This window comes from Mytilus edulis, chromosome 7 (assembly GCF_963676685.1).
Source record: "Mytilus edulis chromosome 7, xbMytEdul2.2, whole genome shotgun sequence".
Lineage (NCBI taxonomy): Eukaryota > Metazoa > Mollusca > Bivalvia > Mytilida > Mytilidae > Mytilus > Mytilus edulis.
The window spans coordinates 13,855,331-13,927,419 of NC_092350.1; the positions used below are offsets into that span (position 1 = coordinate 13,855,331).

General features: G+C 32.7%; 6 protein-coding genes across 8 annotated transcripts in view; 2 read left to right on the forward strand and 4 right to left on the reverse strand.

Annotated features, from left to right (window-relative positions):
• Positions 1-1,550: 1,550 nt before the first annotated feature.
• LOC139529982 (uncharacterized) lies at positions 1,551-9,520 on the reverse strand. The gene is made up of 4 exons (XM_071325986.1): positions 9,361-9,520; positions 3,062-3,179; positions 2,268-2,440; positions 1,551-1,847 (listed from the first exon to the last, which is right to left on the reverse strand). Exons 1-4 carry the CDS (start codon positions 9,398-9,400, stop codon positions 1,642-1,644), a joined length of 537 nt encoding a protein of 178 aa, XP_071182087.1. The 5' UTR covers positions 9,401-9,520; the 3' UTR covers positions 1,551-1,641.
• Positions 9,521-19,537: 10,017 nt separating this feature from the next.
• On the forward strand, positions 19,538-24,342 carry LOC139482780 (uncharacterized). The gene is made up of 2 exons (XM_071266840.1): positions 19,538-19,631; positions 24,000-24,342. The coding sequence occupies exons 1-2, from the start codon at positions 19,542-19,544 to the stop codon at positions 24,327-24,329; spliced, it is 420 nt and encodes a 139-aa protein (XP_071122941.1). The 5' UTR covers positions 19,538-19,541; the 3' UTR covers positions 24,330-24,342.
• Positions 24,343-26,788: 2,446 nt separating this feature from the next.
• On the reverse strand, positions 26,789-34,469 carry LOC139529983 (cysteine and tyrosine-rich protein 1-like). Of its 3 annotated transcripts, none has more exons than XR_011665935.1 (4): positions 30,932-30,952; positions 29,378-29,495; positions 27,884-28,056; positions 26,789-27,261 (listed from the first exon to the last, which is right to left on the reverse strand). XR_011665935.1 is itself a non-coding variant. In XM_071325988.1 (4 exons), the coding sequence occupies exons 1-4, from the start codon at positions 34,396-34,398 to the stop codon at positions 27,056-27,058; spliced, it is 534 nt and encodes a 177-aa protein (XP_071182089.1). In that variant the 5' UTR covers positions 34,399-34,469; the 3' UTR covers positions 26,789-27,055. The 3 variants fall into 3 exon arrangements, 2 of the variants coding, with proteins under 2 accessions (XP_071182089.1, XP_071182088.1); XM_071325988.1 differs by lacking the exon at positions 30,932-30,952 and adding an exon at positions 34,362-34,469; XM_071325987.1 differs by lacking the exon at positions 30,932-30,952 and adding an exon at positions 30,233-30,402.
• Positions 34,470-41,572: 7,103 nt separating this feature from the next.
• LOC139529986 (uncharacterized) lies at positions 41,573-43,447 on the reverse strand. Its single transcript, XM_071325991.1, has 3 exons — positions 43,256-43,447; positions 42,434-42,615; positions 41,573-41,992 (listed from the first exon to the last, which is right to left on the reverse strand). The coding sequence occupies exons 1-3, from the start codon at positions 43,444-43,446 to the stop codon at positions 41,817-41,819; spliced, it is 549 nt and encodes a 182-aa protein (XP_071182092.1). The 5' UTR covers position 43,447; the 3' UTR covers positions 41,573-41,816.
• Positions 43,448-45,205: 1,758 nt separating this feature from the next.
• Positions 45,206-50,282, forward strand: LOC139529984 (uncharacterized). Its single transcript, XM_071325989.1, has 3 exons — positions 45,206-45,459; positions 46,220-46,397; positions 47,981-50,282. Exons 1-3 carry the CDS (start codon positions 45,375-45,377, stop codon positions 49,989-49,991), a joined length of 2,274 nt encoding a protein of 757 aa, XP_071182090.1. The 5' UTR covers positions 45,206-45,374; the 3' UTR covers positions 49,992-50,282.
• Positions 50,283-58,370: 8,088 nt separating this feature from the next.
• LOC139529987 (uncharacterized) overlaps positions 58,371-72,089 on the reverse strand; it is a 16,557-nt gene continuing 2,838 nt past the window's right edge. Inside the window, exons 2-4 of the mRNA XM_071325993.1 lie at positions 63,785-63,890; positions 61,399-61,571; positions 58,371-59,818 (exon numbers count right to left, since the gene is read on the reverse strand). Of these exons, the coding sequence (XP_071182094.1) occupies positions 59,679-59,818; positions 61,399-61,571; positions 63,785-63,890 (419 nt within the window). The 3' untranslated portion in view covers positions 58,371-59,678. The remainder of the gene's footprint in view (positions 59,819-61,398; positions 61,572-63,784; positions 63,891-72,089) is intronic.

A 72,089-nucleotide genomic window follows, 5' to 3' on the forward strand; every position in this document is an offset into this window, starting at 1 on the left:
TTAACGAGTGCCAATTCTCTGCAAATTGTATTTCAATCTTAAAACATTTATTAATACTAGTAATTAATAAAATGTCCAGAATCTGAATTCAGTATTATACATAAAGGTGTCACATTATCAATTTGATTAAAATCATTATGTGTGCTTTTGCTAGTAATGTGATGTGTGGATATCCGTACACTTTACATAGATTAACATCATCGGCATAAATATTTAATATGACCATTGTTTACATTTTTATGTGGTTGATTGTTTGTTTGATATTTAATATTCACTATCATTTTAGACATTTTATTAGATATAATCAATACATGGCCACTTATAAATATTTGCGCATATATATCATAGCGGCTTTCCGTCAAATTAATCGAGTAAACATACAATCTTAAAATGTCCATCTCCAGACTACTACAATTTACCATTTTCTACATTTGAAAATGCCTGTAACAAGTCAGGAATATGACAGTTCTTGTCCATTCGTTTATGATGTGTTTTGCTATTTGAGTTTGTCATGTGATTATGAGCTTTCCGATTGGATTTTCCTCTAAGTTCATTATTTTTGTAATTTTACTTTTTACACGAACAAGAAGAAATGTTGGATAAATAACAAAGAAGCCGTATTGAGAACAAATGGATGGGTTTAGGTAATAAACGAGTGTCTCTATATCAACGTTCAATGCTGTATATCTACAAATGTACATGGCAATTCAAATAAAGGTTTTTCGTTTTTGCTCCCTGCATTTCGTTGGGTTTTCGTTGTTTGTATTTCGTTTTTTTATATTCCAGGACGTTTCTCTGTGTCTCATATTTTGACTATATTTTGACTATTGTATTCATTATGTCTGTTTTGTTCACGTATCGCTTTAAATATAACGGAATTTGACGAGACTGTTGTAAAAGTGAGAGGTTTAGCGCTATAAAACCAGGTTCAATTCACTATTTTTTACATGTGAAAATGCCTGTACCAAGTCAGGAATATGACAGTTGTTGTCCATTCGGTTGATGTGTTGTGTCATTTGATTTTGCCATGTGCTTATGCACTTTCCGATTGAATTTACCTCGGAGTTCAGCATTTTTGTGATTTTACTTTTTTTGAAACTCTTAAGCCTGTGATATAATGTTTAAAAAGTTAAAAAAAAAAAAGTGTTATATTTGTACATTTGTTTCGTGTACTAATTGCCACATAGCAATTGAAAATATCTATTTTTCCAGCAACGTTCCTTTGAGACGTACAGGGCAAAAAATAATTTGGTAGGGATGATAACAGAAGATCTTAGAAAGCACCCAAATAATGTATAAGAAAAGTGACCTGTTTTCCTGTGTTATTGTTTGCGATGTAGTTCTACAATTATAAACAACCATTACTGAAAAATTAGATTTAATTTATATCACAGTGTAACATTATCACCAGAAAACACATTGTTAAGCATCTACACATGAATGAAAATTTCAGCATAACTATATATATAGCATTTATATTTGAATTTAAAGAACTTTATTATTTATCCTTTGTTCATAATCAATTAAGAATGAAATGCTGCGACAAACACTATAGATATCAGCACTATTTTATGTCACGGAAAGCAGAATAATAGTTATGAATGTATCACAATTAATGGTGGATTATAAGCACTTTCAAAGTTAAACATTTGTTGTCTGCGTTCTGTTCACAAATGTTGTTGGGTGTTTGTATATGCTGTTGTACTGTGGTTGTGTTGGTGCACTATATCCTTGCGACATCGGAACTGAGTAAGCTGGTGGCGGAGGATACATTGGACTGTACTGCGGTGGTTGTGGCAGCGGTTGTGTCGTGTAGCTTGGGTACGGATTCATTGGTTGCATGTATCCTTTAAAAGATTATTGAACTCAAAACTTAAACAGTGAATTATTTTAATGAAATACTATTGTGTCATTTCCTTGCTGGTACTTTTTATTTGTGGAGGAAGCCGGAATGCTCGGAGAGAACCCCTGATGAAAACTAACAATCTTTAATAGTAAATTAAGATTGGATTCGAGCACACTTACGGGATACGAACTCACATCCCCAGTGCTCAGTTGACAGTCTAGTGATCCAGCAGTTCGCCTACTTAGACCACTTGGCAACTGAGGCCCCTAACAAGAGTTATATAACGATTTACATGTTCATAGTCATGAATCAATTTATGATTGTGTGTGTTTCTTGTTTATGTGCGACTCTTTCTTTCAAACGTAATATTTCATTGTCTTTATTACACGAATGTATATTATAAGAAATAATCTAACCATACCTGTCGGATGTGTTGTGCCAGTAACAGCTACTGTTGTTGTGTTAGGAACCGGTCCCACTACTCGTCCAATAGTCCGTTTATTATGTTTTTTTATACATATAATTACGACGACAATAAAAATGGCTGTAGCGGCAAATAATCCAAAAACTAAGCCAGCTAAAGCTCCGCCAGAACTGAAAGAAACATGTTATCAAGTAAAAGTTAAAATTAAAAGAATTTTTCAGAACTTATTTTACACAAATTCATGTATTCATGTTAGAAACTTATTTTCGTATTATTCGCTGTGACAATAATTTTAATGATGGAATGCAAGCTGTATTGCAGTGAATTGATATACGATTCATTTAGATGAAAAGACATCGAACTTTCAGATACATTTACTTTTTGCAAAATTCCCTGCAAAACTCATTGGTTTATATTTACGATTGTTATTTATTACAAAAATAATAATCAACTCATATTTTAACTCGACGTAAACAATTGAAATAATTAAAATTCGAGATTCGAATGGAAATTAAGAATGGCACATGATAAAATAATGTGATGAGGTTTTCCTAACCTAGTAAGAACTGACAATATGTAAAGACAGGATGAAAAAGTCGGAATCAATCCAGTATTAAAGTGCTACTAAATTTACCTAGAAAAAGAATGCCTAGCAACGGATGAAAATTAAAAGTCAATTTAGTAAAAATCATCTTCCCCTCCAACAACAGAATATCAAATGGTCATCCCTTAACAAATTCCTGACCCAAAAACGTCAAACTCAGATAGACATATTAAATTAACATTCTTACAATATATAATATCCGGTATAGTATATACAGTACTGAGATCCGTAGTACCCTGAACAGTTACCGCTGCAGTAACTATACCCGTATGCATAATGGTAACACTGGTCACATACTACCGCGCCTGAAAAAGAGTAAAAATTAAAGCCATAATTATACCCACATACATGATGGTAGCATTGGTCATTTACCACCGCTCCTAAAAAAGAAAGTACCAACTATAGTCATGACTATACCCGTATTCATAATGGTAATAATGGTCACATAGTTCTGCTCCTGAAAAAGAAAGTAAAACTTGTAGCCATAACTTTACCCGTATACATAATGATAGCATTGATCAAATTCGACTGCTCCTGAAAAAAGAAAGTAAAACTTGTAGCCATAACTATACCCGTATACATAATGATAGCATTGATCAAATTCGACTGCTCCTCAAAAAAGAAAGTAAAACTTGTAGCCATAACTATACCCGTATACATAATGATGGCATTGATCAAATTCGACTGCTCCTGAAAAAAGAAAGTAAAACTTGTAGCCATAACTATACCCGTATACATAATGATAGCATTGATCAAATTCGACTGCTCCTGAAAAAGAAAGTAAAACTTGTAGCCATAACTATACCCGTATACATAAAGATAGCATTGATCAAATTCGACTGCTCCTGAAAAAGAAAGTAAAACTTGTAGCCATAACTATACCCGTATACATAATGATAGCATTGATCAAATTCGACTGCTCCTGAAAAAAGAAAGTAAAACTTGTAGCCATAACTATACCCGTATACATAATGATAGCATTGATCAAATTCGACTGCTCCTGAAAAAAGAAAGTCAAAATTATAGCCATAACTATACCTGTATACATAATGATAGCATTGATCAAATTCGACTGCTCCTGAAAAAAGAAAGTAAAACTTGTAGCCATAACTATACCCGTATACATAATGATTGCATTGATCAAATTCGACTGCTTCTGAAAAAGAAAGTAAAACTTGTAGCCATAACTATACCCGTATACATAAAGATAGCATTGATCAAATTCGACTGCTCCTGAAAAAGAAAGTAAAACTTGTAGCCATAACTATATACCCGTATACATAATGATAGCATTGATCAAATTCGACTGCTCCTAAAAAAGAAAGTAAAACTTGAAGCCATAACTTTACCCGTATACATAATGATAGCATTGATCAAATTCGACTGCTCCTGAAAAAGAAAGTAAAACTTGTAGCCATAACTATACCCGTATACATAATGATAGCCTTGATCAAATTCGACTGCTCTTGAAAAAGAAAGTAATACTTGTAGCCATAACTTTACCCGTATACAAAATGATAGCATTGATCAAATTCGACTGCTCCTGAAAAAGAAAGTAAAACTTGTAGTCAGCCATAACTATATCCGTATACATAATGATAGCATTGATCAAATTCGACTGCTCCTGAAAAAAGAAAGTAAAACTTGTAGCCATAACTATACCCGTATACATAATGATAGCATTGATCAAATTCGACTGCTCCTGAAAAAAGAAAGTAAAACTTGTAGCCATAACTATACGCGTATACATAATGATAGCCTTGATCAAATTCGACTGCTCCTGAAAAAGAAAGTAAAACTTGTAGCCATAACTTTACCCGTATACAAAATGATAGCATTGATCAAATTCGACTGCTCCTGAAAAAGCAGGTAAAACTTGTAGTCAGCCATAACTACATCCGTATACATAATGATAGCATTGATCAAATTCGACTGCTCCTGAAAAAGAAAGTAAAACTTGTAGCCATAACTATACCCGTATACATAATGATAGCATTGATCAAATTCGACTGCTCCTGAAAGAAAAAGAAAACTTGTAGCCATAACTATACCTGTATACATAATGATAGCATTGACCAAATTCGACTGCTCCTGAAAAAGAAAGTAAAATTTGTAGCCATAACTATACCCGTATACATAATGATAGCATTGATAAAATTCGACTGCTCCTGAAAAAGAAAGTAAAACTTGTAGCAATAACTATACCCGTATACATAATGATAGCATTGATCAAATTCGACTGCTCCTCAAAAAAGAAAGTAAAACTTGTAGCCATAACTATACCCGTATACATAATGATAGCATTGATCATTCGACTGCTCCTGAAAAAGAAAGTAAAACTTGTAGCCATAACTATACCCGTATACATAATGATAGCATTGACCAAATTCGACTGCTCCTGAAAAAGAAAGTAAAACTTGTAGCCATAACTTTACCCGTATACATAATGATAGCATTGATCAAATTCGACTGCTCCTGAAAAAGAAAGTAAAACTTGTAGTCAGCCATAACTATACCCGTATACATAATGATAGCATTGATCAAATTCGACTGCTCCTGAAAAAGAAAGTAAAACTTGTAGCCATAACTATACCCGTATACATAATGATAGCATTGATCAAATTCGACTGCTCCTGAAAAAGAAAGTAAAACTTGTAGCCATAACTTTACCCGTATACAAAATGATAGCATTGATCAAATTCGACTGCTCCTGAAAAAGAAAGTAAAACTTGTAGTCAGCCATAACTATACCCGTATACATAATGATAGCATTGATCAAATTCGACTGCTCCTCAAAAAAAAAGAAAACTTGTAGCCATAACTATACCCGTATACATAATGATAGCATTGACCAAATTCGACTGCTCCTGAAAAAGAAAGTAAAACTTGTAGCCATAACTATACCCGTATACATAATGATAGCATTGATCAAATTCGACTGCTCCTGAAAAAGAAAGTAAAACTTGTAGCCATAACTATACCCGTATACATAATGATAGCATTGACCAAATTCGACTGCTCCTGAAAAAGAAAGTAAAACTTGTAGCCATAACTTTATCCGTATACATAATGATAGCATTGATCAAATTCGACTGCTCCTGAAAAAGAAAGTAAAACTTGTAGTCAGCCATAACTATACCCGTATACATAATGATAGCATTGCTCAAATTCGACTGCTCCTGAAAAAGAAAGAAAAACTTGTAGCCATAACTTTACCCGTATACAAAATACTAGCATTGATCAAATTCGACTGCTCCTGAAAAAGAAAGTAAAACTTGTAGTCAGCCATAACTATATCCGTTTACATAATGATAGCATTGATCAAATTCCTGAAAAAGAAAGTAAAACTTGTAGCCATAACTATACCCGTATACATAATGATAGCATTGATCAAATTCGACTGCTCCTGAAAAAGAAAGTAAAACTTGTAGCCATAACTATACCCGTATACATAATGATAGCATTGACCAAATTCGACTGCTCCTGAAAAAGAAAGTAAAACTTGTAGCCATAACTTTATCCGTATACATGATGATAGCATTGATCAAATTCGACTGCTCCTGAAAAAGAAAGTAAAACTTGTAGTCAGCCATAACTATACCCGTATACATAATGATAGCATTGATCAAATTCGACTGCTCCTGAAAAAGAAAGTAAAACTTGTAGCCATAACTTTACCCGTATACAAAATACTAGCATTGATCAAATTCGACTGCTCCTGAAAAAGAAAGTAAAACTTGTAGTCAGCCATAACTATATCCGTTTACATAATGATAGCATTGATCAAATTCCTGAAAAAGAAAGTAAAACTTGTAGCCATAACTATACCCGTATACATAATGATAGCATTGATCAAATTCGACTGCTCCTAAAAAAGAAAGTAAAAACTTGTAGCCAGCCATAACTATACCCGTATACATAATGATAGCATTGACCAAATTCGACTGCTCCTGAAAAAGAAAGTAAAACATGTAGCCATAACTATACCCGTATACATAATGATAGCATTGATCAAATTCGACTGCTCCTGAAAAAGAAAGTAAAACTTGTAGCCATAACTATACCCGTATACATAATGATAGCATTGATCAAATTCGACTGCTCCTGAAAAAGAAAGTAAAACTTGTAGCCATAACTATACCCGTATACATAATGATAGCATTGACCAAATTCGACTGCTCCTGAAAAAGAAAGTAAAACTTGTAGCCATAACTTTACCCGTATACATAATGATAGCATTGATCAAATTCGACTGCTCCTGAAAAAGAAAGTAAAACTTGAAGTCAGCCATAACTATACCCGTATACATAATGATAGCATTGATCAAATTCGACTGCTCCTGAAAAAGAAAGTAAAACTTGTAGCCATAACTATACCCGTATACAAAATGACAGCATTGATCAAATTCGACTGCTCCTGAAAAAAGAAAGTAAAACTTGTAGCCATGACTATACCCGTATACATAATGATAGCATTGACCAAATTCGACTGCTCCTGAAAAAGAAATTAAAACTTGTAGCCATAACTATACCCGTATATATAATGATAGCATTGATCAAATTTGACTGCTCCTGAAAAAGAAAGTAAAACTTGTAGCCATAACTATACCCGTATACATAATGATAGCATTGATCAAATTCGACTGCTCCTGAAAAAGAAAGTAAAACTTGTAGCCAGCCATAACTATACCCGTATACATAATGATAGCATTGATCAAATTCGACTGCTCCTAAAAAAGAAAGTAAAAACTTGTAGCCAGCCATAACTATACCCGTATACATAATGATAGCATTGACCAAATTCGACTGCTCCTGAAAAAGAAAGTAAAACATGTAGCCATAACTATACCCGTATACATAATGATAGCATTGATCAAATTCGACTGCTCCTGAAAAAGAAAGTAAAACTTGTAGCCATAACACTATTACAAAAATATTATTAGCAAACTTATTGTTTTTTTCATAAGACAAATTTACAAACTTGTCATTAAAATAATAAAAGTATATTCAATATATGAATTTTTGCTATGTGTTTCTTTATTAGGATGCCCTTTATTCTACATTAGTTAAATGTATAGGGGGAGGGTTGAGATCTAACAAAACATGTTTAACCCCGCCGCATTTTTTCGCCTGTCCCAAACCAGGAGCTTCTGACCTTTGGTAGTCTTTAATGTTTGTTTTTAAAAAATATTTTGTTCATTTATATGTTTTGGAGTTTAGTGTGACGTCTATTTTCTCTGAATAAGTACACAATCCTCACGCAGTTTTATTTAGGGGCCAGTTGAGGACCACCTCCGGGTGCGGGATTTTCTTGCTGCGTTGAAGACCCATGGAAGGCCTTCGGTTGTTGTCTGCTCTTTGGTCGGGTTGTTGTCTCTTTGACATATTCCTCATTTCCATTCTCAATTTAATCAATAACATGGCATATTTCATATAATGGACATTTTGATATAATGTACGTTTTAGGAGTTAACCTGATTGTTAAATTGAAAACCCACATTTGAATGAGTGCAATATAATTGGGCTATGATCATTTGTTAGTCAATTTCAATTTACTAAGACCCCGTTCACACTAGCATTTTTTAAATCTAATTTGAATAGATCTAAATAAAACCAGTTAGCGTTCACATTATCTCTAATCAAAACGATCTCCATCGGTCTAATCTGAACCAGTGCGTTCACACTACAAATAAAAACGCAATCGATCTGACCTTTTTTTCCGTAAAACTGTAAAATTGCCTGCAATCTAATTTATCAAATTCATGTGTTGATACACTGATACAAACACTTGAAAACACAATTGGATGGAGTTATTGTTTCTCTTGAATCACAAGTTAAAATTTTGATACTGGTGTTATTGCAGTTTTCTTTAATTTTGAAAAAAAACCTGTAGCATCGAAGTTACAACATGATGAAATACTGCGGTTCCTTAGTGGAAAAAAAAACTTAAGAAGAAAAGACATTTATGCTACGTCGAAGAAAACATGTTTTCAGTTTGTTTTACGTGCATGTACACAAAGGTCTGTTAACTACGAAAGCCGAATACATTATTTTCGATTCAATCGTACTAGTTTAAACCGATCTCTGCGTTCACATTTACAGTAAGATCGGTTTAGTTTAGATCGATTCAAACTAAACTACCTCTTTTGGTGTTTTAGTTTAGACCGATTGAAGATCGATTCAAAGCGTTCACATTAGCCTTTAAATCGATCTAAAGTGAACCGATCTAGTTTAAATTGATATAAATGTCCTAGTGTGAACGGGGTCTTATTTAACATTCAATTGAAATATAAACCAAAGTGAGGCAGGTTGCTTCTCCTTAAACGCTCAATTTCTACATAATAAAATGTACGCCTTCATTTGTATTTGCAGAGTAAAAGCACGAGACGTTTTGCGCGATGAATATACATTTTCCGCATCAAAATCCAATTCATGTAGAAAAAACCTTCTAAAATAATACCAATATGGAATAAATAAAATAACTTACCTATCAAGTAAAATAGAAAGATGGAAAATTCTCTCAGCATATTTATTTATGCATCCTACGTCTCTCATTTATTGCAATTCATGTAATTTTGATAATTTATTTACACAGCAGTATCGAGTGTGAATGCTGTGACAACATTAGTTTACCGTTGCAACAACGTCAGAAAATAGCGTCAATACAAATACAACGTTGTCACAACGTAATAATCCAAGTTGTAGTTTTGTGATTCTAAACAGCAGATGAAAATGTAGCGAAACTTCCAAACAATATGTCGCTGTCTTATTCACTTTTTTTTATCCATGTTTATCTTTTGTTTTTAAAAGGTTTTTTTCCCTCGAGTATTCGTATCAAAACACTTTATTTCGTCTAGTAGGCTTTATTGTGTATGAATATATATAAGCTTTGAACAAGTCATTATAAAGTGTTTTACCCCAGTTAACATCGGGTAGTATCATTGTTCGTGTCAATGATTAGCAGTTTTCGTTTGATTGTATTATATTTATAGTATACTACAATTATGGTAATTTTTTCAAGAAATTGACCACCAATACGTCTTATGTACAGTCGGTGCATTTTCGATGAGCTCTAGATAACCATGTTTTGAAAGTCAGCTGCAGAATCATTTTGCTGTTATTAAACAAATTTATATTCTGCTTTGTATTATGAAATGAATAAATTCATCGTAGATTAAAACTGTGTACGCTAGACGCATTTTTTTTTGTCTTCAAAATAATCATCAGTGACACTCGAATCAAAACTTTGAAAAGACAAATAAAGTACGAAATTTAAGGGCATTGAAGATCCGAAATTCCGAAAGGTTTTGCCTAATACGGCTAAGTTAAGCGATGTATATTATAATCGATTTTGTTATATGTAACAGATCAATCAATTTGGAATATTTAATTTTTATGCGTCCCAAATGGACAATTAAAATTCCTACGTACACATTGTTTTTATACAATTTGGAATGATTTGGTAATGAGACAACCAAACTTCAAATGAAGTGTATGTAAGCTATTATTGTCAAACATACGGCCTTCAACAATGTGAAAATTCATACCGTATATTCGGAAATAATAGGTACCGACAAGAAAAATGTGAAACATCAATTAAAACAAAAAATAACAGGCTAATTTATGACGAAACAATTCACGAAAAAAAAAGGACAGACAGGAACCAGCAACAATCTCGGACCTACAGGCTGCTGACTTGGGACAGGCACATACACAGAATGTGGCGGAGTGATACATTTTTGTGAGTGTTCAATCCCCATCCCCCACAAAAAAAAATTAAATAAATAAAACAGTGGAAAAAAGGCTCAACTCATCAGATCGGTACAAAGAAAAACGTTAAACAAACACACAGAAGGAATTACGGTGGACTTATTAGAGGTGTCAGACCACCAATTAAAAATCCCTATCTGTTCAACCAAATTTTGCAATTTTCACAGCTTTCTAAATATTTTACCTTAAGTTTAACTTCATAGAAACCAGGTATATCCTTAATTGTACATGTATCAGCTTTCTACATGCCAATTTTCACCATACCTTTAAAGCCTTCTAACAAAATAACTGACCTTCAAACAGAGGTACTCCAAAAAACCTGGTGTTTAAAATCATATAAAAAAGAAAAGGTCTTCCGAATAGAGGTACCACTGAAAAAACATTTGGTTTTCTGGAAATCTAAAATTAGTATACTATGGAGCGCATTGATCCTCAATTTTTAATGCAAACTCATAGACAAGTAAATTTTGGCTCAAAATGATCTAGATATATTTCTCTTTCACCAAAAGTTTCATTTCTGCAAATTTGTTGGTTAGTTTAAGTAAACAAGGACATCAAAATATAAAAAAAGAAGATGTGGTATGATTGCCAATGAGACAACTATCCACAAAAGACAAAAAACATTAACAACTATAGGTCACCGTACGGCCTTCAACAATGAGCAAAGCCCACTATTTTGTGTCAGAGTAGGGCTACTTTTACATACGTTCTAAATTTGAGGGAGTAATTGGTGGTCTGACACCTTATAGACGAGACTATAACAACTGTACCATAGACCATGCGTACGTAGAGAAGACAAAAACTGAATTTCGTGACCTTATACATACTGATCAAAATTAATGCGTGCCTGTTTGAACACTACACTTTTGACTTATTGACTAAAAATTTGCTGGTAAAGTTACTTGTCGTTTTATACTAAATCGATGCACGATTGTAAATAGATTAAGCAGTTTTATTATCAAAAATACTCCAGTTTCATAGTATGTTCTCACGTTGCATCAAAGTAAAAATTTAACCGCAAGTAACAGAAATCAAATTTAAAGACAACTTCTATTTAAAGAAAATGCTATTTGTAACAGTTGATGATTTTAATTCGACCAAATCTGATGAAGGTTATTCCAGAAAGATTTGTCATGAGCACTGAAATTATTTGTAAAATCAAACATTTTAACGAATAATTTCTAACAATCTTCCATTAATCAAACTTTATTGAGGGCCGGTTCCGGGTTGCAGGGTTTGCTCGCTGCGTCAAAGACCCATTGGTGGTCTTCGGCTGTGGTCTGCTCTTATTGTCGGGTTGTTATCTCTTTGACATATTCCCCATTACCATTCTCAATTTTATTCATTACTTATTGTATATATATATATTAAAAAGATAATGTAGTATGATTGCAAATGAGACAACTTATCGCTATTCCCGCTTGACCCGAGAATCTGTCCCGCTTGAACTTTTGACGTCATACAACAATCACTTTTCCATTGTGGCGTCAGATATTTTCTATTATGACGTCAAAATTTTACGGGAACTTGTGTGATGTCCAGTAATGGCGGACAAATAGCGATAAGGTGTATAGACAAACAAGATTTCCTAAATAAGATCGATCAAGTCAACGATAAGAACTTGTTTTCATTGTACACTGTTAAGAAAAAATTGTGGGTTGAACCGGGTTTTGTTGCATGCCAAACCTCCCGCTTTTATGGCAATGTTAAATTTCACATTAAATGACAACATTACACGACAGGCTATCGTTTCATAAAAAATCGTACGACAATCTTAGATCGTACGTCGGTCGTACGTCAAATCGTAAGTTTTTGACCGTTTCATAAACAATCGTAAGTCGAAATTTATCGCAAGTTTGATCGTAAACTTACGATTGTTAAAAGGCAGTCGTAAGTCAAATCGTAGGGATTTTACCTGTCGAAAATTTGTTAAAATCAACAACATTACATTATCTTAAAGAAAAATGAGTGTCATTGGATCATTAGAATACATGTATTTATGTAATATTGTCCAAACATAAGTAACTGAAACTTTAAATTCCTGAAATAATCGTATTTCTCTGTACATTTGACTTTATTTTCCTTTAATTCAACGCAGCATCTTGCTTCCAATAACCCAAATATTTGACCATAAAAACATAGAAGTGAGTGAGCTAGCACAGCACTATAAAGTCTAACTATATAAGGAGGGGATCGGTACGTCGTGCCACGGTGCTTGTACATAACTGTGTGCTAAAGTACAGCAAAAAAAAAGAAAATTATAAAAGCTTATTTACTAGCTTTACAGCATTTATCACTCATGTTTTACACGGACTTTATGAAGATAACAATAAATACATATATATATGTCAAGCTTTTAAATTACAATCCAAATTAAGACCCAATCTAGTCTTTAGTCCCCCATTTTCTCATCTATCAATGCATATCCGCGGTTATACACTACAGAGGAGGACGATGCTCTTTATTGATAAACAAATAATAGTCCAAAAATTGAGAAAACATCATTAATTTTATAAGTACATGAATGTATTGGTATGAATCCATAGTTTCAATGTAATTTACTAATTACACCAGTTGCAATGCGCTCTATCAGGTTCGCGTTTTTTTAGGTATAAAATGTATGCTTCAACCCCGTACTCAAAACCTGCTTGGATCTTTATAATAATTGTAGGTTTGAAAACTATGATATTTTGCCATTATGGGATTGTTTATGTCTATAAATATACTTATCAAATTTCATTTTCAAATTAAGAATATTGTAAGAATCCTAAATTTTCCAATCCTAAATATGTTTAATTTATTCATTTTCAATTTTATTTTTTTTAGGTGACGAGATTTTTATTTTTAAATATTCAAGTGGATGGAAGGAAACATTAGAATTTCTTTGATTTTTCAAGTTTTCACCTTGATGAAAGAAAATAAATTCAACTATCTTTCAAATACAAAAAAAAAAAATTCCTTCGCTCCATTTCAGCTTCAGATAATATACTCTCCTCGAAGTCAAGATCTTGTTGAAAGTTAGAATTTGGGATCTTAAAGTCAATAATAAACGAGTGACCGGTGGAAAATAATGTTATTCCAATTCTTGAACCAATGCATTCAAACGTCATAAACTTAGTCTTCTGTGCACGATTTTATCATTTTTTTTCGCATAAATTTCGTATAATCGTCATTTTTTTTTCAATCGGTCAGTGTTATTGTGAAAATATGGCAGGTAATTAAAGTTTGTGTTTTGAAGCCGAAGTTTAACGATTTTCACCTGTTTGTCAACAATCAACAAAAAGCATGAATATTGAGCATGTGTTTAACATGTACAATCAGATAATAGTTTATTTTAAAGGACATTCATGCGTATTGCGATCACTGGATTTTTACGAGATGACACTGAGGTTAGTTTAAACAATATTTATTCAGATAAATCAACATTAAACATATTATACAATGAAATATTATTAAGGATTCAGAAACAAGCAATTTGCTTTTACAAATCTGTCTCCCTTTACAGACATAATACACTTATTGAACAATACATAAATATAAATACTGGCATGCTCTGTAATAAATATATGAATAAGAAAAAGGTGAAAAAGGAAGAAGAAAAAAAAAAATCATGAGAAAAATAAAATAAAAATAATAATAAATAAACGTGAATAATTGTAATTTATACAGTGTGAAATGCTTGGGTTCCTATTGAGTGATGAGGCATTAACATCAAGGGTTAAAACGTTTACTTTTAATAATATATTTTTGCACCAAACTGAATAAAATACTATTTTGCTCATCTGAGAGTACCGTTGATCCAAAAAGCAAAGTTTTTGTGTTTACTTGGACAGGAAGAACTGAAATAGAATCTAATAGTTCATGTCTTAAATTAATGTATATAGGACAAGATAACAGAAAGTGAGTATTTGTTTCTACATCACCACAACGACAATTTGGAGAGTCTACTAAATTACGAACGAAAAGGTGAGAATTCAAAGAACTTGAATCCATTCTTAAGCGAGCATGAAGAATTTGACCGAAACGATGTCCTATATAATAATACGTTGGGACCTTACTATTTTGGGTACTAATTTGTTTTTTGAATAATGATAGAGATTCACATTTTCTTATGTTTAAGTTAAGAGTGTTCCATAGTTTTGTTGTTGCAGGGATGAAATATTCAGAATATAAACGGGTCCGTGTGTTGACTTGGGTAATATTATTTCTTTGTCTTGTATTATGATCATGCCTACTTCCTACTGAATCAGGCAATAAGTCTCTTAAGTACTCTGGAGTTTTATTATTCAAAATTTTGTGATAATGAATTAGTCTATGATTGCGTCGTCTTTCAGATAATTTTTCCCATCGAGTTTCAATATATAAATTGTTTATACTGGTAAGTTTAGTACCCCCCGTGACGATACGCGCTGCGTCAAGCTGAATATTTTCAAGTTTAGCAATCAAATTCTGATTTTGGGAGTCCCAAACGACATCGGCGTATTCGAGAATTGGGCGAACAAATGATATGTAAACTTTTTCAAGTGAAAATCTATCAAGAACATTTTTCATTTTTCTCATTATATTTATTCTTTTGTAAGATTTAGAAACTATATATTCAATATGGTCAATATGGACACTGAGGTTACTTTGCATACGGAAAATATATCGGGGAATAATTGCTTCCTGGAAGGAACCAATGAAAATAAAGAAGACTTCTTTTAAATATGAACAAATTAAAGAATTTTCTTAAGAAAAAAGTATATGTACATAAATTTTATAATGAAAACTATCCATTGAGTTATAAAAAATGCATATGCATTATTTTTTTCAATTTGAGGTTTCTTGTGACTTTAAGAAATGAGCCCGAGCGAAATTATTTTCTCTGTGTCAAAATATTACAAGTTTTTATTGTATAGGCAGCGCACGGTAGGTTGTCTCTTGAGTATGCATCTCCATTTTAAAAATAGTGTGTTCATTGTATACAGAATTGCTAAAATATTTTGAAAACATTTCATTGCCCCTCCCCCTCCCGCTTAGAAGAATTAAATACAAGTATGATAGTCCACCTTAACATTTCCAAAATTTTACAAAGCCCCCTTGATTTCCTTCCACTCGCACTTCGGTTACAGATCATGGGTGCCATTCGAATTATCGAGAGAAATGATCGTGAAAGAATACCCAACGGTGGTCAAGAATATTGGGATTCGGGATTGTTAATGTATCTAATTGAAATTTTACTTTTAAATCTGTGAAAAATCTTTTGTTTTTTTTCTAAATACAAAATAAATTCGGAAAAAAGATATGTCTGTAATAATGATTCAACTTTCTCAATGACACTGTGTAATTGGATAAATAAAATATGCAGTACTTTAGGAGAAAACACAAAAGACGCAACACAAGTCTATGGGATTTATTAAAATATGAACACATTTTGAGTCTATAATGGCTACATTTCAATATATAGTTATATACTTGAAACTGAATCTTTAGTGTGACCGATTAAACAATGAAATAAAAGTTGTTTTTCCCTTGAAACCGTTTATTGTGTTTTCAAAAACACTGAATTTTGTTGATTTTTAATAAAAATTGACAGTGAAAGATTGGGCAACGTTTTATCTCGATCGTGAAAGACAATACGTGTCCAGACAAACGCAAGACGTATGTGGGTCTGTATGTGTGTGTGGTTTTTTTTTTATACCGGTGATATATAGCCACCCCTCCCCCCTCCATGCATGGGAGATAAGTATACACATTACGTTAAGAAAAGCAACGACAACCTACATTTTTTAGACTAAAAAATACTCTCCGAATATTATATCTGTAATTATAGCAAGTTTTCGTTCATGTATGAACAAAAATTTTGACGGTCTCCACCTGTATACAAGGATTTACTTAATACTATAAAAATCCTTGACCGAGACAAAATGCGTAATTATCATTTTTTAAAAGAATTAATATATGGCGAAGATGTATGAGACAAATATAATGATGAAATAGTTCTCAATACAAGAAAGGATATATCTCGTATTCCACAAAAGATTGTCGATGTTCTTTATGATATAGTTAGTATTGATATTGATTTATTGCTGATGTTTAACGCCACGTATGTCTATCTTTGACATTTTTCTTCTAGTTTAGTATATTTACAACATGTATCTGCTAGCATTTGTATAATTCGAAAATGCTCAAATTAGAATATAAAAACAATTGCTAAAAAGTTTGCACTAGCTTAAGTGTGTGTAATACTTTAAAAAAAAAGAGAATATGGTCCGAGAACACAGTTAGTTCGTAAAGCATTTCTTTTAGAAAATAAATGAAAATTAAATAATTGACACCTGCGCTTTCTCAATTATATTTTACAGTGTGTTTTACTATGTTTGAGACAAATTATATTAAGACTATAGAAAACTTTATCGACTCTAACCCAAAATATGGTCAATTTTATGTTAAGGGGGTCTTGAAAACTTTTCACAGCTTCCAATATGCTAATCTTAAACCTGTTTCAGCTGGACAAAATCCCTTCTTTACTTTAAAATTCAGGACCCATTTTTTCTTTACAGTGTAATTGCTATTTGAGGCATAAAACATGAAGAAATAAATTTGGAAGGAGTATAAAAATAAATGGCAACCAACACACAGTCGACTCTAGGGACTATGTCATTGTTCCCGGACCATATTGATTTATAAATGTTCTATTCACCTTTATCATCCACATTATACATGTTACGAACAAAATAACATTTCCATTCTTAATTGTATATGAAACAAATACAAAGGTGTCATGATTTCCGACAGTTACAACATGAAAAATTGAATGAAAATGGCGACGGGTCTAAAAAAAAACAAAAAAAACCCGACCCTTAGCGCAACTTGTGGTTTTACCAAGATTTCCATACTAGTAGTCAGTGTTCAATGAAATGTCTGTTAAAGTGTGTGTGATGTTAAATTATTGGTTTCAGAAGTGCGAGCAGGGATTGGATATGGATACATATGCATAAACCGGTTCTTGTTAATGCATCGATTTATTAATTCAACATTAATGATTAGAAACAAATTGCTGACTGGTCCTGAAATATGGATAAAAAATATATGAAGGTCTGAATGGAGTTCATAGAATATAGAAATAAGGGGCTAACATTACAGAAAATGGATAAAAAAAATAAAAAAACAGAGAAAAAAAAGCCAAAATAATAAGGATAGCGAAAAATGTGCAGAATAGAGAATAATAAGCAAAATTTATAAAGTCTTAAAAGATTATAGAAAAATTATTTAACAAATTAAATAATACATATTACAAGAAAACTACAACCCTCTTATGTTCTTGATACCTCATTTTAGAGTAACACTGAATTCACGATCATAGCGCAATCGTAAAGAAATTGAGACAAAGGGGTGTGCATCAGCGGGATTTAATTAAGATTCGCCCTTTATATATACAAAAAAAAAAAATAAGCATGACCCAACTGAATTAGTAATTTAAGCCGGAAAATTATGTACAACTCTCGGATACAAAACAAAATAATAAAAAAAAAACCAACGTATCCTTAACATGTTTAGGAGAAGAACATATATAGGATATGAACGTGTTTACAAATGTATTACACGTAACATGTATAGGTTTATATTTAGGCCCTAAACACATTTTTTAGAGTGTAGACATGTTTGCTTGTACACAAGGTCATGTTTTTCTCTGACTGTTTATGACGTCTTTGCACGAAATAAATTGGGTGTTGGATGTGTACGGATTGGTGATTTAGTCTTAGATGCATGATTTTTTATTAGTTGTTGGAGGATTTGAATTAGCTGCCATTTAACTGCGAGTATTCTCAGATCTGTACATAGTATCTTTTTGTTTCGGGATGTACAAGTACCCATCCACGTCCACTTGTATTTTAGTCCATCTGATGAGTTAAACCTTTTTCAAATGATTTTTATTGTTCGTTCTTTTGTTGTTATGTTTGACACTATCCCAGGTTAAAAGGGGGTGTCTCATTGGCAATCACACTACATTTTCTTTTTTTTTAAATATATTTTATGCTTTTTTAATGTCCTGATGACTATTATATTTGTTGGATGATACAGAAACAAATGCACCGCATAGCGTTATAAAATATGAAATAAAAATATGCATATACTTTTTACGTTTCCATAATTGATTGTTGGTTTGCCAGTGGGTTTCTTTTTTACAAAAAAAACCTAGACATGCACAACAAACACATTTTATACCTGTTCATAAATAACTTTCAAAGATACTTATAATTTCTAGTAAAAAAGTCCCAATGAATGTAACTGGCTTTTTTGTATGACTTCATCATTCTCCAACAATAGCAAAAACGAAAAAAACAACCTCCGCCAGTCAATTTTCTAATAAAATCAAAGCAAAAAAATTTCTTAAAACTTAGATTGGACACTTATCATGCTTACCTCACTAAACCTCATTACTATACTAACAAAAAAACTGATAACTATTTCAAAATACGATTGTATGAATGTTCTTCCTGGTTTTGAAAGAACGATTCTTTTTATAGACATGAACGCGGCTGTCAAAGAGAGCACCCCTTTTCCATTATAATCGTAAGTCTACGTTACGTTTACGTTACGTTTGCGATCACCTTTGTGAAACACTCGTAAGTAAAATCTTACGCTTAACGTAAGTTTAGTCGTAAACGTAAGTCGTACAAATAAATGGGAGAACATATAGGACAAAGAAACACGAATAATAGCTGACGAAAGGTACCAGGTATAAAATTTAATACGTCAGAAGTGCGTTTCGACATACCACGGCCTCGACGAAATACGCTTAAATTATCTGATACAAACTAGAAATAAAAGAAATATTTAAACTAGTTTTCCATTATTCAATATTGGGGATACTTATGAAATAACAATTGTGTCCTTTTTTCTTCAAATCTAGCAATGAAAATTCACATCAGTAATGTTACAGCCAATATGTTGAGTGAAAATGGAATGTTTGAGATAGTGAAAAGAGGAGAGCTGAAAATAAAGGTAATATTATTCAGTTTGAAAACAACTGCAAATAACCTTTTTTTTATCAATCATACCTACGGTGCAGAAACTAATATGTATACGCAGGTTTTAAGAGAAAAAAAATTAGCATCATGCTTTAAACATTATGTATATTGCCTATACCTTATTTGACATACATACAATATGGAAGTTTATCCTATAAGACAAAATACTACTGAATTATTCATTTTCCAATCAATTTCAGATTCAACAACTGTTATTATGTCTAAAAATCAATAGATAAATAATTTAGAAATAACACTTTTAAGATAATTACATAAAAAGCGTATCTAGTTTTTATACACATTCTCTAGAAATGTATTTATTTAAAACATTTTATCTCTGATTTTTTTAAAAGAGTGAAATAAGATAAATAGAGCAGGCAATCAGAAGATTATACATTTCGTTTTAAAAAAAGGTGTTTTTTTTAACAATATTTCATTTTAAAGTTGATATCACGGCCTACACTCGGCTAACCGAGAGATTGGTCGGTTAATCTATATTGAGTATGCGGCTATATGGGCGATTGGTTTGTTAATCGGGTTGGTTATACGTCTGTTAAGAGTAAAACGCACAATTTTATGTAAAACTCTATTAAATATACAGATTTTTAGCATATTATAAGAACAAAATCAAAAAAAAGAAAAGTGTCTGACAAAATGATATCTATCATAGAATATTTTCCACCTGTAAAAACATTTCATAGTCTGCGCAGTTTTCAGTAAAACTAAAAGGCGTCGCGCAAGTATGTATAATTTATGCTTATACGCATAGCAATTTTTTAATAAAAGGCGAAACAAACAATTTTAGATATCATTTAAAGGACACAAAATAGTACTTTGGTTCTAAAAAATAAATTGACATTAGTAAATATTTCATAATTGTAATATAACGTGAATAATACCACGTTTTAGTGAAAATTATGGGAATAAAGTCTGTTAATGGGTTGGACAATTGAAATTGTGTCAGTTAAGAGTTATTTAGCCACGACAATAGTTTTGCTACATTTATATTTTCCCATTGAAAAAAAAAAAGAATGAGATGTTCTTGAGTAAAAAAAAATGACAATACGGTGCAACAGTATCGTTCTATTAAGAGCATTTTTATTTTGACTTTCTTTGCATGTTATTGAAGGGTGTGTCACTTCAATATAGCATGATATGGATTGGCCGCTGGAATATGCATGAATTTAATATCAACGTTTTCAATCAGCCTTGATTTTGGAATCTGTTCAAAGGAGCACGTTCTCAAATCCGACTGAAAGTGTCTTTCTAATACAACACAGGGGTACATATAACGTGTTGTCGTTCTCATATGCACATGATATTTGTAACTGGACGTTAACCCCTAATTCGTCAGCATCATCCAATTAGTTCTTTTCTTCTATTACTTAATCATATTATGTTGTTTTCAAATCATTCTAAAGAAGTAAATGGAAACGAGCGAATGCAGCTAAATTTTATTAACTTTAAGTTTTAATTCATTTTATTCCATTTAGTTCCTTTCTACATAATTGCAGAGGAGAACTGCAGTTGTCCGCATGTAAACTTCTAGCATTCGTCACCAATATGAGTACATCGCAATCCGTTACTGTTTCAACACCCAGGGGTGTTTTATGTCTGTATTCTTAAACAATTATTATTTTTTCTCTCTTTTTTAGCAATTCATCAATCACTACTGTCCTTATCTACTATTCTATATTCTGCGTCTCCATCCAGATTCTAGTGTATACCATGAGGGTCCGGATTGGGGGTGGTGTTTATTTCTGTATTCTTTAAATTCAATGTTATGTCACTTTTCTCTACATTTTATTTATCTTACTCAGTATTATTAATTCGTATATTTTAACTTATTTGATTCGTTCAGAGATAGTCACATGTTAAACTATATTTTCGAAGGTGACCAAAAACGGCGGATAGCAAAATGCATATTGCACTGCAAGAAACATATTGCACGGTTTATTTATGTATCGTTAATGTATAGGAGACAATATGATATCTATAAAATTCAAACAAAATGACGATTTTGATACAAATATGGTTGGAAATTTAATAATATAACAATTATAGCCTATGTATGAGGTCAATACAGGATATATCGACCCAAAGAAGTATTTCGACCTAGGACTTCGTCCTCAGTCAATATACCTCGTTCAGGTCAATATATTCTTGTATTGCCCTCATACAAAGGCTATAATTGTATATTATTTCATATCGGTTAAGAATAAGCTTCTCCTATTGGATAAAAGAGGCCACATGACATTCATTATTCTTTAGTAATACATTCAATCGGTCACTAACAGAACAAAACGGACCAGAAAACCGGTCGTTAACGAACTTTTGACATGATAATGACCGGTGGGGCGTGGTTTCCGTCTGATAATGACCGTTGGGGCGTGGTTTCTCTGTTAATGACCGGTGGGGCGTGGCGTCTCTTTTTAGGGAGATGTCCCTCTTATAAAACATTTTCCTGTTTTCAATATTATATTTAAGTTGTTGAATTGTTTACTATATATTTTTGTGTTAATTATAAAATTATAGAGAACTTGATTAAGTATCTATATACTGAAAAATAGCACTAAAAATGGCAGTATTACTACGACTGGTATTAACTTTTTGTCATAGAAATCGTATAACTACTCGAGTTTGCTTTAGGCATTTTGATTTTATGAGAATTTACCAAAACATGGTTTCTCAATGAAATAAACATAATAGTTCTTGAAAAAAACTGGTCATTATCGTGATACAGGGACTGCCTGTAGGACAATGGTATTAACTGCGACAGCGATAATGACCTCGCCTCCGGCTCACTCATTATCACTATCTTAGTCAATACCACTGTCCTGTGGGCAGTCCATATATCACGATAATGACCAGTTTTTCAAGAACTATATAATTATTCCACTGTTTATACACATTGATAGTTTAATCAATATCTGATTGGTTGAGACTATCCCACGTGTCATTGAACAAATTTTCATATCTCCCTGATGCACGGGATATAAATGTATATTATTCTTTCTCTATTCTTTATATTTTAGCATCCCAATATATTTTACTTACTGATGTTTAGTTACATTACGACGTTTATCTCTGATTTATATACTGGTTACCAATAAAGATGACAAATTGGTGTCATTCATTATGTAAACAGAATCCATACGATATATGCTACCATTCTTGGATGAAATTAATATTAATCAAAAAGTGTTATACTTTAATATAACACTTTTTGAAACCATTTTTATCAATTTTCAATTTCTATTGTTCTAAATTTTTAATTGAACATGTGTTGCTATCGTATATTTTATGTTTCATTGCTCATATGTTGTTTCCGTATATTTTGGCTGCTCGTCTTGAGCCTACCCATTTGATCCGATAACATACCCATATAGCAATAAAATTATATTTGTATTGCCATTCATAACTCTTAACAGACCAATTAACAGACCGGGTTTTATACATCCGACCCATTAACAGACTAGGTTTTAAATAAAGATTGATTTATGTCACCAAAATACAGATTTTCGTGTAGATTTTTCACACAAAGATATCAATATGGTTAACAAACATAATGCCTGTCTTTTTTCGATGTTCAAAATATTGCATGCAAGTAAAATCAACTAACGTGTCATTTTGTGTACATTGTGTGTGTGTAAAATATGTATAAATTTATTGATGAGTAACCCGCCTTTTCATTTTTTAGATCGTACATCGAAGCTAGAAAAATAATAATTACACCACTGGATTAAGTATATTGAATTGTTTTGTTAGACATGAATAATGTTTATAATAAAAATATATTTAAAAAGTTATACAATGAAACATGCTAAACTTTCAATGATTTTCTCGATAACACCTGATTAACAGACTTTAGCCAACCCGATTAACAGACCAACCGCCGATATAGCCGCATACTCAATATAGATTAACCGACCAATCTCTCGGTTAGCCGAGTGTCGGCCGTGGATATGTTTAATTTTAAATGAAATATGTAAAAATATGTGACCTGACACATGCACCATTTAAATGATGTTCATCGTAGTCAAAAGATTTAGAAAACCGAAAAAAAAAACCAAGTTTTACATTTTGGAACAATTTGATTTAATTTGAATAACACTTTACCCCGCATATGTACTGTCTGTTTCTGTTTTACTTGCTATAAAACCAGGTTCAATCAACCATTTTCTAAATCAGAAACGTCTGTACCGAGTCAAGAATGTGCCAGTTGTTATCTATTCGTTTGATGTGCTTGAGCTTTTGATTTTGTCATGGACTTTCCTGTTAGGATTTTCCTCGGAGATCAGTATCTTTATTATGTCACCTTTTTCATGTTATTTTGATGTAGGGTAAAGGTGTAATGGCAACCTACTGGTTAGAGGGAACAAAACAGGATATCTCTTCAGGTCAACAATCGATCAACATACAGTACTATTCACACCTAGGAGAAGAACCTGGTCAGGGTATAACACAAAAAGATCGTTCCAACAGTAAGCCAGGTGTATATGTGAAGATTAATCATCCTGACGGTTCCCAGGATGAACAATCTAAGCTTCCATGTCTTGACGATTCCCATGATGAACAATCTAAGCTTCCATGTCTTGATTTGATTCCAGTTTCAAGTGTGGTACCAAGTGTACAGATATATAATACTGTTCATGAAAATGTTGATATCTAATGTTTAACATATATATATATTATTACTGTTATTATTTGATGTGAAATGTAGTTTGCAAATTTAAAAATATTATTATATATATATATATATATATATATATATATATATATATATATATATATATATCTGCAAATAGTTCAAGTATTAACTGTTTGTTGACGATTTTTAATGAATCAATAAGGAAATAGTTTATATGGTGGCAATTTTGTATCGTTTAATTCATACCAACTACTTTTGTTTAGGTACAATTTCAATCTGTACAAAAAAAAATATATGGTACTGGAAATCTACTTTTAATATTCAGTACTATGTTGTTAGTTTAAAATTATTGTCGTATTTAGGTACTTGTATTTAAGAATACTAGATCTTGATTTGTACTTGAAATAAATGGATTTTAGGTTACACCGTTACAACCTACATTTTGGTGATAATTTTTTTATTGAATTTTGCGTAGTTTTTTTTTTAATTCTGTATTAACAGCAAATATGATTAACATTTATTAAAAGCCAACAAATGTTTCACTTTTGGCAGATTTCTTAATGTGGCTTTGAGAGCCATTCTTATCATTTTATCTAATTTAAATAATTACTTAACGAGTGCCAATTCTCTGCAAATTGTATTGCAATCTTAAAACATTTATTAATACTAGTAATTAATAAAATGTCCAGAATCTGAATTCAGTATACATAAAGGTGTAACATTATCAATTTGATTAAAATCGTTGTGTGTGCTTTTGCTAGTAATGTGATGTGTGGATATCCTTTTGTTTCCTATTATATACTAGTACTTTAAGCTTCTGATATTTTATGCTAAATAGGTCCTGCTTATGAAATAACAATAAGTTTCGGTGATAGAGATTTTTAATGTCCTTGCAGGATAGTTTCAGTGTGTTTCATCGGCAATGATATACTTGAAGCTATACGCTTAAATACTTTTTCACATCATACTTTCATAAAAAAAAAATGTTTAGCATATTGTTCAAGATTGTTAAAATACTCTTAAAATATGGTTGATCATCTTATGGTCGATTTTATATTAAATAAATAGACAAACTTTTATATTATCAAATATCCAATTTATTTTCTCATGCTACCCAAAGCTTAAACATGGTCAATGAACTTTTGATTAACGATATTTGTGTCATTAGACTAGTAGTAGAGTAGTTATTGAGATCCCAGCTGAGATATATAATAGAACGTTGATTATTTAAATGTATTAGACAAAGATGGTTTGAATGCAACAGTTTCTGGTAATGTTTCCAAGAAGTTATAGCCATTCAATTGGTTTTGTATTATAATATTTAATATGATACCATTGATAATAATCAGTTAATTGACTACACCTTTGTCACTTGTATGACTACTGTTTATCCTCTATTGTAGCCTTCCTTTATTTGTCTATTTCAATCAATACGTTTCGGATTTCCGTGCACTTTATATAGATTAACATCATCGGCATAAATATTTAATATGACCATTGTTTACATTTTTATGTGGTTGATTGTTTGTTTGATATTTCATATTCAATATCATTTTAGACATTTTATTAGATATAATCAATACATGACCACTTATAAATATTTGCGCATATATATATATATATATCATAGCGGCTTTTCGTTAAATTAATTGAGTAAATATACAATCTTAAAATGTCCAACTCCAGATTACTACAATTTTACACGAACAGGAAGAAATGTTGGATAAATAACTAAGAAGCCGTATTGAGAACAAATGGATGTTTTGGGTAATAAACGAGTGTCTCTACATCAACGTTCAATGCTGTATATCTACAAATGTACATGGCGATTCAAATAAAGGTTTTTCGTTTTTGTTCCTTGTATTTCGTTGGGTTTTCGTTGTTTGTATTCCGTTTTTTTTTGTGTATATATATTTCAGGGTGTTTCTCGGTGTCTCATTTTTGACTATATTTTGACTATTTTATTTATTATGTCTGTTTTTCACGCATCGTTGTAAATATAACGGAATTTGACGAGACTGTTGTAAAAGTGAGAGGTTTAGCGCTATAAAACCAGGTTCAACCCCCCCCCCCATTTTCTACATGTGAAAATGCCTGTACCAAGTGTCAGGAATATGATTTTGTTTGATGTGTTTTGTCATTTGATTTTGCCATGTGATTATGCACTTTCCTATTGAATTTTCCACGGAGTTCAGTGTTTTTGTGATTTTACTTTTTTTTGAAACTCTTAAGCCTGTGATATAATGTTTAAAAAGTTTAAAAAAAAAGTGTTATATTTGTTCATTTGTTTCGTGTACTAATTGCCACATAGCAATTGAAAATATCTATTTTTCCAGCAACGTTCTTTCGAGTACAGGGCAAACAATACTTTGGTAGAGAGGATAACAGAAGATCTTAGATAGCACTCAAATAAAGGATAAGAAAAGGTGACCTGTTTTCCTGTGTTATTGTTTTCGATGTAGTTCTACAATAAACAACCATTACTGAAAAATTAGATTTAATTCATAACACAGTGTAACATACATTATCACCAGAAAAATCTAAACAGGTATGAAAATTTCAGCAAAACTATATAGCATTTATATTTGAATTTAAAGGACTTTAAGATTTACCCTTTGTTCATAATCAATTAAGAATGAAATGCTGCGACAAACACTATAGATATCAGCACTATTTTATGTCACGCAAAGCAGAATAATAGTTATGAATGTATCACAATTAATGGTGGATTATAAGCACTATCAAAGTTATACATTTGTTGTCTGCGTTCTGTTCCCAAATGCTGGTGGTTGGTTGTATATGCTGTTGTACTGTGGTTGTGTTGGTGCACTATATCCTTGCGACATCGGAACGGAGTAAGCTGGCGGCGGAGGATACATTGGACTGTACTGCGGCGGTTGTGGCAGCGGTTGTGTCGTGTAGCTTGGGTACGGATTCATTGGTTGCATGTATCCTTAAAAAGATTATTGAACTCAAAACTTAAACAATAAATTATTTTAATGAAATATATTGTCAAACAAGTGTTTCATTGATTGGTTCAGTTCGTGTTTAACGCCACTCTCAGCACTATTGTATTATTTCCTTGCGGGTAATTTTAATTTGTGGTGAAGTCGGAATGCCCGGAGAGAACCCCTGACCTTCTGTATGAAAACTCACAATCCTAGTAAATTAAGATCGGAGTCGAGCACACTTGCCACGGGCAGGATAAGAACCCAGGACCCCAGTCTCCAGTTGACAGTCTAGTGATCCAAAAGTTCGCCTACTTAGACCATTTGGCCCCTGAGGCCCCTAACAAGTGTTATATAGTTATCATAGGTACCAGGATCATAATTTAGTACGCCAGTCGCGCGTTTCGTCTTGATAAGACTCATCTGCGACGCTCAGTTCTAAATAGTTATAAAGCCAAACAAGAACAAAGTTGAAGGGTTAAATAACGATTCACATGTTCAAAGTCATGGATCAATTTATGATTGTGTGTATTTCTTTTTTATGTGCGACTCTTTCTTTCAAACGTAATATTTCATTGTCTTTGTGATAAACACGATTGCATATTGTGAGGAATAATCTAACCATACCTGTCGGATGTGTTGTACTAGTGACAGCTACTGTTGTTGTGTTAGGAGCAGGTCCGACCACTCGTCCAATAGTTCGTTTATTGTGGTTTTTTATACACACAATTACGACGACAATAAAAATGGCTGCAGCGGCAATTATTCCAAAAACTAAGCCAGCTATGGCTCCTCCAGAACTGAAAGAGATATGTTATCAAGTGAAATTAAAACAGACAACAGCATGCATTATTGTTGCAGAGAACATCTTACACAAACCAATGAGTGTATTCATTTAAGAAACGTATTTTGACTCGCTGTGACAAGAACACGATTTACATTTTATTAAGGTCATAAGAAACCTCAAATTGAAAAAAAAATAATGCATATGTTTTTTTCATAACTCAATGGATAGTTTTCATTATAAAACTTATATACATATATACTTTTTCTGAAGATTTTTTTTTAATTTGTTCATATTAAGAAGAAGTTTTCTTTATTTTAATTGCTTCCTGGAACAATTTCCCAACATATTTTCCGTATGCAAAGTGACCTCAGTGTGACCCATCTCGTAAAAATCCGGTGATCGCAAAACGCATGGAGTCCTTAAAATAAAACTATAATCTGATTGTACATGTTAAACACGTGCTCAATATCCATTTGTTTTTGTTGATTGTTGACAAACAGTTGACAATCGTTAAACTTCGTCTTCAAAACACGAACTTTAATTACCTGCCATATTTTCACAACAACACTGACCGATTGAAAAAAAAAATGACGATTATACGAAATTTATGCGAAAAAAATGATAAAATCGTGCATAGAAGACTAAGTTTATGATGTTTGTATGCATTGGTTCAAGAATTGGAATAGATACATGATTCATGATGTTTGTATCATCACAAAACTCCCTGCAAAACTCATTGGTTCATACTAATGATTTTTACAGATTACAAATTAAAATTTTGTGTTTTATAACAAATGAAATAATAAACATTCAAGAATTAAACGATAATAATCTACGACTCCTAAATGTGGTCGTAGACATAGGTTGAACGTACGTTAAACTTCATGACAATTTAAAAAAAAATGTATTGAAAGTCTTAAGCATGTTGAAAACTTAAATCAGGAAATATAAAGAAGCTTGTTAAAAAGAAAACTAATTATATCTTATTATATATGTACTTCTAGAACTTGAAATAAAGTTAGAGCATTAAGTTTATTATAAGTTTCAAACTTCACGTCCAGTATCGGAGGCAAAAATTTGGTAACCTCCAATAAATAAAATGAATACAAACAGAATGAAAATGTTCGAATCAATCATGTACAAAAGTGCAAATAAAATGTTCAAGAAAAAAATAAACATATGCGTAGCAACAAAAGAAAATTAATATTCAATCTTTTAAAAATCATCTTCCACTTCAACAACGGAATATCAAATGGTCATTCCTTAACAAATTTCTTGACCCAAAAACGTCAAACTCAGAGAGAAATATTAATTAATAAAATCAAAATTCTTACAAAATATAATATCCGGTATAGTATATACAGTACTCAGATCCGTAGTACCCTGAACAGTAACCGCTGCAGTAACTATACCCGTATGCATAATGGTAACATTGGTCGCATACTACCACACCTGAAAAAAGAAAGTAGAAATTATAGCCATAACTATACCCGTATGCATAATGATAACACTGGTCACATACACCGCTCCTGGAAAAGAAAGTAAAACTTATAATTGCCTTAACAATTCTACAAATTTGTTATTATCAACATTATTGTTAAAATAATAAAAACATATTCAATATACGAATTATTGCTATGTGTTTCTTGATTCTACATTGGCTAGAGGTATATGGGGAGGGTGGAGATCTCACGAATCATATAAAACCCCGCCGTTTTCCAAGTCTGGAGCCTGTTGCCTTTGGTAGACTTGTTTTTTTTTTTTAATTTCTACATAATAAAATGTGTGCCTTCATTTTGATTTGCAGTAAAAGCCCGCGACGTTTTGCGCGATGAATATACATTTTCCGCAGGAGAATATGCAGTTTTATTCAAAATACAATTCATGCAGTAAAACCTTCTAAAATAATACTAATAGGGAATAATTTAATTTTGGATGTTACATGTCTTCTGATTGGCTGACGTTATTTTGTTATCAGCCCATAGACATGATTAAGTTATGTGACCGTGGCGTTATCAACGTTTTTTCATGGTTTTCTACGGTTTAAAATGGAATTTAGAATTAAATTATAAGAAATGACTGTAACATTTTTTCTGTCTATTCGAAATAACATAAAAATGTGGTGCACCAATTTTTTTATGTTATTTCTACATAGACAGAAAAAATATTACAGTCGTAAAATAACTTACCTATCATGTAACATAGCAAAATGGAGATTTCTCTCAGCATAATCCTTTTTCCTACATCTCATTTATTGCAGTTAATGTAAGTGTGTTAATTTATTTACACAGCAGCATTGAAGTGAAACAGTACACAATTTTGAATGCATGTATGAACGCTGTGACAACATAAGCTTACCGTTGCAACAACGTCAGAAAAATGGCGTCAATACAAACACAACGTAGTCGCAACGTAATAATTCAAGTTGTAGTTTTGTGATTCTAGACAGCCGATGAAAATGTAGCGAAAAATTCTAAACAATATGGCGCTGTCTTATTCACTTTTTTTTAATCCATGTTTATCCTTTGTTTAATTTAAAAGTTTGTTTCCCTCGAGTATTCGTATCAAAACACTTCATTTTGTCTAGTAGGCTTTATTCTGCATGAATGTATTTAAAGCCAGAATTGGTAACTACGACGTAACCATACAGATACAGATAAGCTTTGAACAAGCCATCCCAAAGTATTTTCCCCCAGCTACCATCGGGTAGTTTCATTGTCCATGTCAATGATCAGCAGTTTTCGTGTGATTGTATTAGAATTATAGTACACTATTATGACGATTTTTCTTTTACGAAATTGACTACCAATACGTTTTATGTGCGATCGGTGCGTTTTCGATGAGCGCTAGATAACCATGTTTTGATAGTCAGCTGCAGATTCATTTACCTGTTATTAAACGACTTCCTGTACCTCGAATGCGAGCTTCTCCATGTGTTTTTGAATAGCTTTACACATATTGTTCTGTGAGACTGTGAATGTATTTTTTTTTAAATTTCCCCTGTGTGAAAAAAATTATATTCTGCTTTGTTTTATGAAATGATTAAATTCATCATAGATTATAATTGTGTACGCTAGACGCATCGTTTGTCTTCAAAATAATCATCAGTGACACTCGAATCAATACTTTGAAAAGGCAAAATAGAGTACGAAATTTAAGGACATGTAGACCCGAAATTCCAAAAGGTTTTGCCGAATACGGCTAAGGTAAGCGATGTATATTATAATCGATTTTGTCATCTGTAACAGATTTTTTACAATACAGTAAATTGTTTTTTACAGACTTTGTTCAACATGAATTTCGAACATTGTGGCATTACAGTTTCAATTTGTAAAAATGTAATGACAAATTAAGAACAAATCAATTTGCAATAAGGGTTTAATATTTTATTTTAATGTGTCCCAAATGGATATTTAAAAGTCCTACGTACACATTGCTTTATATGTAAAAATAAGGAGATTTGGTATGATTGTCAATGGGATAACCAAACTCCAAATGAAGTGTATGTAAGCAATTATAGTCAACCGTAAGGCCTTCAACAATGTGAAAAACCCATATCGTATATTCGGAAATAAAAGTTCCCGACATGAAAAATGTGAAACATATCAATTGAAAAAAAATAACAGGCTAATGTATAACGAAACAATTCACGAAAAACAAATATGACAGACAGGAACCAGCGACAACCAATAAACTACAAGCTCCCGACTCTGGACGGGAGAGATCCGTTTGCGCCAAAAATGCGTCCTTTTGCGCCACACCTTTTTTTCTTCAATGCTACGTTAGTGCCACATGTTTTAAAATTACATGGTATCAATTTGCGCCAAAAATAAAGCATACGATCGCGCCAATTAAAAGAAAATGACTTCCCTACTCCTTAATCGGTCAAGGAACCGGCAGTTTACACGGCAAATGTTTCCTTTTCTGAAACGTATCTTCTTCTTACTGCTGCTGCTGCATGTGTACTTCCCAATTTAATGTATGTCGTAGCTTGTAACTTCACTTTATTGTCCAAAAACACAAGCATTAATAAATGAAATGCATAAAACAGTTCATAATAATTCCTAAAAATAATAAAGCCCATACTAATAATGGTGGGAACAAAGCACTGTGTCAACAACATACGTGGCTAAAACATAATCAGCAAAAGCTTCTATTTTCTTCTCTATTGGCATATCTTTATTAAAAATTCAGCAAAGCAATATTTTTTTTCTCTCTCTGTACATTGACTCTCTAATGCATTTTAAATAATTTCTCTCCAGATGCTAATCTTCATGGTGAAATATCCGAACACATGATACTTTTTAAGCCAAAAATAAGAATAGATATATATTATAAGTTACCTACGTTCATATCCGTAGATATGGATATTTTAACACCCTGAAATATCCAAGTACAGGAAGAAGAAGGGTGTACAGGGTACTAGTTTAAGCATTTTACGGGGGGAAAAAACCGCTTCTGACACCGAAAATCATCACAACAAGAAACAAACAATGCTAAAATGTGGTATAAGCCCATTTTTTCATACATAGAACTTCAAGACATATAAGTAAATTATCATTAAAATTCATCCAAATCTTCTATTGTAAATAGTTTTAGCCTGTCACTAATTCTGTTTGCTCCGTACTTTTACGCCAATCTAAAAATGCGTTATGGGAACGGCAAATATTTGCTTCCACCTAGAGCGCTTCGATCCAAAAGAATATCCGTATTTGTCCTATTAGAATCGCTCAGGGTAAAATATTTGTCATAAAGGGCCAACCCGTGGTAAAATCACGATATATTCAAGTCCCCATGAATTATTTCTTAAATATTTATGATTGATATGTGTACAGGTAAAAAGGCGCAAATGAGTTCCAAATATTGGCGAAATTGATACATTTGGAAAACAAAATTTGGCGCAAATGATACCCATGAAAAACAGTAATTGGCGCAAAAGGACTGCTGCCCTTTGGACAGGCACATACACAAAAAGTGGCGAGTAAAACATGTTTGTGAGCGTTCAACCCTCCTCCCCTCCCCCCCCCCCCCAAAAAAAAAAGAAAAAGGAAAGGCAAGGAAAGGAAAGGGGGGGAAACAAGAAAAGAAAAGAAAGAAAAAGAAAAAATAGTTGAAAAAGGCTCAACTCATCAGATCGATTCAAAGAAAAACAGTTAAAACAAACAAACAGACCGGAGTATATATCCATCCCATATGTGTGAACACATGTCTACACAAAAGAAATTACGGTGGACTAACAGACGATAATATAACACCTGTATCATAGACCGTACGTAGAGAAGACGAAAACTAAATTTCGTAAAATTCACCTAAATGATCAAATGCGTGCCTGTTTAAACACAATCATTTTGTCTTATTGACTAAATAGCTTGTTGGTAAGTTTATATGTGGTTTTATACTAAATTGATTCACGATTGCATTTACATTTTGTGATTTTTATTATCAAAAATTCTACAGTTTTATAATATGTTGTCACGTAATATCTTATAAACCAGCAAAGTAAACATTAACCTCAAATTACAGAAATCAAATTTCAAGACAGTTCTATGTTAAAGAAAAGTGAAGTATTTGGATCATTTGATGATTTTAATTCGACCAAATCTTTTGATGGTTATTTCAGAAAGATTTGCCACGACTCGCACTGAAAGTTGATATTTATTTCTAAAATCCAACATTTAACGAATAATGTGTAACTATTCTTCTATTAAAACTTTATTTCTTATGCACATTATCAAATTTCTATTCACACAATAAATTATTCAACCACATTTTGTAATTGAAAAGGTGATGATATGTTATCATTATTACTCTCTTTATTTATTTTAAATGAAGTTGAAATATAAAAGCCCAAAATGAGCTAAGTTTTTATATACAGTAATGACGTTAATTTTTTTTCATTTTACATTTTTATTTTATTTCATAGGATATAACGATGATGATTAATATAATTATTGGAATTATCTGTCTTGACAACAGCTATCTATTTATAAAATACTTTTCATCAACGATGTATAATGAAAGATTTGCAGGGAAAATGCAAACTTCAATTTCAAATTTTGAAATTATGCTACGCACGCTTTTTTATAATCCTTGCATTATTATCAAACAAAGCCTGGAATAGAATGAAAAAGTTAACGGTTGGCTATCTTTTTCATTCTTATACTCACGACGTAAAACCCATTAATGATTTCTACAGACAGGGAAAACTCAAGATATAAAATTGCTGTTCAACGTCATTTGAAATATCCCATCAATGCATCTTTAAAAGAAAACAAAAAAGAGAAAATTCTGTCCCATCAAATATATGAAATTACTTACCTATTGTAAATAGAAAAGGAAAGAATTCCTGCAGCATGATAAAATTCTTATTTATTACAATGAGTGACTTTTGCTAATTTATTGACCCAGCAATATCTCAGGTGAAACGGTATACCTACCTTGATATTATAAAAGCCGATAATTATGCTAGGTAACATAGCGTATACAACAACACATCATATTACATCTATATCAACTTCATTACAGATTATATGTAAAGTCAATCAATTCTGTTAAGTGGCAATCGTCTATTTCTCTTATTAGTTAAGAATGCCAAATAAGGATGGGGACGCAGTTTGGTTTATTTCAGACCTCGGTGCTGTAAAGTAAGGGTTGGGATTTCTCTTTATTTTCCAATCTAAAATTAATATTTTTTACATACATAATGGATAAATATATAAGCCATATGATAATAATCTCTCTAATTGTACTTTCCATCACGAAATGTATTATCACTGTTCCAAGTAACTGAATTTATACTGAATGTGTATGGTCCAACGTAATTCTTAATAGATCTAGAATTTGTTTTGTAAAAATCCACGAGGCTACGATGACTGCATGGTAAATTACTAAACAGATACATGGAAAACAAATACATTGTACACAGATGTTATCTAATTGATAAGAAAACTATCGCAAGTTTACAGTCCTCTAACCTCAAACGTTCGGAAATATTTACACTGAAAAAAGCAATGTTTTTGATGAAAGGGAATGTATTAAAATTGAATGCTTATTTTTGTAAATTCATTGGGGATGTAAAAGCATTGACCGAAGTACATTTTGTATGAAGCGCTTCCAAAAATGTACGCACGTCGGTTTGTTTTCGTTTTGTAATTTTGAATATCCCTTTGGTATCTTTCGCCATTTTTTTCAAGCTCATATGCTTTGAATATGTATGTTTCGACCGTATATGCATTAAAAACAGGTAAAGAGTATAAGAGTTTAAAACAGTTGACGCAATTGAATTCCTATTTTCTATCACGTGTGCAATGCGTAAATGGAAAAAGGAAAATGCATCAAAACAATATTCTGTTAAACCCTTTTAACCCGTTTGAACCATTTAATTCAGAAAGCACAAGCCCTATGTGAGATATAGTTTGATCACATACTTTATATGTAAACATGATAGGATCTGAAACTATGAATTTAAGTTTAAATTTAATGGTTTATTTTTTTGAAAATCGATCTTGTGTGAAATAAATTTAGTGGAAAGTGACATCAGACACTGTTTTAGAAGATTAGTTAGCAATCTTTATATATTAGATATGAAATATTTTGGATGTCATATTTATCAGAGTCTACAGTTTGTTATTTAATTATAAATTGAAACTAAATTATAGATTGACGTATTTTAATGAAAAAAGGATCCAAGGTTTACAGGAACTTAAGGTTTAAGTTACTATAACAAATTAATTAAATAGTAGACAGAAGCAAATTTTATATCAACAGTCAAAAGTTCAAGGATATACAATTGTTCAGAATCCATATATGAAATAATGTAAACTAAATAAGGTTTTACAAAAAGAAGACAAACTTGTGATTATCCGAAGGTAACTTCTTGTAAGGGTATTACAAGTAGCTGTTTCTTTTTAACTGTGCCCAGAGATGATTGTCACGTAGTAAGGAGTTCGTCCGTTTGGCCGTCCATCCTTTGATAAATTTAGTGCAGTGCAGCTTTAATATATTTCAAGTGTTAACGGGCTAAGCATTACATGTTCTCACTGTTGAAAAATGCGTATGATAAGATTTAACCTAACAGACCAGTAAGGTCAAAATGAATCATCAAATGGTTTGGGACAGTGCTTATAGGGACTTTAAAGTTTTACCTTTAAAAGCAGCACCCTGTTAGTTTCTTCCTCTTCTTTTAGGTCAACAAGGCTTCAATACTGAAGAATATGTGTTGTTGCGCATGTGTGATTGACAAAACATTATGTCATCAGACACTACAACTATATTCCAGTTTTGGTCTTACTAGTGCCTGGTATGCTCTTGATTTTGTTTCTGTGTTTGTAACTTTTGAATTTCATTTTAAAAAACCAAGTGATCTGTTCCCATTTGATACGATACTGTCTATATGTTTGTTTCACTTTAGATTGGATTGTAAGGTAATGCCTAGATATTTTGCGGATTTAACTGATTCGAGAATGTGATTGCGGAGGATGTAATTGTGCCGGTAGTTATTTTTCTTTTGTGAGATAGTAAGGTTGGTGCATTTATCAGGGTGAAATGCCATGAGCCAATCTGACTCCCATCGTGCTGCTGAGTCTAGATCAAGTTAAAGTTTATGACAATAATTTTGTGTTTTTATTTCCCTGTAAATTATGCTGTCATCTGCAAAGAGTCTACGCTTGTTACATGTTGTAAGTATTCAGGTAGGTCATTTATATATATGAGGAACAGACCAAATACTGTTCTTTGTGGTACATCAGCTCTTACGGGTACTGATCGAGGTGGATGAAATGCCATTGATGACGACTGTTTGTGTTCTGTCATGTAAAAATGACTGAATCCAATTTAGTTTGTTATTTTGAATTCCATAGAAATTGAGCTTGTAAAGGAGGCGACGATGTGAAACTTTGTCAAACGCTTTAGCGAAGTCCATTATAATCAAGTCAGTTTGTGCGTCTACTATTTGTTTGTGCTAGTCCATGAGTAAAATCTATTAGTTGTGTTTCACACGACCATGATTTTCTGAAGCCATGTTGAAGATCGTATAATATATGATGTTTTTCTAGAAGAGACATGATACTGCTTGTAATGATATGCTCCATGAGCTTGGAACATATTCAGGTTAAATATATTGGCCTGTAATTTACGGGTTTGTATTTTCCCCTTTTTTTGAAGGATGGGGCTACATTAACTGTTTCCAGTCCAGTTTCACACAGAGATGAAAAATATGAATATCTTAATTATAAATTTTAGATTCAAAATACAATATTTTTTCAAAATACAATATTTTGAATTTTCTGCAGAAGAAAGATTGGAATTAATGAGATCATTCATTTGTTAAATGAAAGAAAAATAATACTTTAACTTCTGGAATAGAGTGTATGTATAACAACATGCAACATAATATTCGGTTTCCCATCTTGAATTTTAAATCGGATTTTAAATGATTTTAAATATGAACTTATCAGAAGAAATATTATTCATGTCTTTACCAGAAAACTTGAATTGTATTCCTAATGTTTACAAAGAAATGTTAAAAGGTTTTGATCTCTTAAGAGATGATATTGAGTTTGATCTTAGTACTGAAAATGTATACGATCAACCCTTATTTTGTAATCCAAATGGGTTGTTCGATGGAAAAACTGTTATAGGGTATGATTTTATAAATGCTGGAATTGTTCAAGTAAAAGATATATGTTATGAAGTTATAGAGTTTTTTTGTTGTTTTTTTTTACCAGAAATGGCTATAGTTGAGATGATACAAAATGTAACTGATCATTGTGATATTAACAGTATTTTAAAAAGATATAATACTTTAAATTTCTATTGCCTAAAGAATGGACCGAAATTATCCATAAAAATATTCACAGAAGACATGTTTCTCGCTCTATAAATATTAATGTCATTTTCAAAGACAAATTGTCAGAGTTTTGTATATGTTTTCGACAAAAGAATTGTATTTTTTTTTCAGCCTCCTATTTGCTATAAAAAGTGGACGGAAGTTTTTGAGATTGAAGAGAATGATCTTTGTAAAGTATGGGAAAACGTTATTTTTTTATTGGAAACCATCTATATTAATGGATCTAGATTTCAAAATAGCACATTATTGTATTTTCACAAATTCTAAACTTACGACTATGAACTTATAAATTACAATGTATGTGAAAAGGAAGTAGAAAATATCACTCATTTATTTCTATTATGTTCTGAATTAGTAGAATTTTATCTGTTTATGCAACAAAAGTTGTCAGTTTTATTTGATAATGTTGATTCTGACAAAATTGATAATTTAGTGTATGAAGAGGTACATGTTGATGTATTTATGTTTGGTTAATTTGGATATTTCAAAGGCGTAAATGTAAGTTTTGTCAATTTCATGTTATCTATAGCGAGATATTATATCTTCAGAAGAAGGAATTTACTTAAAAATTTAAACAGTAATGTTGATCTTATTATTAGACTAAACTATTTAAATACACGGTAAAACATTATATAACTTACCTGTATAAATATTTGTGTGAGAAATGTTTTTGAGAAACCGAAGGTTTCAGGCAATAACTTAATGCCTATGTGTTAGCCTATTGCCTAGGATTTAAGCTTAATGCCTAATTTCACTTATTGCCGCTAACATATATATGTTGATGAATTGAATAAACTAAGATTAAAAAAAAGGATTTTTCATTTTCTATTAAATTTTGCTTTTTTCAAAATCTTACCATTGACAAATAATCCGAATCGATATTTGTAAAAAAACTAACTTTGTTCTACAAATAATGTGTCTGTTAATACTTGAATAGATTTGTGTGTATACTTCTATTATTTGCAAACAAACTTATGCAATCAAGCACATTTTAATTATGAACTGCTGCACATTATTATTTGACTCTAGTTTTATGTTTCCGTGCAGTATTTTCCAAAGCCCATGCATGTTTTATTATAGTATTTCTGTTCAACGTAAAATGTTTCTAAAGAGATATCTAGAGACTATTGATTGACATTTTAATCACATGAAGTAAGATATAGGAAAGCAGGAAACGTTTGTATTACTACTAATCCCTTTTATTTAAATTCAAATTTCATATAATTTAATCAATGTTTCATAATAGTTAATTCAAACGAGCAACATGGATGGATTCAATAGAGCTACTAGATTATGATACCATGAAAAAAGCATCACAATCTAGTGACATGTAATATTTTTAAAACATGCTTATCAATTCATGGGAATTATATTTTTTTTTCTCTAAAAAGCTTATTAAACGAGATTCAAAATGCGATATTAAAATTCTAAAGAAATATCGAGGTTCAAATTCGTCGGATGACACAATTTAAACAAACAGGGTATAATTGATACAGTTTGATTTTGATTAAACTTTCTAAATTGCATATTGAAATAAAACCCCAAACTTTTCTATCATTGGTCGACAAATAAGAGACTGCACTAAATTAATGGTAGAATAAAAAGCCCGATATAACATTGTCTTTATATCTATAAAAGCTTGTCCATGATTAAATGAATAAATTATGTCCAATATTCATTTTATCAATTTTGTAATCTATTCTAGGTGGAGATTATTTAAAATATATTCTTGTTGTTTCATATTAGATCACACCCGTGCAGTTTTTGCAAAAAGTTCCCAAGAGTTACCGAAACTAGGTCGACGTAAGAAAGAGAGTGACGTCGATTTCTTTCGAACTGAAGTCCGAGAATTTTAAAGTCTTCTTGTTTAGAATTAAAGATACAGAATATTTAAATAATTCTCTTCCGACCAAACAGTCTGTCCGTATTGTTGTCCCCATGTTTGTAGATCTGAAATACAACATCTACAGTTGTTCAGTTGTCCATGCTGCTGATTCCAATATGTTCATGGTATATCTAGGTAGTTATAAAGTACCATACTAGAATAACATTGTCAATCTTATACTCCGTTCTGCTGCCTCTAACATTGTAAAAAGTATGAACCATGATTTAAACAGCGTATGAAAATTGTTGTTGTTGTTGTTGTTGGGGGGGGGGGGGGGGGTATTTCTTTTATATCATAATAAATAGAATTTGCCAAACTGTCTGCATACTATGAATGCGTCTTATGCAAAGAAACATAATGCCTACATGACTGAAATATGTCTCTTGTTCAAATCTGAGTCTTCAGCTGAGGCGACGCACGCGTGATAGTCAATTCGGTCGTAAAATGCATGTTTCGGACTTTTCTTCCAGGGCATCAAGTAAAAACCTGTTAAAAATGAACTAAAAAGTTTAATACTTTTCCCAGGAAAATTAGCCCAGAGTAAAATATTCCCGCATATCCATGTTACTCGTCAAATGGTGACAAATAAAACAATGAATATAATTTACTTTAAAAATACGATTCTTTTAAAAAGTAAGAATATTAATCAAAGTTCCATATTTTCACGGTCATCAATGATATAAATTTTGTTAGAAAAATGAGTCCAATGTACAATGCTCTTCAGTATATAATTTCTGAGCAATCATTTGTTTCATTTCAGATCCTTATATTATTCTTTATTTCATAATTATCGTCAATTATCTAATCACAATTTTCGCGTTCATTCTTTTATGTTGTCTTCATTTAAAGCTAATCAGAATATTTTAACTATGGATAACATATCCAATTGTCTGATAATGCTCAAGAACTATATACAGAATAGCAGAACGAAGTATGTTTTTCGTAAAAAATTTTCAAAGTATTTTCGTCACCCAAAATGACAAAAATATGGAAATTTGAAGAAACTCGAACAACAAAATTCATTGAATCAGTGAGATATGATTTCATTTAATATTTATAGCAGTTTGACAAACAAAATTTGGCGGAAGAAAAAATAATAATAATTAAAAAAAGAAGGTCTTTCCACAATTATTTGAAAGAACTGTTGAAAAGAAAGTAGTTCCTATTTACTCAAAGTTAAAAATGGCATCCAATGATTAGTTTCTTCATACTGATGGGCTAAATAATTGTTTTCCATAAACTTTTCAGTGAAATAAGGGAGAAAAATAATATTTCTCACGGTCACTTCCGGTTTTTATTTATCAAGGTCTAATAGTATGCGATTAAAACTTTCAGCTGATGCTTAAAGAGTTAATGCCTTAGTCTATTCTAAACCAAAGAGAAAAGCAAATTAAAGCTATACATTACTTATACAGTCAAAATGGGAGGTAGGGAAACATATTATATTTCCGAAATATTTTACATAGACTTTATTCTAGGGATACGTTCTGAACTTTAACGTTGTTTTACCAAAAATGTTTGGACGTAAAGGAATCAACAATTTCATAAAATGTGTCAGAGAATTCATAAAAACTTAGAATAGGTAGGAAGGCAGAAACTAGTATTTTGTACACAGCAAAGGATTTATTTTACGAAAAATATATATTATCCAAGACATCTTTTACCAATGCTACACATTTGTAAGTTTGTAGTTAAATATATATTTTCTTTGTTTTATTATATGTAGGTTCACACCATGTTTTTATACAATACAGGCATTTGAACAGATATCTGTATATATAATGCACTCTTGTGTGCATGTCAATTTGAGGTCTATGGAAGGACACATTTCATTTGCACAGATGATATACCATGTTTTGCTGCAAGCCCGTTAAAGAGTTGTCTAAACAATATAAAGCCGGATAAGAACATGTAGTGTGGTTGACAATGAGACAACCCTCCAAGAGACCAAATTTCAAAAAATCTAGGACAGTAGTGTTCCAGTTAAAAAAAATATAAAAATCATGTTTCTGAAATTCAAACAGAATGTTGAAGAATGTATCTACTCCGGCTTTCTATAAGGTGGTGGTAGTGGTTCTATCGGATGCATTGAATATCCCATATTTGGCGGAAAAGACGTTTGTGACTCTGGTGCTATAGGCTGCATAGGATATCCCATATTTGGCGGAGGATGGCGCTGAACCGGGTATCCACAATGAAATGCTGTTTGTATATTTGCTGAAAATGTGCGTTCAAAAATGTATATTCAAATGTTTGATAGAAGCATAATTGATATCCGAGTTTGCGCAATGAGCTGAAGAAAAACGTTACTACTTCCGTTTACTTGAAATGAAGGTTTGACGAAACAGGTACAAACAGTACAGTACTCTGCATTGAAAATTTTCAATTGTTTATTTTAATGTGAATTGATTTAAATTTCAATTGAAACAAGATGAAAATTTAACATATAATGTACCAATACGTGTGATTCCTGAAGCAGAGCTAGTATATTTACTCCTTAACGTAACTTTAAGTGCGTTTACATAACTTTTAAAAGAGCAATGTTTTGTTGATAATTTGTGTATTTTATATATAAATATACAAATTTGTATATGTAAAGATAATTTGAGAAAAGTATCAAAAGAAATATAAGAAACCATTTGTTTAAAATATACATACGATTTACAGGCGGCGTGGTGAAAACAGCAACGTTTGATGTCCCGACAGGTGTAACAACTGAGCCCTGGGACATTCCACCACGTCTTTTGTTAACAGTTTTGACACAAATGACCACAGCAATAATAAAAATGGCGACAGCTGCAAGAATTCCGACGAGTATTCCTGCAATTGCACCATTAGATCTGAAATAAAGAAAAGAGTCTTATTTCTTACCCGAAAATAAGGATCCAGCATGCATATATGCAGCTCTGAACTGAAAAAAAAATATTGTCAACTATCAAACTTTGATGCATATAGTTTTCAATATTTCCCAAAAGGGTTACATGGGCAAAACATATCTTTCCAAGCTGCAGTATTATTATTTTTAAAAAGGGAGGACGGGCTCCATTTGGCTTTGTGCGTTGTGAAAGCAATGGCAACATACTCATTAATTTGCCAATGTTATCTTTCATATTTATTTGGCTTATTGTTTGAATTTTATCATGATGCTCGTCTGATGAAAAATGTTTTCCTCCTTGTATGACGGAGTAACAGTATTTTCACGAGGATGAGATCAATCGAACGCCATCACGTCGTATAGACATAATTGAAACTAATTTACATATAAAATAAAACAAATAAATAAAACAAAAATAAAACAGAAGTGTTTTAATTAATAAATTACAAAAGCCTACATGAAATGTGAAAATGTAGAAGCCATGTAGGCATTGATAAACAGCATTGATGTTTGTTTAATTAGAAGTGGTGATAATAAATTTACAAACCAAATACAAATCATTCTAGTAAATATTTAATTGCACTAGTAATTTATGATCAACATACAGATTGGTTAATTGGTACAAATATTGGTTCTCACAATCCTGGTCCCCAAACAAGCCACTACAATAGCCACCACAATATTTGTAATATGTTCCATAAAACACACTGTACTTGGAACACCTCTCACACAACACTTCATCTGGAAGATATTGATCAATAGTTGGTTGCTTAACGTCCAGTTGCAAATATTTCATGCATGATCAGGACGATTATGAAAAGAAGATGACATTTTTACTTAACAAATAAAGCTATTTCATAAATTGCAACAATTGATTTATAATTTCAGTAAAAATTGTCGCTTAATCAATTCATTTGAAAACACTTTTTAATTGATTGTAATTGTAAAACCAGAGTTTTGCTTGTGTCATCGGATATTGAGAACCGACATTATAAAAGAAAAACATATGCAGTGCCGAAAAAATTACTCTTAAAATTAATTGTTAACGAGTCATCGTATCCGAGACTTATTTCGTTATTGAATAAAATTCTTTCTACATATGTTCGTGTTTGAATTCCTTTTTGAATTGTTTTACACTAGTAAATTTGGGGCCTCTTATAAATAAGTTGCTGTTCGGTGTGCGCCAAGGCTGCATGCTGAAGGTCGTACTTTGACCTGTAATTGTTAACTTTTTATACATTTTGACTTGGATGGTGCAACAGGTTGTGTATCACTGTAAATATTTAAACTAAACGTATATGAATACACACTATTTTGTTTATGGAAACCGATATTATATGAATAATTTTCGTTTGTTATATATACGAAGTTCTGACAGAAATCGTACCGAATTTTTACAGATTTTGTTTTGGTTTGCTTTATAAATGATGTTATCTATTGACATTTTTTCTCTTTTTTGACAAATCATATCCTAGTTTTTCGTCTGTGACATTTCTAGTCAAGATAGCCATATATAATTTCATGTTAAATTTATATTCTATGTACAATGTATTACTTATAAACGTTTATAAAAACTACCGCATCATTTGGAATCTTGCATTACGTGATAAAAAAAAAAAACCAATATCCCCCCCCCCCCCCCGAAATTTGATTAAACGGTTATGTCGCATTTCGCCATACGGCATGTCTTAAAACTTACATATAAGCAATGTCACTACAGCTATTTCCGTTAGAGCAATCATAACTTTTTTGTATCTTTAACCTGCCAAACTTTTTTTATAAATGAAGTTAAAAAAGGTTTTAAAGCATAGGACACATAAGGAAATTGAAACTTTCTAGCGACATCCATGCATTTATAATTCATGAGCTTGTATTTCTATATTTGGTAACCTTAGACACTCGAAAACAACTTAATTGATTCTGGTGTAAGGTGTCATTACTAATCTGGTTTTAAAATATTTATTATATTTTCTACATATCTTTATCATACGAGAGGTATTGTGTTAAATTTTCATTCGACGAAGACGTAATCTGAAGCCGGCCTCCATTTACGGAATTGTCTCCCTGGCCTTGGGTTGTTTTCTGATTTGTGGTAGAGTTGTTTTCTTGTTGACACATTTTCCCTTTTCATTCATTATTCTACAAGAAAATCTTGTGACGTTACTTTTTCTTCTTTTTTTCTATTTAATTAGGGAATACGATACAGTAGCAGGGGCAGATAATAACGTTTTCCAAACTTTTCGTGTTGTTTTCGCGACGTTGGTAACAAGAACGTTGTAGTTTTGCGATGTTTCTAATAAGAACGTTATCGTTTCGCGACGTCGCTTTAAATGAAGTTACAATTTCGCGGATTATACACTGACGTCATAAATCCAGTTGCGCGAAATTCAAAAAAGTACCTGCTGAAAAAGCGGCCATGCCGTTTCTGAAAGACGGAGAAATCCGCCGAAGGGCTGGTAGATCAAAAGAAATACTGGAAATGAACAACAACAAATTAAATACAACTTTGACTGACAATGAAGAAATGGTTATAGACGGGAGGAAAGTACCGACGGGATATCATGGAAAGATGGTAGACGAATTGTGGAACTTTTCAGTCTGGCAAAAGCACTGAATAGCTGTCAAAACGTTAACTGCACTGCTCAGCTGAATCTACTTAACGTGGAAAAAGAAAAACTGCAAGGATTTGGGAGCTATCTCACAATTCGTTGTTTGAACTGTAATATGCTTAACAACATTTTAACAAATAAAACACATTACGGAACAAAAGGACCTGCAATTTTTGACATCAACACAAAAGCTGCAATAGGTAATTATAAGTACTGATAGTTGCGTGTCGTCCAGTGGCAAATATCTAATTGCACATTTATCACATTAACATGTTATTTTAATGAGACAACACATACCCTTACCTGCTTTGGCCTTTGTATAAGATCAGCACACTGAGTATACTTTTTGATGTGCCTCCTCACAAGATACATGTACTTTGTGGAAATAAAGACATGTAGCTCTACTTGTATATGTTATTATAATTCATAAATGAGTATTGTTTATAAATACCATGTAAAAACTTAAAAACTATTGGTTTAAAGAAGACGAGTTGTGAATAATTTTAGTTCATAAACCCCATTAAAAGGAGGATCAGTGTAACAGTACATAAATATAATGGCACTGAATAATGTTCAAAACGGAAAAAAAAACCAACGACCACATGCTACAGGAGTCGGCCTTTTTCTGGCACCTGAATATTTTTAGAAATGGTTAAAAAGTATTAACCTTTTGCTATTTATTGGAAATATGATCACTATTGTGACTCAAATATGCGCTGTATTCGATAATATAACGGAAATTATCATTTTATTGCAAAAATACTTAACTCTTCACAAATTTTGCCTTTTTGAGATGGGTTGTCCTATAATGGTTTACTTTTATAAATTGTGACTTGGAGAGTAGTCTCATTAGCACTCTTACGCTAGTCTGGCGTATATACAACATTTAGTCCTGGTATCTATGACGAGTTTACCACATCTTCTTAAATCAATTAACACAAAAAATGTAATAATTTGCAGGTATGATTGAGGCTGGTATTGGTCCAAGACAACTTAACAAGTTTGTTACAGCGCTAGGAATTCCAGGAGCAACAGCAAAGACTTTAAAAAAACGGGAACGGGAGATTCAAAAGCCGCTTTCGGAGATTGCAAAAACGTCATGTGTGAATGCTCTTCAAGAGGAGATTGAGAAAACAAGGTAAACTAATATGTAAACTTGGGCATAATGAATGTAACTATGTATAGACATGTTTATTGTTGTTGAAGACCGCTACTTAAATCTCTAGACATTTTTTTTCTTTTTTGGGTTGTCGGGTTATTGTCTCATTAATGCAGTCCCGTATGCATCTTTACACAGAACGGTATTATCTTATTTGTTTGATAATTTTTCATTTGATCGCCGAGTGAGCTAACTTCTGTTATTTCTAGAGGGGTGCATTAACTGAATAGTTTTTTTTAATTTTTTGCACTGTCTAATCTTCTCATTTGGCTGCTTGTCATAGGAAATTCACGTATTGTCACATTTCCATAAAAATGTAAACAAAAACGGTATCACAGCAAAGTACATAAATTGATTAATAAACTGGTCCGCCGAGCGCATATGGATACGACCACAGATGGATACGACCGCATAAGTCTATCCCTAAACAATAGGAGTAAAAATGTAAACAATATACAATTCTAATATAAAAAAGTTGATGTGGTATGATTGCCAATGAGACAACTCTCCACAAGAGACCAAAATGACACATACATTAACAACTATAGGTCACCAAACGGCCTTATTCATAGAAAAAAGGAATATATGTTTGAATTTGAATTGTTATTTAATAAAATAAATAATAGGTTTCTGGCAAAAAATCAATTAAGTCATACAACTTGAAATTACACAATTTACACTCTGCAATTGCACAATACATAGTGAATCTGTCTTCAGACTTTATACAATGAAACAACCAGCAAAATAAATTGTAACCCCCACAATTTCTTCAATGGTGAGGGGAAAAAATCACTTTAATTTTTAATTTTAATATCTTTAATCTTGCGGGGATTTTTTTTTAGACCAACCCCTGAACAAACTATGATATTAAAAAAAAAAACCTTTTGTTTTTGTAAAATGAGGTACTATTATGGTGGTCGGATGCGACTATTTTCCCTTATCGTTTTGCGCGTTTTCCTCTGTCATTTTGCCAACGCGAAATCGGGCAATCGAGGAAGCGTAATCTAGAAAATAAACTCATCTTATACCAGGACTAAATTTTCTATATACGCCTGACGCGCGTTTCGTGTACAAAAGACTCATCGGTGACGCTCGAATAAAAAAAAGTTAGAAATACTCAATTAAGTACTAAATTGAGAAATTGAAAAATCGGGAAATCGATATCAAAAATTCCAGAAATTAGGAAATCAGGAGATCTAGAAAGCAAAAACGCGAAATCAAGAAATTCATTTTGCGTTTTCGCTTTCGTGTTTTCGCGCTTTTGCTTTTTTGCTTTACTGATTTCTCGATTAGCATTTGTAAAGTAAAAGGAGAAAACATGAAAAGGCGAAAAGGCGAAATGGCCGCATCCGGCCACCATATACTATTCAATATAATTATATTCACACATCTTCTCCCTATGGTATTTCACCTGATGGTACATTTTCACAAAAATAAAAAAAAATAAATGAACAAAGCACAACTTATTGTCATTTAAAAATTGCTTGCTTTTGTCTCCTTTTTGGACCCTTATTTTTTTTTTTAAGAAATGGTTCATAGATTTGATTTTTTTTCCACTACAGGGAGCAGTTAAACGTAGAAACCACAAATGGCACTGACATTCCAAAGTTAACGGCTAAATACGACATGTGTTGGCAAAAAAGGGGCTCCGGTCGTTCGTACAGTAGCCACTCGGGTGTTGGATCTGTTATTGGGCAAAACACTGGAAAAGTTTTAAACTTCAAAGTATGTTCAGACCACTGTCGGATATGTTTAAAAGCATCGCAATTGGGTAAAGAACCAGAAAATCACGAATGCCAGAAAAATTGGAATAAATCACCTAAAGCAATGGAGGCACATACGGGAGCTGAACTTCTAAAAACATTAGAAGATATTGGGGGAACACAAGTAGGCGTGTTAGTGATGGATGACGATTCTGCCACACTGTCCCAAGTGAAGGAACGATTGGGACATCCAGTGGAAAAATGGAGTGATATAAATCATTCAAGGAAGTCGGTGGGAAATTCTATGTATAACACATTGCAAAAAAAACACAAAAGTTTAACTACCACAGTTATAAAGTACTTTCAAAAATGCTTTTCCTATGCAATATCACAAAACAAAAACCAAGAAAATGCACTTAAGGAAACACTTATCTCGATAGTTCCACACGCTTTTGGTCAACATGAGAAATGTGGTAATTGGTGTAAAGCGGACAATGAGAACTTCAGCTTTAAATCCCTACCTGGCGGAAAAGCATTATCCGGTGATGACCTTTACAATGATTTGTACATTGTATTTGAGACCATGTCAAACAATTCACATAAACTTGCACCAGGGGGATCAACAAAAGATGTAGAGTCTCTAAATGGCATATTCGCGTCTAAAGCACCAAAGCGAATATGCTATAGTGCCAGTGAAAGTTTAAAGAACAGAGTTTCTGCTACAGTAGCTCAGAAAAATATCGGATACCATTACATTTCGGAACTTCATTTAGAGGCTGGGTTATCGCCCAACAAAATTACAAAGAAACAAAGCGAATGTCTTTCAAAGGAGCGAAAACGGCAACTGATTTATAACCAACAGCCAGAGGTGAAAAGAAGGAAAATTAAAACAAATAACGAAAAAAAGACAGAAATAGCTAAGAAAGAGAAAGTGGAAGGGACTACGTATAAAAGTGATGTTGGTTTTTCACTGGTCACTGAGATAAACAATATACCTGGGATTCGATATCGTCCTAACATAGAAACTGTGACCAATTTTGATGGTAATTTTGCTGTGTTTGACTTGGAGACCAGTTCGTTACAAGAGGACTGTGAAATTCTACAAATAGCCTGTAAATTTAACGATAATGAATTTAGTTGTTACATACAACCAACCAAGCCCATTTCAAAGATGAGTAGCGCTGTCACTGGACTTACAAATGAAGGGGGTGTTCTTTTTCACCATGGTAAACCAATACGAGCAATCAACCGAGAAGCAGCATTTCAAAATTTTGTAATATGGCTAAGTCAATACAAACCAGTAATACTAATTGGCCATAACGCCAAGTTATTTGACTCTAAACGTTTAATTTTGAATATAAAGAATTTTACATGTTTTGCCGAATTCAAGACAGTTGTTAAGGGATTTGTCGATACCTTGCCTTTGTTCAAAAAACAATTTCCGGGTTTTCCAAACTATAAGCAGACTACAGTGTATGAACATGTTTGTGGAGGACAGTTTGATGCTCACAACGCAATAGGAGATGTTTCAGCATTGAATTGTATATTGGAAAAATCGAGCATTGGTAAGAAAGAACTACTTTTACATTCTTTCAGTATTGAATCCCTAATGGAGCAACAGAAATTTGACACAGAAACAAAGAGAAATGAGAAAACTTATGAAACTGTGATAACTGATAAATTTTTAACAAAATCTATGGCGCGTAGGATGGCTGAATCGGGTCTGGTGTTGGGTGATTTTAAATCAATACACAAAAATCATAACAACCGTGGTGTACAGCAGGTATTCACTGAAAAACGTATCAATCGAACACCAAGAGTGACAGACAAAACAGCTATCCTCAACAAATTTTTGCAATATTTTTCATGACAAGAACAGTTTTTTTAATTATTGATACAGAAGACAATAATACTTTCTTGAATTAAAAACAATCGGAATTAAATTATTTTTTGTCTTTATTTTTTTTTTTTTGTTGTGTAGCATTTGTCAGACTTAAAATTGTATGGAGTATTGTCATTGTAGAGCCACATTTAACAAACTACCAACAAAAAACCATAACCAACTGCACGTGCGAGACCCTCATGAGTAGACAAAGTCGTACAACACCCTATTTGTAAATAAAATAATGAATAGAGTGTATCATCCTGTTCTGGACTTGAATTTGGTACATACAAAAATTGCCGATTTAAAATTGATATTTTAAAAATATACAAGTGTGGACACAGATGAGTGTGGATATTATGTTTGGATGTTTGACAGTGTCTTATGACAAAAGGAGTTCTATGTATTTCCTATATGGTGTTATTAACTGTGTTGCACGCGGTGACAACCAATCTGAGCATTAGAGGTGTTTAAAAATATATAAGTGTATGCAGAACAACTGTCAATAAAAGTATGTTAAAAAGATTTCAAAAAAATATATTGGTGTCATTTTTGGTTTGATTTTAAGCAAATTAGTACCAAATGATCCAAAACTGTCACACTGTATTTTTGTTTTGTTTATCAAACTGGATGTAATACTAGTAGACCAAAACAAGAAAATAACCGTTCACATGCTAATAAAAGAGCTTATTATTCAATCTTTACGGTTCGTTATCGTGCATCATATTTGTATTTCGTTCATTGTTAAATCAGGCCGTACGTTTCCCGTTTCAGTTGTTTTGAATTTGTATATATCTATATCTTTTTATTCTCATAAAGCCAATGCATTACATCGGTACAGAGATAACAAATACAACAATAAATATTTACAATATGTACAAAACAAGCGAGAGAGGTTACAAAAGTTACAAGCCAGGAGTACAAACACAAGTATTTATATTTTTTATAAAAGAACAAAGCTTCTTCAGAACTGGTTTTCTTGTAGGGGCGTTTCATAGCTGATTCTGCGGTATGGGGTTTACTCATTGTTGAAGGCTGTCCCATGTCGATCCTACAGTCGTTAACTTCTGCGTTATTTTGGTCTCTGGTTGAGATTTGTCTTATTGGTAATCATATCAAGTCTTCTTATTTGTATAGGTACATCTGTATTGTACTTTAACATATTGAGAGAGAAAAATTGAAAATCAGCAAATGTACATTACTTGCAGAAAGACAGATCAGAGAGCGTGCACACACGTCAAAACTCGTCGCTTTCAAGGTGATGAGCAAATATGAAGTCATTCAGTAAGGTTGTTTCTAAGAAAAGTAACAAACATATTGTTAGACGATCGGACAACAGATCAAACAACGTGTTTGCAATATAGCTCTACTCTTAGACAAAGAAGTAAGCCAATATCATATAAATATCTATACGCCGCATAAAAGGTAATGGAAGTTATCTATTGATAATGACATCGTTCAATATCATTTTCTAATACCGGCTGCTGTACTTCATATGAAATGTTATACTAAAACTTCATTTTCGGTTGATTGAGGCAATAATGAGATGAAACAGCATCAACTGTAAAACAATAAGTACTCCTTATATTAAAAGTTTGTAAGATGATTATCTTTTGAATGTAGAAAGAAAAAGAAAAATCGAAGTATGGCCTTTTAAAGCTGACGATATGGAATCGGTTTTGTTATTGTAGAAGGTTGTACGGTTGTCATTGTTGAAGGTTATATACGGTTGTCACTTAATGGTATCACCTCACTCAATTTAAAGTTGGTTCACATTTTGCCATATCACATGTATCAAGGCCTTTGAAATAATATTCTATCCTCTTTTAGTACATGAATCAATTTAGAACTAATGTTGGACGGATATGCACCTTTATACTTATATCAGAGTTTTCTTTATTGCCGTACAGTTAAAAAGTAATCTGCTAGTAACCTTTGTTATATCCCTTACTTTATTATAAAAAGGTTTCTGTCCAAATGTAGTTTCGTAAATGTTTAGCACAAATGTTTTGCCATTTTACAAGGAACCATCATATGCATTTTTATGATAAGTATCAACGCTTTTGAAAACACCTGCATATAATTATAATTGAGAGTATAGTCTTGTACGGCGGGAACGATTATACGACGTCTTTGCGATTAAAACTTAACATAACGTAATTTAGCGCCATACTGACAGACGTCATAAAATATTAAGGTATATGGCTTTTATTGAAAAAACAAGCACATGGACCCCTATTTTTTTCTTTTGCAATCAGTCAAGTACTGTTTCATGAACACTCCGCCAAATTTTCAAGAAAAAATCAACGATCAAATTTTTTCTGCACTTCCGAAATGACGTAAAAAATGGTCAAATTCTTTAATTCGCATATTGCAATCTAAATCCGGAAAATTATAATTTGGTTTAACCTTAAAATTGTTTTATTATGTTGATGCCATGGATCAAGGGAACATTTTACCAAAAACCCGGTTAAGTTATGACTTTTCGTTCAAAAGTATTGTTACTTTCTTTAAAAGTCCTTATTTATGAAATTTCAGGGATTTTCTTCCAAATATGCAAATTTCGAACTAAATTATCTCAAAAAGTAAGTCATGAAGGTACTTTTTTCTTTCCATATTTGAAAAGTACACATTAAAATTGACCTTCTATCAAAATTTCAAGAAAAAATCAACGAGGGATCTCTACTGTATCGTATGCCCTTAAAGTGTATAATTCCAAACTAAGCGCGATAACACTTGTAATGCATAATATCATTAAACGATTGCTCACAATAGTAGATACTGTGGATTTATCATTATTCGTTTGATACCAAGTTTCTAGAGTTTCGTTGGTATAGGTGGACCATGAATTGAAATGTTCAACTATAGTTTCTATATTCTTCCTATTCAGAAATTGGCAACATCACAAAGTAAATATCTACGAAAAGTTTTCCTCAATCCACGAAAGTCAATGAATCCACAGTAGTCGAGTTCGGGTATTTTCATGAGGCATAATTTATTTCGTTATAACTAAAGAACATGTACAAAATGCCTTTCTATGGAAAATAAGGCTTTTATGTGTTGAAAGTTATTTTGGACTATAAGATTGATATATATTTGAATATTTAGATTTCTAAATGATGACTAGAGAGTAGATATCCGTCTTTGGATTAAAAAAAAAAACAAACTTTATTGAATATGTTGGACAACTTACGGCGGTATAAGTTCGATTTTATGTAGTTTTCACTTTTTACTTTCTGGAGCTTGATTATTCATTTGTTGGAAAATAATCTATTTTTGGGGTTTCCAGATGATAAATTGAGAATTAAGGATGTCGATAGCTATGAATGCAATCAGCTGAATTGATTTTCTGTCAAAATCTTAACGAGTTCAAGGTGAATTCCGAGTATGTTTGATCGGTAAAGTCAGAGAAACCCGAAAAAAGTAAATAAACAAGATGGCTGAAATAAATCGTTCTATATATTTCTTTCGCCAAATTCTTTCGCCAATGACGAATTTTAATCGCCACAATTATTATTTTTTCGCAAATTGCGAAAATGGCGACCGCCAGCGGAAACCCTGCCGGGATCCCAACACTCCCCCTAACCCGGGACAGTGGTATAGCAGTACAACATAAGAACGAACTATAAAATCAGTTGAAAAAGGCGTAACCCATCAGATGGACAAAAATACAAATGGACGTGGACGGATACTTGTACATTCCAACAACAAAAAATACTAGGAACAGATCTGAGAGTACTCGCAGTTATCTGACAGTTAGTTTAAAGCCACTAACAACTAATAAAGACATCGTGCATCTAAGACTAAATTATCAATCCGTACACATCCAAAATCCAATGAATTTAGTGTAAAGACGTCATAAACAGTCAGAGAAAACACATGGCCTTGTGCAATGCCAAGATACAGGTATCGACAAATTGTAGATCCATAAATGTGTATATGTAAATACCATACTAGTAATTAACTCGAATAATTCTGCGCCCTCTAGCGGCCTATAGCCTATTGGGGTTAATGTAACATTCGGAGATTAGACGGAGATCGGCGGAATATAACGACTGACATTATTCGGGTTAACTAGTAATAATTAGTTTGCTTTTAATTTACTGATAACAAAATCAATATTTATAACAATAAACACAATATTCAATGATATAATTACAGTGTTCAATTGGAAACCTTTTAGAATAAGTTTATTTAAGGTAGCAATACACAGTTAGGAGTTTAGTTTCGCATTTTGGCCCCTGTGGATTTTTAAAATAGGAAAGTTATTGTGTAATAAAAATCATTTTTAGACAGATGAGTGCTAATTTAGTCTTCAAAGATGGTTTATAAGTTCATCAAGATTATTTTTTACATGTTTTATGGGCTGTTTTCTGTTTGACCATCCGTATTTTCATAGCTAGACCGGCCATCGGTCCAGAAATTAATGTACTGTTTACAAACACTCTTTTTCTACGCGAAGTTTTTGACGCAATTTTACAAAAAAATGAGATGAAAGACATATGATTTTCATTGGATTTGCTGAATGATATATGTACACAGTTTCAGAAAAGGTATTACTTCAAATGATTGAAATTCTACTTTTAGCCAAATTTTGGGGAAATATGTGACATCTTTCCCCCCCTTTTTGCAATATTTTATAACAAATAAATGCAGATTGTTGCCATGGCTACACCAAAAAGAAATTATATCTTACCATTTTATATACTGGATATAAAATCTATGGAAGATTCTGATTACATACATATGCCCATATATGACACAAACAGTAAGCTTGATATTGCAAGAAAGCAATAAAAGGGGGATGGTAAAATTCATAAGGGAAAATTTTAGTATTTTTTCCTAACTGTTTATTGCTACCTAAAGGAACGATAATTTTACAAGGATCATTTCTAAATTTCCGGGCACGGTTAAAAACATTTCCGTAAAATGAGGATGTGCTCTCCCGTTTGAAATAAGTTTTCTACAGGTACAACCAAACTTCAAAACCCAATCTTTATATCTATCATGTAAACATCCGTCCTAATACCCCAGTCCCACTAGGCCACGATCGCACTACGATCTGTGAAAAAAGAACATTTTGATGATCGTAGTACGATCGTGTAGATCGCAGTAAGGTCGTATCACGGTCGTGGTGAGGTCTTCAAGATCGTGATGAGCGTGGTCAACTTTGAACATGTTCAAAACAATCCTGGTGCGGTCGTGGCCAAATCAGGTCGTAGTAGAAGCGTAGTGAGAGCGCACTAAGATCGTAGTAAGATCGCAAAGGTCGCTGTACCATCGTAGTGAGAGTGTAGCGAAAGCGTGATTCTATTCGGCAAAACTGCGCTACGATCTCATTGCGACGTTATTACGACCTCACTACGATCATCACGTTCTCACCGCGACCAAACTACGCTTCCACTACGACTATACCACGCTGTTCACGACCATAGTACGATTCTAGCACGCCCTTGCCGTCCTCATCACGCTCTTCTTACGACCTGACTACGTTCATACTACGACCATTATTCTCATTGTAATTTTCCCATAAAATATATTAATTCTCTCCAGGTTTTGTTTGTCTGTATGTAATTGGGACTTCTTGGTCCATTTTATCTAACGGCTCAACCATGCTTCTTGTTTGCATATAGATTAGACCGTTGGTTTTCCCGTTTGAATGGTTTTACACTAGTAATTTTTGGGGCCTTTTATATCTTGCTGTTCTGTGTAGCCAAGGAAGGCTCCGTGTTGAAAGCCGTATCTTGGCCTATAATTGTTACTTTTAAAAATTGTTACTTGGATTGAGAGTTGTCTCATTGGCACTCATACCACATCTTCCTATATCTATTGACTCATCTGTTTCATATCTGCTATCGTTCACTAAAATATCGTCATTTCAGCTTTATGGACCAGCAAAAGGTTGTAATTTAGGTCGGATTGGTTGGTCCGACATCTCTACTTGATCAAGATTCGTTACTATCAGAGCTTCATCTGCCTCTACATCAACCCTAACACCACGCCCACGTGTTCTAGAAGATTTTGGTGGCTTGATTGTATTTTTTCGAGAAATCTACGTATTAATTAGAAATAAAACTGAAGGAATGATCCTGTATTGATATGGAACTCGATGTTGACGTTATTGCTGAGAGCGCAGTAAGATCGCGGTTTGAACGTAGTGTAATCGTGGTAAGAACGTGCTATACTCGCAGTAGAAGCGTGGTAAGATCGTGTTGCAATCGGATAACTCGTGGTATGGTCGTAGTGAGAACGTGACGAGCGTAGAAAGATCTTGATAAGCGTAGTAAGGTCGCAGAATAAGCGCGGTGAGAACGTGTTATAATCGTAGCGGGATCGTTGTAGAAGCGTAATGAGGACGTAGTAGCATCGTGAAAGCAACGAAAATTTACATTTTTATGCCGCTTATACCGCGACCTCACCACGATCTGAATTTAATTTAGATTGCGGTGAGCGTGGTGCGATCGTGGTCTAGTGGGACTGGGGCTTTAAGTAAGGAATCTCAACTGAGACTGTCTTTTATGTTATACATGTATCATATTATCAGCAATCAGTAGTATGATGTGACGATGGTAAATCATTGATCGTTTATTAAAAAAAAACCGAAGTATTCACGCCTTAAATATCATGAGGACTACTAGTATGTTGTCCGCTAGATTTGTTTAGCGATTTTTGTCATTGGGTTTACATCTCATTTGTGTATACCCAGTGAAATCTTACATTTTTCATAGTTGTTTTAAGTCATTTTGGGTCTACAATATTTCAAAGAGTAATGAAAAACTATACAACTCCAATACAGTTTTCGGAAAGTTGTCACATTTTATTTTCTGAAAACCAGATAAGGTAAAATCGTCAAGTTCGTGGTATGATTAATTCGTGATTCTATTCGGCAAAACTGCGCTACGATCTCATTGCGACGTTATTACGACCTCACTACGATCATCACGTTCTCACCGCGACCAAACTACGCTTCCACTACGACTATACCACGCTGTTCACGACCATAGTACGATTCTAGCACGCCCTTGCCGTCCTCATCACGCTCTTCTTACGACCTGACTACGTTCATACTACGACCATTATTCTCATTGTAATTTTCCCATAAAATATATTAATTCTCTCCAGGTTTTGTTTGTCTGTATGTAATTGGGACTTCTTGGTCCATTTTATCTAACGGCTCAACCATGCTTCTTGTTTGCATATAGATTAGACCGTTGGTTTTCCCGTTTGAATGGTTTTACACTAGTAATTTTTGGGGCCTTTTATATCTTGCTGTTCTGTGTAGCCAAGGAAGGCTCCGTGTTGAAAGCCGTATCTTGGCCTATAATTGTTACTTTTAAAAATTGTTACTTGGATTGAGAGTTGTCTCATTGGCACTCATACCACATCTTCCTATATCTATTGACTCATCTGTTTCATATCTGCTATCGTTCACTAAAATATCGTCATTTCAGCTTTATGGACCAGCAAAAGGTTGTAATTTAGGTCGGATTGGTTGGTCCGACATCTCTACTTGATCAAGATTCGTTACTATCAGAGCTTCATCTGCCTCTACATCAACCCTAACACCACGCCCACGTGTTCTAGTAGATTTTGGTGGCTTGATTGTATTTTTTCGAGAAATCTACGTATTAATTAGAAATAGAACTGAAGGAATGATCCTGTATTGATATGGAACTCGATGTTGACGTTATTGCTGAGAGCGCAGTAAGATCGCGGTTTGAACGTAGTGTAATCGTGGTAAGAACGTGTTATACTCGCAGTAGAAGCGTGGTAAGATCGTGTTGCAATCGGATAACTCGTGGTATGGTCGTAGTGAGAACGTGACGAGCGTAGAAAGATCTTGATAAGCGTAGTAAGGTCGCAGAATAAGCGCGGTGAGAACGTGTTATAATCGTAGCGGGATCGTTGTAGAAGCGTAATGAGGACGTAGTAGCATCGTGAAAGCAACGAAAATTTACATTTTCATGCCGCTTATACCGCGACCTCACCACGATCTGAATTTAATTTAGATTGCGGTGAGCGTGGTGCGATCGTGGTCTAGTGGGACTGGGGCTTTAAGTAAGGAATCTCAACTGAGACTGTCTTTTATGTTATACATGTATCATATTATCAGCAATTTGTAGTAAGATGTGACGATGGTAAATCATTGATCGTTTATTAAAAAAAACCCGAAGTATTGACGCCTTAAATATCATGAGGACTACTAGTATGTTGTCCGCTAGATTTGTTTAGCGATTTTTGTCATTGGGTTTACATCTCATTTGTGTATACCCAGTGAAATCTTACATTTTTCATAGTAGTTTTAAGTCATTTTGGGTCTACAATATTTCAAAGAGTAATGAAAAACTATACAACTCCAATACAGTTTTCGGAAAGTTGTCACATTTTATTTTCTGAAAACCAGATAAGGTAAAATCGTCAAGTTCGTGGTATGATTAATTGAGATTATCTTTTCGCTGACGAACGTAAAAAATACAAGAAAAGGAATACACCTTTTAAAATCTGTCATGTCAAATATTAAGTAAATGACGGGCAACATAGGAATGATATTCAATCTTTATATCATTAAACAAATAAATCACAAAATTGTTATGAATGATTTACATAAGAGAATTCATTGATAAAAGACTAATAAAAAGATTGCATTGTACATAAATCATTGAACAGCATTTAAATGAAATAAGGTACAAATAAGTTGAAGTATTACATAACTAGCATACCATGTATAATTTAATTGTCTGTTGTGAACTTGTGGGACATCTTGATAGTGGTTGGTACTTACGGGTTTTTAGGGTGTTTTTTTTTATTATATAATTCCAATTGAAAAACACTAGAAATGTTACCGATGTTTTCCCCAAGCTTATTTTGATGAACTTTAAGCTAACTGACTGCTAATAACGAAACATTAATTCATAATTCTATATTTATAAATATTTGAAACAAAGAAAATCCTATTTAAATTATTGGTCAAAATCGATAAATGGCAACATACAAAATAATAAGCAAAACACATTTTGAAAAGCGAATGCAAATGATCATTATGAAATGAGACAATTCTTTCATGTTTTTCATATTTTACAACCCGTTCATTTATTCATTGCTCATTGTAAGAAGATCAGTAAGTCAATAATGATTAGGAGAAAGGCATCCAAACGAAAACAAACAACCAAAATTACATAAAAAGCATTGACAATTAGAGAAATTAAGGCAGTTCCAGTCATGTCAAAAATGAATTATAAAATCTAAGATTTTCAGATGAACAGAAGTTGATGTTAAATTCGAACAAGATTTAGTTCTTGTTCGTTTTGTTTTCTTAAACGATATTATCAAATGTTCGTTCCCTGAAGTAAACGGATTTGACACTTATACATGAACCCTAAAGACAAGTTTTAAGTTATGTACAGTACTTTTTGTTTTAAAAATTGATTTATAATTTAGACGCGTTTTGTCTCCGATTGAACCAATGAAATTGTGTCTTGTATATCGAAATCAGTAATTATGACATCTATTTTTGACAACGTTATATACATAGGATGTTGGAAATTTGATAAAAAAAAAAAAAAAACACCATTAAAAATGCGCACAGTACATAGGATTTCCAACATGAGAAATGAAAAGATTAATGTTACATGAACTATTATAAAAAAAGACAAATGGTTGAACAAATCGTTTTTTCTATGTTGGTTGATTGTACGCTGGTGGATAAACTGGAGGGTAGGAATCAGGCACTTGGTGTGGCGGAGTATAGCCTACGTTTTGTGGTGGTGGTTGTTGTGGTGCACCGTATCCATAAGGTTGTGCTTGCATGCCAGAAGCTGAAATACAGTAAAACATAACCTATTAACATCATGGTAGCTGCTTAACGATGTCACTGTTGGTGGAGATTTATTTCCCCGAGGGTATCACCAGCCCAGTAGTCAGCACTTTTGTACTGACATGAATTATCATTGATATGATTAATTTTATAAATTAACTGTTTACAACATTTTGAATTTTTGAAATACTAAGGCATTTCTACCTCAGGCATATATTATCTTAGCTGTATTTGGCAAAACTTTTAGGAATTTTGGTTCTCAATGCTCTTCAACTTCGTACTTTATTTGGCCTATTTAACTTTTTTTTATTCGAGCGTCACTGATGAGTCTTTTGTAGACGAAACGCGCGTCTGGCGTAAATATTAAATTTAGTCCTGGTATCTATGATGAGTTTATTTATGTTAAATTTAATATTATATCATCACATACACCATTATTTTATGTACATCTTAAGTTTGATGGAGATTTAGAAGGATTTCAGTGTTAAGTGAACTGTTACAGTATACAATATAAAAGATCAATACAAAATATAATATATCATTTGTAAAAAAAACCTTGCAAATCTACACGTACATTGTAGCATTGAGCAAATTTTCAAGTTTTAGATAAGGCATTAAAATGATATGTATGGTGACCTATGATTTCTGTAATCTGCATCAATTAATTCTGGTGGATAGTTGTATCATTGGCATTTTTAAACAGAAAAAAAACTTCCGTAATTTATATTGTTCAATTACTAACGTTTCAGAATTAAATACTAGAGCGTTAATGAGGTCTCATGTCATTCCCTATTCAGAATGATCGTTGGTTGCTCTGAGTTTTATGAATAATAACCATATCAGCTGATTATTGGTTAGGACAATACAGTATGGCTATGAACTAGCTGTCAGTAACTGCGAGCACTCTCAGATCTGTACTTAATGTATTTTCGTTGTGGGGATGTATAAATACCCTGCAACGTCTACTCTGTGTTTTTGTTATATGTATTCTTATTTGTACCTATCTGATGAGTTAAGCCTTTTGGACATGCTTTTTAAAATCTGTGTTAATGTTGCACTGTTATATATACCACTGCACAAAGTTAGAAGGGGGTTGGGCGCCCGCTTGTTTTACATTGGTCATATCAGGGCCTTTATAGCTGACAATGCGATATTGGCTTTGCTCATTGCTGAAGGTCGTACTGTGACCTATAGTTGTTACTTAATTTCTTTTTCATTTTTTCCCTAAGTTTTCTAATTGGCAATCATACCTCATTTTATTTTTATATGACTACGTTTTATAAATTATGAGTCTATTTTATCCGATAAAGCAACATGCTCGTACGAAAATATGCTTTCCACTAATATAAAGAAAAGCGATATAAAGATAATTGAAAAAACACATAAAAAGTATAACAGGTGTAGATAGTTGAACAAAATCTCTTTAAAAAATAATTTAGAAATTGTAACTGTACTTTTAAAAATCACTACACTTTTACTCTTTAAACAAATGATTGCGATTTCCTTGAAATGAAGTAATGAATTAAAAATATAATGGGTTGTAAAAGAAAAAAAAACCCAATGCGTATAGTTCATACATACACGCCATTTGTGATGAATTGACAACCGCAATAGATGGCGCTCCTCCTGTTTGTCCAATAACTGTACCAGTTGTCTGTCTATTACAACCTTTTATACACAGAACCACGAGGAGGACGAAGAATCCGATAGCAACAAGTAATCCTATAACAACTCCTGCTATGGCACCATCGGAACTTAAGGAGAAAATAACTTTGTATTTAAAATAAAAATGTAATATGAAAACATGACGACAAAATGAGTGCAAATAATTTTAAAAGTAAGAATACGAGAAGCTTTAGTTTGTTTTCAATTTGAAGCAAATCACCGTAGGGTAAACATCAAAATTAATGTTAACCAACCAACCATTCGTACAAATAAGACATTAGTTAGAGATCTTTCTGAAGCTGGCTGTGTCTGCAAATACTTACATTGATGAAAGAAAAAACACAATTCTTACATTAATGAAAAAACCGGATAAGGTGCACCAATTCTTTATAAAATATATTCAAAAACACGAAAAATGCAAGGACCAGATCTTTTATTGTTGTTCTCAAGGATTTGTATAGTAAGAAGGATTGGAATCTCGTGGACTTTTGCATAGACTGTAGTATAATGTCTTATGCAGCGCGAGATTTTGTGTGATTACCCGTGATGCATCTGGAAAATGCTAAATGTGCCTTGATTAATGGCGGACATTTGCATCACCTAAACAAATTGACACCCGATATGTAAGTATTACAATCCATACTATACAAATCCTTGTTGTTCTTCATTAAAAAAACCAGGTGCTCCGCAGGGCGCAGCTTTATACGACCGCTGAAGTTGAACCCTGAACTGTTGGGGCAAGTATGGACACAACATTCAAGCTTGATACAGCTCTGAATTTGGATTGTGATTAAATAGTTGACACAACATAGGTTTCTGACACAGAATTAATGTGGTCTAAGAACTTAAACTTTAAAACTTTTAAATTGGACATTTACCTATTATGGTCCAATATCCAAAATCAAAACACATGGTTAGATTCAGCATACATTGTATCAAAGAACCCCATGAATTCAATTTTTGTTAAAATCAAACTAAATTTAATTTTGGACCCTTTGGACCTTAATGTAGACCCATTTGAAAACGGGACCAAGTATCAAGAATCTTAATACACGGTTAGATTTTGCATATCGAGGAACCCCGATAATTCAAAATAATATTTGATGAAATCAAACAAAGTTTAATTTTGGCTCCTTTTGGCCCCTAATTCCTAAACTGTTGGGACCAAACCACCCAAAATCAATCTCAACTTTCCTTTTGTGGTCATAAACCTTGTGTTTAAATGCAATAGATTTATATTCACTTATAATAAAGTTATTGTGCGAAAACCAAGAACAATGCTTATTTGGACCCTTTTAGGGCCCCTCATTCCTTAACTGTTTGGACCAAAACTCCAAAATCAATCCTAACCTTCCTACTGTGGTCATTCATCTATTTATTTATACTAAAGTTAGTTTGCAAAAACCAAGAAAAATGCTTATTTGGGCCCTTTTGTGGCCCCTTATTCCTAAACTATTGGGACTGTAAAGATTGTTGCCAATCTTTAATTTAAAAACAATATCTTCGGTTTCTGGATATTAAATAATGACTAGACAACTTTTTAAAGTATCAGAGATTATTATTATCAATAATAATAAATACAGGTAAATGAAATACAATATGTTAAAACGGTTAAATGTGTTTTCGTGTATGTCTTATTACCTCTTGGAATCTTTCAAGATCAGTTCAAATTCGTTTCGTTATAAGAAAAATCCGGTTTTTATAGTTCTTAGCACGCCTTATCCTTGCGTGTACTAATATAGTCCGTTGCTGGTCAAGGTAAAATGTGTTTATTAAAGTTATCGAGAATGTAAACATAGAATTATACTGAAGGAATGGACAATTTCACCCGACTTTACACCGAATTAGGAATATAAATCAGGTAAAATGCAGTTACTAATGAAATGTATTAACAATAACTGAAAAACAATTGATGTTTTCCGAATGCCACATGTTGGCGGTATTTCGTAACGCAAAATAGGAAACTGTCAATTTTGACGGGAACAATATTTTCGGCTAAACAAAACTATGAAAATACAATTAAACGTTCATAACAGGGACCATAACCCCCCAAATCAATCCCAACCCTCCTTTAGTGGTATTGAACCTTCTGTTAAAAATTTATAGAGATCCATTCACTAAAACAAAAGTTATTGTCCGGAAACTAAATGCGTAAACTTGATCTGTAACTCGTCATGGTTAACTCAAATAGCAAAGATCAACTCAATATCTGAAGGCGTGAAGAAAAAGGTCCGTATAATGGTTTGTTGCGGAATGTCGGAATGAGAGTTCAAGAAATATAGTACCTTTCTGTTAAACTTACATTGTACAGTACTCATTTCCATATGATCCTATACAGTATCCATCACAGTAGGTATAGCTATTATAAAGATCATAGCTATTATAGCAAAAATCACACAGGGTTTCGCCTGAAAAAATAAAAAAAAATAAAACGCATATTGACATTGACATATTGAAATATCTATCTCAGTTGTTATTTATTTAAAGATTATCGTTGATCATCTCAACGAGATTGATTTTTTCGCTTGAGCCGGTACGGCGAAAGCGAGAAAAGCAATCGAGTTGAGATGTCCAATGATAATCTGTTTATCCCTATTTTACCTATGACGACGTTGTCAATTTCATGTCAATTTCATTAGCAACGTCACGTGCCTCCTTAGTTTCTAGCGATGATTTTCCATCTCAAGCGAGTATCATGATATACAAAATTATCACAATAAAAAAAATCAAAGAAAAAATGCACAAAATAGCGATAATGATATATATATATATATATATATATATATATATATATATATATATATATATATATATATATATATATATATATATATATATATACAACTCGTCTAAACATCAACCCAACAATGTTAGATCTGTAAATTTGCTTTCGCAAATTTTTGGTTCTTCCCTCGCCGGGATTCGAACCCATGCTACTGTGATATCGTGATATATATATCTTCATGCCTTATATATCATGTACTGTAGTACGCCGCTAGATTAAAACTGACGTGGAAAGGTAACACATGCCCACCGAAAGCTCTTTTTTTGAGAGCCCAGGTGGTCGTGTGGTCTAGCGGGACGGCTGCAGTGCAGGCGATTTGGTGTCACGATATCACAGTAGCATGGGTTCGAATCCCGGCGAGGGAAGAACCAAAAATTTGCGAAAGCAAATTTACAGATCTAACATTGTTGGGTTGATGTTTAGACGAGTTGTATATATATAGCAAATTTACAGATCTAACATTGTTGGGTTGATGTTTAGACGAGTTGTATATATATATATAATGTTGTTGGGTTGATGTTTAGACGAGTTGTATATATATATATATATATACAACTCGTCTAAACATCAACCCAACAATGTTAGATCTGTAAATTTGCTTTCGCAAATATATATATATACATGTGCATACACAATAAAGCTTTCGGTGGCCGCGTGTTACCATTCCTCGTCCGTTTTTATCTAGCGTCGTAACACAGTGCATGATACATGTACATAGGTCATGAGGATGCAATTGTTACAGATCAGCTGAATAATCTATTGTAAAGGATCATACAAACTAATGCAAGATGCAGTCACAGAAATAGTTATATTATAAGTACCACTGAACCATTTACAACTCTACAACTAACTGTATCCATCGGATCACCACTGAATTGAATGAAACCAAACATGACATACATGTTCTTATTAAGTCATGACCAAGTGTTATTGCTTTGTAGCAAATTCATTAACTAAGATGGCTGCCAACAATAGACTTAGTTTAACAAAGGACTCTACGAGAAATATTTACAAATGTCTTCTTCTAGAAAACCTCTAAATGGACTGAAACCAAACATGATATGAATGGTGCTTACCAAGTGTTGTTACTCTGAAGCAAATCCATCAACAAAGATAGCCACCAGAGGGGACTTAGTTTAGCATAGGACACCATGAGAAGTACATACAAATGTTTTCTTTTAGAGGAGCACCAAAAAGAATGGAATAAAACATGACATGAATGTTCCTTATGAGGTGCTGACCAAGTACTGTAACTTTGTAGGCGATCAATCTTTCAATATGGCCACCAGCGGGGGACTTTTTTGTAGCATAGGACCCTATTGGGAATACTTAAAAAAAGTTTTCTTTGAAAGAACCACTGAATGAAATGAAGCCAAACATGACATGAATGCTCCCAAATGAGGTGCTGGCTAAGTGTTGTTGCTTTGTAGCAAATCCTTCAACAAAGATGGCTGTCAAAGGGGGACTTAGTTTAACAAAGGACTCTATTGAAAATATATACAAATGTCTTCTTCTACAAAACCGCTTAATGGATTTAAACCAAATATGGTATGAATTTATTTTTTTGAGGTGCTGACAAAGTGTTATTACTTTGAAGCTGATTTGTCATTGTCCTTATACAGTCATTTTCTACAATTTTAATGAATTTATTGGTAATTTCTGTAAAAGAGGGACGAAAGATACCAAAGGGACAGTCAAACTCATAAATCGAAAATAAACTGACAACGCCTGGCTAAAAATGAAAGATGACAAACAGACAAACAATAGAACACATGACACAACATACATGTAGAACAATAAAGAATAAGCAACATGAACCCAAACAAAAACTAGGGGTGATCTCAGGTGCTCCGGAAGGGTAAGCAGATCCTGCTCCACATGTGGCACCCGTCGTGTTGCTAATATGTGATAACAAATCCGATAAATAGTCTTATTCGATAGGTCACATTCACATTTGTAAACTTCACAAAAGTCTTCTGTTTTTGAATAAATTACGGTGCCAATATTAAACCAAATTTGGCCTTAATCTTTATAAGAATATCTGTTAAGATTTGAATCTATTTTTTTTTACATGACTTCAAAAACCAAATATCTAATCCTAATTAGTCGTTTTAGGTGAGAGACAAAAATCAATCTGAATACCATAAAGAACCATTTTTTAATTCTTTTGTTATTAATTATTTTGACATATTACCAGAGCAGAACACACATTTTTCTATTGATTAAAAAAAAAGACTATTTCAAATAAACAAAACGTCGTTTTTAGCATGCAGATGTTTTAGAATTTCGTTTGATTTGTTATTTTGAAATTTGCTCAGAAGGACTGACAGGTTGATTCTAATTCTATGATTTAACAAACATGGTTTATATATGTCGTGTACAAGTTGCGATTTTATACAGGTTATAACATGTACAAAAATATTGTACATGTTATAACTTGCATAATGCAAAAATACAAGTTATAACATGTACAAAAGTACCTCATACATGTCTTGAACAATATTTGGCCCCTTCCCTGTCATTTCCCTTTAAATTAGTTCGAGATTACTCTGACGTCCAACGGCAAAATGCCGAAATCGATGGGTCACTGTGAAAACTGTTAAAATATGGAAAAATAAAGGTTGGCAGGTAGGTGAAACTTACATAAATGAAGAGATAAATGAAAAATGAACAGATTGGTGCCCGATTTATATAACTCCATGGCCGTCAGTCGGCATCAGAAGCGGCGAAGCAGCGCATCTATTTTGGGTGGGCAAATATCCACTTTTTGATATGGGACGAGCTCTGACGTCCCACGGCCCCAGCTTGTCTGGCAAAACAGCCGTTGGACGTCAGAGTAATCTCGGACTACTTTTAAATTTGCTCAAAAGTCATAGTCCATTTACAGAAAAGGCTGATTTGTGATTTTACCATCTTAACTGCAATTTTCATATTGAACACATTTGACCATTCAGTATGAGTTCCCATGTATTTTTGTCTTATATGAAGGAGGTTTTAGGTCATGTTTTCCTAAACACCTTATTGCTATTTGTCTGTCTGGATTGTTAAAACCACAAAATAAAATATCGATGAATATGCAAGTTTTCAACAATCCAGGAGAATTGACATCCACGAAAAATATAGGAATCCACAGTAAGATTTAGGTTTTGATAAATTTTGGAAATGACATTAGGAAGTTATAAAACTTTATTCTTTGAATGAGGGGGATGACAGGGGGGTACCCTTCTCCCTTCTCCCACCCTCTTCTCCTTTCTACTACCCCCGTTCTCCTTTCTCCCATTAGAATAAAACATCTCCTTTTGAGATATTTTTTCTTGAAATATTAGAAATTTTTTTAAAAGTAGAGATATTTTATTTTTTCTCCTTTCTCCCAGCCTTCCTCTCCTTTCTCCTACCTACTTTCTCCTTTCTCCCACCCCCTTTCTCCTTTCTCCTACCCCCTTTCTCCCTTACACCTGTCCTCCCCCTCTTGAATATGTTTCAAGCATATTACATGCATGCTCAGCACCGCTTTTTATCAGGAATTTTATAATTTATGTCTTAAAATTCGGGTTTTTTCTATTATAAAAATAGGTGGATTTTCAAGTTAATGAGAAAAATGCTTTGTTCACTAATTCAGCAATGCTTTAACTGTTGTGAATGTGAGCTCCCTTCGGCTATTATTAGAATCTAGATTTACATCATTCATTTTCAATGTAAGAGTTCTCCTTTCATTCAAAAGGTAAATTTCCATGTTTGCTGGTCACTTGACTAGAAACTGCATTCAGTGATATTGTTTGTCTCAATTTACGCCTGAATTTCAGATTTTTCCGAATTACCAATCACTAAAATAAATGTTATTTAATACGTATTAAATACATGTAGCATTGTATGTAACTATCATATTCATGTTTTTATTTGACATTATGAAAATACTATTGAGATCCAGGATTCTGACTTGAATAAACAGTGTTTGTAACACACATGGTTTTATCCGTTTCTTTCCCTTCCCTTAAAAGTATCTTTCAGTTTGAAACTACCTGACAATCATACTGAGTTCACACCTAATTTGAATTGGATTGACATTAACTAATTTGAATTAGTTTAATTCACATTTGAAACGGTTTACATTAACAAACACATAGTTCAAATGCGAATCGAATGCAAGTGAATTGTTTGTCTATCTATGGTCAACATGTTGGGGTATGACTATACCGCTTTTACCAATTTTAAGAAACATTGTTGAATTTTATTTATGGAAGCTTACTTTTCATTTATATAAATTTAAGATTAATATTCAGCATGCAAAAAAAATGTCAAAATAAAAATTTATAGCATTCGGCATGCAAAAAAAAATGTCAAAATAAAAATTTATAGCATTCAGTATGCAAAAAAAAAATATCAAAATAAAAATTTAAAGGAAACACAAATATGTTGTTTATAATAAAAAAATCATTTGAAAATTGTATGTTTTTCGAATATCATAAAAACAGTTGTGAAAATGAATAATCAGTCCCTTGCTTTAATGAAAAATCTTGCTTCACTAGTGCAGAAAATGAATAATTTGTCCTCATAGATTACAAAAATAAATAACCGATCAAAAACAAATCCACCTGCCCCTCCCCCAGAATATCAAATGGTCGACCCCTAAGTCTATAGGATTTTTTTCTGCGACAAGTGCCTCAAACCATGTATTAAGATTTTTGGATAAAGGACCACAATAGGTAAAAGTCCAATTTAATATTAAATGTTTTAAGTTCTTAGACTACATTCATTCTGTGTCAGAAACCTATTCTGTTTTGACTATTTGATCACAATCCAAATTCAGAGCTGTATCAGGCTTTAATGTTGTGTCCATACTTGCCCCAACTGTTCAGGGTTCGGCCTCTGCTGTAGTATCAAGCTGCGCCCTGTGGAGCATCTGGTTTATTTGAAGGGAAGATGTTCCCGACCTGTTTATTAGTGGAATTGTGAATCAGGCCATTTCTCTTCTCAATTGTATTAATGTATACTTTTCATGTTGGGACAGTTTCCCTCATTTTTGAAGGCTGTATGGTTGCCTATAATTGCTTTGTCATTTGAACATTTGTGGGTAGTTGTCTTATTGGCAATCTTATTACATATTTTAATTTTTATACGTATCCATCCTTCAGAAAAGTTGTTCCAAATGTAATGAATCCCCTCCAGGCTTGCCTTTATCTTCATTGGAACAATTTTTGGGATACGATTGCTTTCAAGCAATCTGTAGACTTATACTGGTGGCTCAGAGCATTGCCCTCACGTCAATCGTTTTATTCTAAACATTAAGGAACATCTCAGATTCTTATGATTGTCTTGCTTTAAAGGTAAAAACAAACAAAGGGATTGAACTTTAACAACTTTCCCATAATGTTCTTTTCATAATCTTCATGTTTGATAATTCCCTTGACTTATATGCGTGTTTTTAACAACACGGAAAATCAGAATTACGCAGTATTTATATTTAGTGTTTTTCTAAATTTAGAAACACGTTAGAGGGAATTCCCAGTTTGATAAAATGCGAGAGTTCTCTGAATTCCGATAAATCTATTTCTGTCATATAAGAACTGAAGTGGAGTTTTTCTTATATTTTACCTTTATGAAACTGATATTTGAGATTGTACTTCCATAAAGAAATAAAGAACTATCTAGGTCGTTTAATAAACATTTAATATACGTTCTTGCTCCAGGTTTTTTTTGGAAATTATGCGCATGCGTATAGTTTTCTTGACTTTGAGGGGTTTTCGATTGAATGGTTGCTCTGGATTCCCCACTCAATTAATTAATTTTAAACTCATTGGATCTTTTCTACATGTATGTATGTCTGCTATTGAAGGTTGTTATTGTTGCATAATTTTAAATCATATGCATCATTTAAATGAAAATAAATATAGTCCACATCGTAGAACACCCCTTCAGGCAAAATGGAGTCTTCCATATTATTGTTTCCAATTGTCTCCCTTCTGGAAGTAACTTCCGTGAATTCTGAATTAAAACAATACGTCGAGTATTAATTTTGCTCGTTCTGTCAATAAAGTGTATTATATTAAAAATGATCGAAATTTAAACCGATAAATGTGTACGGAAAGGAGTCATGATCACTGACCGAAAGGAAATTAAATATTTAAAGAGTTAGGAATGGGGTTCCTCCTAGAATTAACGTAGGAAAATAGGTGATAAGATACGAAGTGAAATAACTTCTCTCACTCTGAGTCTCAGTGACTGCTGTGGAAAGTAAACTTGGAATTGATAGTACAAAAATAAAACACAATAGGCCTAATCGCATTGTTCATACACTTTTATTCGGGATTGGCTATTTTGTAACTATTTAACATGTGCAGTTGAATTAGTTTTGAAAATAATATTATCCAGCTACATGTATACATGTACATGTGTCAACGAAACAACGGCAATCGTATCCGTCAGAGCAATCTGCTCTTTGATTTTTTTGGGGGGAGGGTTCCAAACCTGTTGTTTATAAGTTGCAAATCAGGCCATTACATTAATTGTTGCTTACTTAACATGTCTAGACTGTTTTTTTCTCACTTATTAAGGCTGTATGGTTGCCTATATGTGTACTTTAATTTTAGTCTTGCATGTATTTATGTGTACATATATCACTGATTCAGTGGCGATGGTGAATAGCTATATATAGACACTGACAAGTCTTGGATAACATTTTATAGTTTTGAATGTTTCTTCATCAGTTTACTAAAATTAGGTGGAGGTATGTTTTTATTTCCAACAGAGGGCACTCATGCTCAACCTATATCAGTTTGTGCATGAAGCGATTGATAGTTGCCAGACACTGAATGATTATACCCCAAATTTGTGAAAGTTTTAACCTATGCATATATACTTTAAATACGATAAAAAAAAAATCATGTCTTTTTCAGGACTTCTGATCCAACCATGTAGAATGGCATGTTATTGAGATATGGTTCTGGTTGATGGATGTTCACGAAGGACCTGTAGTACAAAGTATATCACTGGATTGAGCTCTCTGTCTAAGTGTATTATTAAAGTGCTTTGCTTTAAGCTCGGTTCATTGTTATGCAATTCATTCTTTGTGAAGTAAAGATTTTACAGACAACTCTCATGTACAAGGATGTCTCCATGTATTATCATTTCTATGTACAATGTAAGTAACAGGGAGATAAAAGCATTTTATTTTTTGTTGAAACCAAACATTATTTGTCCATTGACCAAATTTGTTTTGCTTTCACCAGCTTTGAAGGAGATATTATCAAAGAATTGATAGAAAACAGCACAGAAGCTTACTTTCTAGCTCATCGGGCCCAAGCATCATGTTAGGCATTGTCATTACTAAAATCCAATAAATTTCTTCTAATCTGAGGATCAATTCAACATTTTAAAGTGTTTTACTAATGATACTGACAAGCCACCACAAAGATATACTGAGTGCCAATGAAAACGCAACACTTTTGTTTTTCAAAAAAAGTCTGATAATTTATATTTATTTTATATTAGAACTTTGTAAAGTTGGTTGAAAATGACTTTAAAGACAAATGTCGACAACTTTACGGTTGGGTGATTTTTGGAACAAATGCGAAGTAAGGGTTATTTTGAACGGACATAAACCGAGTTCATCGCTTTTCAATATACGCACCATTTTCACGATTTTGTCATTTAAAGCTTGGCTAATGTCATGAATTTTCCCGCCCTTATTGTAAGGAAACTGCAATAAACATCTGAGTAAATGCCAGGACTTTCTGACAACCAGCGACATGCAGTTTCCGGCATGATCCAATGAAGCCTTTCACAGCATACAATTTCGAGAAGACTGTAGCCTCTACAATAACCC

Excerpts from the sequence above, each read along its gene's own strand:
- LOC139529982 (XM_071325986.1), bottom strand. The coding sequence starts at position 9,400 with ATGCTGAGAGAATTTTCCATCTTTCTATTTTACTTGATAG. Across the intron at positions 2,441-3,061 it reads TATACCGGATATTATATATT|TTCTGGCGGAGCTTTAGCTG; the intron begins GTAAGAATGTTA and ends TGTTTCTTTCAG. Across the intron at positions 1,848-2,267 it reads TGGCACAACACATCCGACAG|GATACATGCAACCAATGAAT; the intron begins GTATGGTTAGAT and ends AATCTTTTAAAG.
- LOC139482780 (XM_071266840.1), top strand. The coding sequence starts at position 19,542 with ATGAAAATTCACATCAGTAATGTTACAGCCAATATGTTGAGTGAAAAT. Across the intron at positions 19,632-23,999 it reads GAGGAGAGCTGAAAATAAAG|GGTAAAGGTGTAATGGCAAC; the intron begins GTAATATTATTC and ends ATTTTGATGTAG.
- LOC139529983 (XM_071325987.1), bottom strand. The coding sequence starts at position 30,272 with ATGCTGAGAGAAATCTCCATTTTGCTATGTTACATGATAG. Across the intron at positions 29,496-30,232 it reads TTTGCTATGTTACATGATAG|GTGTGGTAGTATGCGACCAA; the intron begins GTAAGTTATTTT and ends TTCTTTTTTCAG. Across the intron at positions 28,057-29,377 it reads TATACCGGATATTATATTTT|TTCTGGAGGAGCCATAGCTG; the intron begins GTAAGAATTTTG and ends TATCTCTTTCAG.
- LOC139529986 (XM_071325991.1), bottom strand. The coding sequence starts at position 43,446 with ATGAAATATTTGCAACTGGACGTTAAGCAACCAACTATTGATCAATAT. Across the intron at positions 42,616-43,255 it reads TTGTACCAATTAACCAATCT|ATCTAATGGTGCAATTGCAG; the intron begins GTATGTTGATCA and ends TCTTTATTTCAG. Across the intron at positions 41,993-42,433 it reads CACCACGCCGCCTGTAAATC|CAAATATACAAACAGCATTT; the intron begins GTATGTATATTT and ends GCACATTTTCAG.
- LOC139529984 (XM_071325989.1), top strand. The coding sequence starts at position 45,375 with ATGCTTAACAACATTTTAACAAATAAAACACATTACGGAACAAAAGGA. Across the intron at positions 45,460-46,219 it reads CAACACAAAAGCTGCAATAG|GTATGATTGAGGCTGGTATT; the intron begins GTAATTATAAGT and ends AATAATTTGCAG. Across the intron at positions 46,398-47,980 it reads GAGGAGATTGAGAAAACAAG|GGAGCAGTTAAACGTAGAAA; the intron begins GTAAACTAATAT and ends TTTCCACTACAG.